This window comes from Artemia franciscana, chromosome 7 (assembly GCF_032884065.1).
Source record: "Artemia franciscana chromosome 7, ASM3288406v1, whole genome shotgun sequence".
Lineage (NCBI taxonomy): Eukaryota > Metazoa > Arthropoda > Branchiopoda > Anostraca > Artemiidae > Artemia > Artemia franciscana.
Window position 1 is genome coordinate 25015282 of NC_088869.1, and position 72089 is coordinate 25087370.

General features: G+C 34.3%; 2 protein-coding genes and 1 long non-coding RNA gene across 3 annotated transcripts in view; 2 read left to right on the forward strand and 1 right to left on the reverse strand.

Annotated features, from left to right (window-relative positions):
* Nucleotides 1–22252: 22252 nt before the first annotated feature.
* On the forward strand, nt 22253–32713 carry LOC136029042 (cuticle protein 18.6-like). Its single transcript, XM_065707078.1, has 3 exons — nt 22253–22388; nt 29388–29594; nt 32412–32713. The coding sequence occupies exons 1-3, from the start codon at nt 22383–22385 to the stop codon at nt 32613–32615; spliced, it is 417 nt and encodes a 138-aa protein (XP_065563150.1). The 5' UTR covers nt 22253–22382; the 3' UTR covers nt 32616–32713.
* A 25414-nt stretch (nt 32714–58127) lies between these two features.
* LOC136029044 (pro-resilin-like) lies at nt 58128–69729 on the forward strand. The gene is made up of 3 exons (XM_065707079.1): nt 58128–58344; nt 60246–60503; nt 69484–69729. Exons 1-3 carry the CDS (start codon nt 58339–58341, stop codon nt 69673–69675), a joined length of 456 nt encoding a protein of 151 aa, XP_065563151.1. The 5' UTR covers nt 58128–58338; the 3' UTR covers nt 69676–69729.
* LOC136029045 (uncharacterized) overlaps nt 66516–72089 on the reverse strand; it is a 13382-nt gene continuing 7808 nt past the window's right edge. Inside the window, exon 2 of the long non-coding RNA XR_010617959.1 lies at nt 66516–66823. This is a non-coding gene — a long non-coding RNA (uncharacterized LOC136029045). The remainder of the gene's footprint in view (nt 66824–72089) is intronic.

Genomic DNA, 72089 nt, shown 5'->3' on the forward strand with positions numbered 1-72089 from the left:
AAAAACGACACCCTCTAGTATGTATTATTACGCATGTGACATTTTTCCGAACATTTTCCTGCGAAAAAATTCGTTTATGTGAGAATTGATCGTATAAACTTAATGAAAAAGATCCCCATTAGCGTTTCTTCTGAAAACTCCTAGCAATTCAGGAGAGCGTGGCACAATGTACCACTCCTGATGACTCCCTTCTGGTGTACCTTATCACACGTAAGGGTTTTCTAAAAAAAAAATTCCACAAAAATAAATTTATAAACTAAAAAATGACAATAGCTTTTATTTCAACTTGTTACGTGCCGATTCTTGCTCGTGAAACTTGTTGCATATTGATTATGCTCTTTTTGAATTTTGCATATTACTTTTTCTCATCGTGAAATATATACAACGATTTTTCTCCTTGTGAAACTGATTTTACTCCTAGAACTTACTGCGTCGTGATTTTTGTTTGTGGAACTTGCTGTGCTAATTTTATTTCATAGAACTTGTTTTGCGCTAATTTTTGTTCGTGAAACTTGATACATGTTGATTTTTCTTTTCGTGAAGCTTGCATATTGGTTTTTCTCCTCGTGAAGCTATTTTTTCTCATTGAACTTGTTGCGTCATGATTTTAGTTTGTGGAATTTGTTGTGTGCTGATTTTTGTTCATGGAGCTTGTTGTATGTGTGTTTTTCTCTTTGTAAAACTTCTTCATTGGTATTTCTTCTCGTGGAGCTGATTTCGATCATGGAACTTGCTGCGTGCTGATTTCTGTTCGTAGAGCTTGTTGCGTGCTGATTTTTGTACTTGAAACTTATAGCAAGCTGATTTTCCTCTGTGTGAAAGTTATGCCTTAATTTTTTCTCCTCGTGAAACTGATTTTGTTACTGTAACTTGCTGCGTCCTGATTATTGTTCTTGACACTTGTTTTGCTTTGATTTTTCACTTCGTGAAACTTTTACATTGATTTTTCTTCTCGTGAAACTGATTTTTTTTCATGGAAATCTTTGCGTGCTGAATTTTTTTTCGTAGAACTTGGTGCTTCCTGATGTTTGTTCGTGAGAAATATTGCACGCTGATTTTTCTCTTCGTGAAACTTGTACATTGATTTTTCTCCTCCTCGTGAAACTGATTTTTTTATGGCACCCGTTGTGCACTGATTTTTTGCTCATGGAACTTGTTGCTTGCTGATTTTTGTTCATAAACCTGTTGCATGTTGATTTTCTCTTTATGAAACTTGTATATTGATTCTGCTCATAGTGAAACTTTTAAATTGATTTTTCTCCTCATGAAACAGATTTTGCTCATGGAATTTGTTGTTTGCTAATTTTTGTTCGTGAAACTCGTTGCATGTTGATTCTCTTGGCGAAACTTACACATTGATTTTTCTCCTCGTGAAACTGATTTTGTTCATGAAACTTGTTGCTTGTTGATCTTTGTTCTTAGAAATTTCTTGAATATCAATTTTTCTCTTCTTGAAACTTGAACATTGATTTTTCTCATCGTGAAACTGATTTTGTCCATATAAATTGATGTTTGCTGGTTTTTGTTCGTGGAATTTGTTGCGTGCTGATTTTTGATCGCGAAACTTGTTGCATATTGATTTCTTTCTTCATGAACCTGATTTTACTGATGGAACTTGTCGCGTCCTGGTTTTTATCCGTGGAATCAGTTTGACAAGGAGAAAAATTAATGTACAAGTTTCATAAAGAGAAAATTTCAACATACAACAAGTTTCACGGACGAAATCAGCAAATAACAAGTACCATGAACCAACTCCATAAACAAAATCAGTTTCATGCAGAGAACATCAATGTACAAGTGTCACGATAAGAAAAATCAACTTATGCTAGAAGGGTGTCATTGGGGGGAGGGGCTGGAATAATTTGTCACGCTGGCCTCAATTGCTAGGAGTCATGAGAAGAAACGCTAATGGAAATTTTTTAATTAGATTCAAATGATCGATTCGAGTGCAAACGAATATTTTTCATGAAAATGTCCCAAAATTGCCATTTGTATGAAAAAGACTCTCTTAGCAAAAATACGATAGGAGCAGCCGGCAATAGTATCCGCTAATTACTCCACAAGCAGGTGTGCCTCAAACGTAAGCAAATTTCAGTAATCGATTTGTCGAACCTACATGCTAGTTATTGTAATCATATGGGAACACACAATACATATAATCATTCTAAAATGCGAGATTGGAATTTCTCGATGCGTTGAACAGACTGTCATGTAGAATGCTTTAACCAAATCAAAATATTAGAAAGGGTTTCATGATCCGGATGTTCAAGGCACAGTTCCAGTGAATGGAAATGCCCTTTTCAAATCCTAATGTGGACGTAAAATTTTTAAACCTTTAAATCTTTATGCCTTGGAAGCAAATGAAATCCTGAAGAAAAAAGCTTAGAAAAAAAGAAATCTCGAAGAAAATGAAATATCTTAGGGTATTACATAGCACCCAAGTTTACGCTACAAATCACGCAACACCCATGTGTGAGCCTCCCTTAGTTAGAACCGGGACTTCCCCACGGTCGTCACTCTCAACTCGAATTACGTAGCATGCATCTGCATCTCTTGGAAAACATTTCCTATGACGTAACATGCTCCTGCGTCTTGAGGGGGTCGCTGTTCAGCTTAAACCACGTAAGAAAAAAAGAAGTAGTGGCTAAAAGGCTAAAAGTAGCTAAAAACCAGTAGGGGACACAACTTCTGTAGGGAGCTTGTCATCCTTAAATACATAATTTCCAGATCATTCAACTATGTTGAGCAAAATGGGTTTCTTAAAATGTTGATTGGATGTGTTTGGGGAAATGCTGGGCATGGAAGGGTATTATCGCTCTGAAACTTAAAAAGAGCACTAGAGCTTCTGAACACCAATCTAATGAGGCCACTCCAAAGCATATACGATCAACCTTTCTATACGGACCTTATACGCCCCCCTGGGCATATAACTTACAACCCTTTCCCTGAGGTCCATGGGGAGGGGAGTTGTCACCCTCAAAGACATATTTTCTGGACCTTTGAATTATATTAAACAAAATGTATATCTCAAAATTTTGGTTGGACGTTTTTGGTGAAATGGTGGGAGTGGGAGGAGGGGTTAGTTGCCCTCCAATTACTTTTGATTATTAAAAAGGGCACTAGCTCTTTCAATTTCCAATTGAATGATCTTTTTTCAGGTTTTTACGACAACAAATGACAATCTCAGAATTCCCATCACATACATTTCGCTAAAGTACAAGATGTGGGAGGATCCAACCTCTGATCGCTCTTAATCTTAAAAAGAGCACAAAACTTCTGATTACTAATCCAATGATAACTTTCCGAAGTCTATTAAATCACCCTTTCTATATATACCTTAAATGCCCCCAGGGCATAACTTACAACCCTTGCCCTGAGGGTTGTAAGGGGTTTTCATCCTTAAATACGTAATTTCTAGACCTGTCAACTCCGTTCAACAAAATGGTTATCTCAAAATTTTAATTGGACATGTTTGGGAAAACAGTGGGTGTGGGAAGAGGGGATAGTTGCCTTCCAATCATTTATTACTATTACAAAGGGCACTGGTCCTTTTAATTTCCAATTAAATGAGCCCTTTTCGAAGTTTCGACGACAACTCCTTTTGATCTAAAGTGCCCTTGTCTAAAACCAAAGAATAAGTAAAAAATAAGTAAATGAATAAAAACATTTTGCCTATATCACTCTTCACTTAGGTAGTGCTGTTGCGCTGCCTATTATTTCTAACTTTATTTCAAATCATTCCCTGGTCTAACGTGGATATGATTTAGGGTAGAAGCCCTCAAAACCCCCTTTCCTACTCTTAAATTCTATAAAGGCCTATCAATATTTGTAAATGGATTGGTAGCGCCTTTTTTTTTTCCTTTTTTTTCTGTTAAAGACTTAAAATGTTTGATTGCAATTACAATTTTCGACAATTTTTGGGGGAAAAACTTTCAACGAACAATTCTCTCTTTAAATAAGATGCTAATATTGTAGTTATAGGAAAAGAGAAATATTACAATTTAAAATCAATGACAACAAAGGCCCTGGTAGTACTTACCACCCCCAAATTTCCTGGTGAGGCTCCTGATCCTCCCCCCAGCCTTTTCCACCTCTGCAGCGTTTGGTTTGTGAAAGTCATACCTTTTACTACATAGAGAAGATTATTACAGTTGAGGGGTTCCCCAAAAATCATTCTATATTTTTCTGTAGGTTCAGTGAGAGTTAAGATATTTGGGCATTAGAAGACACTCCTTGAGGCACGAGGTCCCCAACTAAAAAAATAACCACCGACCCTCCTTCGTAACAGCTGATGCAACATTTTACACCCCTGTAGATGATTCTTATGAAATTTGAAGCAAATCAGTTTAGATAGATGAAACTATAAAATAAATATTAGAAACATTTTTCGGCAGCAAGAAGGGAGGTATCAACCCGCAGCACCCTTATTCAGGCTTAATCTAAATGAAGGGAAATGAGAGATTAGTTTCTACCCTTCCCATCTCCTCATACCCATTTTTGCATTTACCTGAATGATAATGGAAATTTTGAAAATTTGGGCCTTGAAATGCGCTATTTTGGGCATCTGATCCCAGTTACTAAATTTTACTAAATATTACTTTTATTACTTTTATTAAACTTTTTTATTAACCTTTTTATTAAACTTTTTATTACTTTTATGAAATTATTACTAAATATTACTTCGCGTTTTTTTTATACTTTTAAAAGGATTGACGATCGCAAATTGTCAATCAATACCAACTTCATCCTTTTTGGGGCAATTTCGCAATTTAGTATCACAAAATGGCAGAATATCCAGCTTCTCCGTGGTAAAATTTTTTCGGTCACTTAAAAAGGGCACTATGACGTTGAATTTTTATTAAAATAGCCCCTCTCCTAATCTTCTAAGAACATTGGTTTCTATGCGATCGCCTCTGGGAAAAATGCATCAGTAACTTTTCCTTTGGAAAAAGAGACAAAATTCCGCAGTTTTACATATGTGTACAGTTTGACATATGTGACGGGCGATGTGTACATTTCTCAGAGCCTTCTTGAAATTTGCGAGCATAGTATTTGTTATTAGAAAGCATACAGATATGTTTCGGGGAAGGAGGATTTTGTACTTGGGATGGGTTTCCATAGAGAAAATTTTCTGTGGAAAGACAAATTACTTTACTTTCCAGGGCATATTTCATACTAGGGGTAGTTGACAGAATTCCTATACCAAGTCCTTTTTATATCTCTTACTTTCTCTTTGCTAACTGAACTTTGCATAGATGTTCAAGAGGAAATATCCGGGGACATTTTTTTAGCATGTTTGGATTTCTTGAAAAGGAATAGAAGTTAAGTCTTTTTTCAAATCAAAGTACACTAAAGAGAATTTTTCAGACAGAATCGTCTGCAAAAAATTTTACAAGGGACAGATTTCCAACGAGGATGGAGCTGTCTGGAGGGAGTTTTAAGGGGGGGGGGTGCATTTTGCATGGGAGTAAATTTTCAACAAGATAAATCCTGTGAAGGGGTATTTGTCATGGAGGGTGAGCCAGGCTTGTAGGTATTTTTTTTAACTGAAAGTAAGGAGCAACATTAAAGGTCAGAATAAACAGACATTGTTCCGTGCATTTAGAGGGTTGTCCCCCTGATCAAAACCTTGCTCCTTATGCTGAAGTCTGAGTATTTGTCCCCATTCCTTAAGAGTGGCTCCTGAAACACAAGGGCCGTTTCATTTGAATTAGAAGTATCTTTTGAAGTGCTAAGGGCCTTAGTGTAAGGAGTAAGGTAGTGAGGAGGGGGAAGCCCCTTCATATATAAATTAATTTCTCTTCGTTTTGAGTTTTAACGTTGCTTCTTACTTTCAGTGAAAAAACTAGCGCTTTTACTTAATACCATACAAGTCAATTCTATCGGTGTAATAGTGGTTATCAATTTTTTTTTTAAGTTTTGGCTACTATTTGCCCGAGTCATCCTTTACTTACAATTCGCTACCACAAACTGTTTGATACCTTCAAGATAACTACTTCAAGATAATTGTGCATTTAAATACTTATTTTACCAATGGCGTAATACCAAAGCCGTGTCCAGAGGGAGGGGCAAGGGAGTCTTGAACCCCTCCCCCGCCCTCGAAATGTTTGAACTACTCGTAATAGCGTAACAAAATGAACATAAGCAAGTTTTTGATGTTTTTTTAAGTTTTTTTTTGTAACACCCCTAAAAAAATCCTTTCATAACCCCCCCGAAAAAAAATCCTGAATACAGCCCTGTGTTATACACTTTACTTTGTCAAATGGACACATTGTAAGCTATGATATCAGCACCACAAGAAAAGTTCAGACACAGTAGGTAATAAAATAGTTTCTCATCACTCTTTACAAAAATATAATAACAGTAATTAGCAATTAAGACATGATGTCATGGGAAGCATAAAAGAACCTTCTTCGTGTCTGAATCATGGTGCTAAAAACGCATTGATTTTAAATCAGATTCTAAAGTCCAGTCTAATGCCTGGTCCGCTTTGTTTAAGGGGGTGTATAAGTTTTTTTGTTTTTTTTTGTTTTTTTTAGTTGGTTTATATGTCGATTTCTTTGGGGGTTTCTTGGGAAATAGTTTTTGTATCATTATTCCAGACTCCTGAGAAAAAAAATTCCAATTTTGCAAGACATCAATTTTTTATCCGGAAAATATTTCTATATTGAAAAAAAGCAGGAAAAGTACAATCATTTGCAGCGCAATAGCGCTGCCTGAGTAAAGAGCAAAACGGGCGTAACGTATTATTTTTTTTTCTCGAAGCACTCGTATGGGAGGATTTATCCTCCCATACGAGTGCGGGAGCTCATGTGTATGGGAGCTCATTCAATAGGAAATTTAAAATTCTAGTGTCCTTTTTAAGAGTCAAAGTGATTTAAGAGCTACAAGTCCTCCTCCCATTCGCCTTCCCAAGGACATTTAATCTAAATTTTAAGATAGCTCTCATTTTGTGTCAGCATAAACAACCAATTCTTTTGATATATCTATTTTCATAAGAATTCCAAGTTTTTAAAGTTTCAGCTACTATTGGGTCGAGTCGCTGCTTACAATTCGTTCTCACAAACTTTGATTTCCATTAATGGTCGAATTTTTATTCAGGTATCCTTTCGCCATTACTTGGAAAGGAGCTTTCTTTTATTTTAGTGTTTTTTTTTATGGTTCGCTTTTATTTATTTTTGTGGTTGTTTTTACGTTATTTTGTCATTTTTCTATTTTTGCACTAAGGGCAGTCGAGTGAAGGTCTTGGCCAAAATATTTGCGTTGCATTTTCATTTTTACTGTAATCATCCTCGTTTTGTTCTTTATGAGTTTTTTTTTCTCATCTTGTCAACAATTTTGACAAGTAAAAACAAACACAAACCATTTTCAACAGAAGAGAAATGACACTCAACCCGATTAGACAGTTTGCAAGGGAGAAGGGTAACACCACTTATGTTTATAAACCGTGAATATTTTTCTTTATTTTTCTTTGTTGGTGTAACTAAAAAAAACTGTTGTTCTTTTTTACAACTAAAAAAAAACATACTACTCAAAACACCAACCATTTCCAATAGAAGATAAATGACACTCAACCCGTTTAAAGAGTTTGTGAGGGAGAAGGGCAACACCAACTATGTTTACAACCCGTAAATATCTTTCTTTATTTTGTTTTGTTGGTGCAACTAAATAAAACGTTGCTTTTATACAAATAAAAAAACATACTACTCAAAACACCAATCATTTCCAATAGAAGAGAAATGACACTCAATTCGGTTAGAGAGCTTATGAGGGAGAAGGGCAACACCACATCACAGAAGGGCAAACTGTAAATGATTTTCATTATTTTGTTTTGTTAGTGTAACTAAAAAAACTGTTTTTTTACAACTAAAAAAGATATACAACTCAAAATACAAATAGTTTTCAATCAAGCAAAAATGACGCTGTAGCCTTCAGGAGGCTTATGGGGTTGAAGCCCTACTCCTGTTTTTGGTCATATCTGTATTGATTTGATGAGTGACTCTAGTTTTTGCTTTTTATAGGACTCATTAATGACTTATTATCTATTGTTTCAAGTTTTTTTTGTGATTATTTATTTTTTAATCGAATTGTTCCTTCATCAAACTTCTTTTTCTAATCGTTTTTACTCTTGAAATAAATAAATAAACAAAAATCTAATTCAATTTTTAATAATAATCTACATAAGTGAAAATTCAACAGAAAGCATGCGGTTCAAAATAAGTAAAAACAAACTATTGAATTGTATACTGAAATAAGCTAAATCAAACAGTTCGTGGTAACGAAGTGTAGTAAGGAGCGACCCGGCTCAATAGTAACCAAAAGTCTAAAAAATGGAATTTTGGTAGCAGTAGCTACATCAAAAGAATCAAATTTTAATGCTGATTTTAAATATATAAGTTTCATCAAGTTTAGTCTTACCCATCAAAAGTTACGAGCCTGAGAAAATTTGTCTTATTTAAGAAAACAGGGGGAAACACCCCCTAAAAGTCATAGAATCTTAACGAAAATGACGCCATCAGATTCAGCGTATCAGAGAACCCTGATACAGAAGTGTCAAGCTCCTATCTACAAAAATGTGGAATTTTGTATTTTTTGCCAGAAGACAAATCACGGGTGCGTGTTTATTTGTTTGTTTTTTGTTTTTTTCTTTTTCCCAGGGGTCATCGTATCGACCAAGTGGTCCTAGAATTTCGCAAGAGGGCTCATTCAAACGGAAATGAAAAGTTCTAGTGCCCTTTTTAAGTGACCAAAAAATTGGAGGGCATCTAGGCCCCCTCCCACGCTCATTTTTTCCCAAAGTCAACAAATCAAATTTTTGAGATAGCCATTTTGTTCAGCATAGTCGAAAATCATAATAACTATGTCTTTGGGGATGACTTACTTCCCCACAATCCCGTGGGAAGGGGCTGCAAGTTACAAACTTTGACCAGTGTTTACATATAGTAATGGTTATTGGGAAGTGTATAGACGTTTTCAGGGGGATTTTATTTTGTTTGGGGGTCAGGCTGAGGGGAGGGGGATATGTTGGAGGATCTTTCCTTGGAGGAATCTGTCATGGGGGAAGAAAAATTCAATGAAAAGGGCGCAGGATTTTCTTGCATTACTATAAGAAAACAATGAAAAATAAATATGAAAGCGTTTTTTTCAAATGAAAGGAAGGAGTAGCATTGAAACTTAAAACGACCAGAGATTATTACGCATATGAGGGGTTCTAAAAATACTTTAGCATAAAGAGCGAGGTATTTAGGAGGAGATAAATACCTCGCTCTTTATGCTAAAGTATTTTTAGTAATTTCAACTATTTATTCTACGGCCTTACTGATTCAGGGGTGATTCTTAAAGATTTGGGACAAAACTTACGATTTAGTGTTAAGAGCGAGGTATTAACGAGGGTACAAACCCCCTCGTATACATAATAAAAATATAAGATTATGAAAGTTTGTTATGTAAGTTAATTCTTAAGTTACGTACATTTTTTACTAATAAAAACATTCGTTGAAAATTAAGAGTTCTAGTTGTATTTTTTAGTAACCGAAAAATTGGAGGGCAACTAGACCTCCTTCTCCACCCCTTATTTCTCAAAATCGTCTGATCGAAACTAAGAGAAAGCCATTTAGCCAAAAAAAGAATTAATATACAAATTTCATTTTAATAATTTATTTGCGGAGAGCCAAAACCAAATATGCATTAATTCAAAAACGTTCAGAAATTAAATAAAAAAAACGAATTTGTTTAGCTGAAAGTAAGGAGCGACATTAAAACTTAAAACGAACAGAAATTACTCCGTATATGAAATGAGTTGTCCCCTCCGCAATCCCTCGCTCTTTACGCTAAAGTTTGACTCTTTGCCACAATTCTATTTTTTAAAACAATTAAAAGCTTTAGCGTAAAGAGCGAGGGATTGCGGAGGGGACAACCCATTTCATATACGGAGTAATTTCTGTTCGTTTTAAGTTTTAATGTCGCTCCTTACTTTCAGCTAAAAAAATTTCGTTTTTTTTATTTAATAACTTAAAAGTTTGATGTCTCATGAATGCTTTTATAAATATATGTGATATTTTAGTCAAGTTCACGTGGTTTTAATTCAGTTCATTCTTGAGTGCAAAGCCTCAAGAAACTTCTTGTGGATTATAGTGCTTTGGAGAGCCCCGGCTGAGAATCTTGTCGAATCTACAGTGATTGGTTGGAAAAATCCAATTGGTTTTGTCACAATATATCAATTCATAAATCATAAAGCGGTCAATAATCTTAAAGAGGTCAAGGGTCTATTTATGCAGTATGCTAAAAAGAAGTCCGATAAAGGCTTATATGCTATCAGAATTCGGATATTATTGTCGCAAACGCCATTATTCACAAGGACCTTGAATTAAAAACAAAATTATAGCAATGAAAATAATAGACGGAGTTTGATAGAACAAGACTTACAATCACCTACACAGCTTGAATTATTAGTCATTTTTGGAATAAAATGACCAGCACACTTGCTTTAATTTCGCCCCCCGGTAGATAGCCTCGTTCATTTACAATTAACCTTTGGCGACTCTGCAAGAGTCCAAGCCTGCTTTGTTAATTTAAAGAACTGGTAACATGATTTAGTTTAGTAATAGCTGGTTGGGTAGAAAAAATAGCAATAGAAAAAGTCAGCATTATGAAAAGCAGCTAATGCAGTAGTATCGTCATCACTAGTCAGTGACATCCAAACGGCAGGAAAAAGAAATCTTGAAAATGATAAAAACATACCTCTGATTACACTTAGGTTATTTATTTAAGCATAAAATTAAAAATTACAAACACAATTTTCTGTTTAATCCTGCACAAGATTGTGTGGCCTCTAAAGCAGGTTGAAGCAAAAAAAGCTATGAAATTTTTAAAAAACAAAATAACAATTAATCAGGAAGCCCATCGATTTATTTTACGATACTACCTTTTATACATTTTCAGCAGCAAATCACATCCAGGTCACATCAGCAGCAAATCAGCATATATATATATATATATATATATATATATATATATATATATATATATATATATATATATATATATATATATATATATATATATATATATATATATATATATATATATATATATATATATATATAAAAATAAGTTGTCTGTCTGTGGATGGGTCAGGTGACGTCACCTGAAAAAACTGGATCAGGTGACGTCAAAACTGAAAAAACTAAAAAAAGGCAAAAACTACAAAAAAAACTAAAAACTAATAAAAAAAATAAAAAAGCTAAAAAACTAAAAAAACTAAAAAAAGGCAAAAACTACAAAAAAAACTAAAAACTAATAAAAAAGCTAAAAAACTAAAAAAACTAAAAAAAGGCAAAAACTACAAAAAAAAACTAAAAACTAATAAAAAAAATAAAAAAGCTAAAAAACTAAAAAAACTAAAAAAACTAAAAACTAAAAAAAACTAAAAAAAAAGGAAAAAACTGAAAAATAAGCTAAAATAAAGGTAAAAACCAATAAAAAACTAAAAAAAAACTGAAAAAACTAAAAAAAGGCAAAAACTACAAAAAAAACTAAAAACTAATAAAAAAAGTAAAAAAGCTAAAAAACTAAAAAAACTAAAAAAAGGTAAAAAACTAAAAAAAATAAAAATAAAAAAAAACTAAAAAAAAGGAAAAAACTGAAAAATAAGCTAAAATAAAGGTAAAAACCAATAAAAAACTAAAAAGAAAAAAAGGATAAAACTAAAAAAAATTTTCATCTAAAAAACTAAAAAAAACTAAAAAAGGTAAAAACTAAAAGAACTAAAAAAGAAAAAAATAAATGACGAAACTCAAAGAGAAAGCGACCAGGACAAAAGGAATGTTCGATTAGCAATCAACAAAGCACCGGGACACAGGGAGTATAAATGACGACCAGGACATAAGTAAAAAAAAAAAACTATCTATATATATAAAAATAAGTTGTCTGTGGATCTGTGGATCGTGGATCAGGTGACGTCACCTGAAAAAACTGGATCAGGTGACGTCAAAACTGAAAAAACTAAAAAAAGGCAAAAACTACAAAAAAAACTAAAAACTAATAAAAAAAATAAAAAAGCTAAAAAACTAAAAAAACTAAAAAAAGGCAAAAACTACAAAAAAAACTAAAAACTAATAAAAAAGCTAAAAAACTAAAAAAACTAAAAAAAAGGCAAAAACTACAAAAAAAACTAAAAACTAATAAAAAAAATAAAAAAGCTAAAAAACTAAAAAAACTAAAAAAACTAAAAAAAGGTAAAAAACTAAAAAAACTAAAAACTAAAAAAAACTAAAAAAAAGGAAAAAACTGAAAAATAAGCTAAAATAAAGGTAAAAACCAATAAAAAACTAAAAAAAAACTGAAAAAACTAAAAAAAGGCAAAAACTACAAAAAAACTAAAAACTAATAAAAAAAGTAAAAAAGCTAAAAAACTAAAAAAACTAAAAAAACTAAAAAAACTAAAAAAAGGTAAAAAACTAAAAAAAAATAAAAATAAAAAAAAACTAAAAAAAAAGGAAAAAACTGAAATATAAGCTAACATAAAGGTAAAAACCAATAAAAAACTAAAAAGAAAAAAAGGAAAAAACTAAAAAAAAATTTCATCTAAAAAACTAAAAAAACTAAAAAAGGTAAAAACTAAAAGAACTAAAAAAGAAAAAAATAAATGACGACACTCAAAGAGAAAGCGACCAGGACAAAAGGAATGTTCGATTAGCAATCAACAAAGCACCGGGACACAGGGAGTATAAATGACGACCAGGACATAAGTAAAAAAAAAAATTAACAAAACTAAAAAGAAGGTAAAAACTACAAAAAAAACTAAAAAGAAAAAAAAACTAAAAACTAATAAAAAAAACTAAAAAATCTAAAAATCTAAATAAACTAAAAAAGAAAAAAAAAGGAAAAAAATAAAGGAGAAAAACAAAACTAAAAAACGAATGTATATACAGACCGGTACACCGGGATACAAATGACGACCGGGGCATAGGGAATATAAATGACGACCGGGACACAGGGACACAACTACAACGGGGACACCGGGGGAAACAGGGGGATATAAATGACGACCGGGACAAAAAACTAAAAAGAAAAAAAAACTAAAAACTAATAAAAAAACTAAAAAATCTAAAAATCTAAATAAGCTAAAAAAGAAAAAAAAAGGAAAAAAATAAAGGAGAAAAACAAAACTAAAAAACGAATGTATATACAGACCGGGACACCGGGATACAAATGACGACCGGGACACAGGGAATATAAATGACGACCGGGACACAGGGACACAACTACAACGGGGACACCGGGGGAAACAGGGGGAAATTGAGACGTAGTTTGAAACACATATATAAATCTATCTATATTCACAGGTGGGACACAGGGACACAACTACCATGGCGCGTAACTAATATGGCGCGTAACGACTTACGCGCGCGGGGGGGCTTGGGGGGGCGCGAAGCGCCCACCAACTAGGTGTTGGGGTGGCGCGAAGCGCCACCCCAACAGCTAGTATATATATATATATATATATATATATATATATATATATATATATATATATATATATATATATATATATATATATATATATATATATATATATATATATATATATATATATATATATATATATATATGCATATACCCTTTAAAAACTTGCATATAGAAAATCATTGTTTTTTGTGATGCTAACTTTAAGTTTGTAATTTGTAATTAGTTATCAATTGGATATAAATGATAAATTTACCGAGTAAACAACAGTAAATCCTTCCTTTTTCACAGTGCTTGCATATACAAAGGCATAGGTCTAGGCGTTTATTCCCTTCGCAGAAAATACTCCTTTTTGTTGACTGGTTTCCAATCATTTTTGACTTACGAAAAAGACTAGAGCTCTCAATTTCTGATGTAATGAGCCCCTTCCAAGGTTTCTGCGACCATAATTTGGAGGTGGGGACGAGGAAAAGGCAGTCTCCCTTCTATAAAGAATAAATTCTGCTCATTTTGGGGCTTAATGTTATTCTTTACTTTCGTAATAACAGCGTAGAAATATTCTAATTTATAAAAGGGATTAAAGATCAATTTTGAACTTTTGATGCGTGATTTAAAGTCTTTTTTTATCCTCCCTCAAAAAAAAGTCCTGTTTACGGCCCTCGGGATTATACATTATTTTGTACCCCTGATTTCTCCTGATTTCTCCTGATTCTGATTTCTCATCTTTTCTCTCCCTTAGAACTCGTTTTGTATTTATATGAAGGCTCAATGGGAGCTCGCTTCTTACTTTCAGTTGAAAAAACTTATATTTTTTTAATTTGAATTATCTGAAGGCTCAATGATGTTTTGGCATTAAAATGTAAATTTTCAGATATGTTCCACCCTCAGTAACTGCAAAACTATCAAAAAACCCCGTTGTAGAAATGTCTTTTCAATTTTTGTAAATTGCCCATTGTTGATTCTGTTGTTGGGAAACATACGGACATTTTTTGCGAGAAATTTCTCTTGGGGGGATTATCAGGAGGAATTTTCTAAGTGGAGGAACCCTGAAATACCTTGAATTTTACAAAATTCTATTTACTTGTATTTCTTCCTCTTTGCATGCACAACTTTACATAGGGAGGAAATGTTACGGCGGATTTGTCCAGGGGATATTCTCAGTGGGGATCAAATTTTCTAGCAAGATTTCTCCTTGGAAAAATGGGGTAAGTGTCCACAAAGATGCTGCAATGGGATAGTTCCAATCTTATTGCACAAAACGTTTCTTGTGTTTATTTTAATTAATCACGCCTACCCCCCGCCTTAGAACCAATAATAAAGGTGTATACTGAATGTATAAGTGGGAATAAATAGACAACAAGTCCCAAAAACTCATTTAGTTTTCATTTGAAGCCTCAGTGAAGCATAGAAAATTAGGAACCTTTTAGTACAATAAGAAGGGAAATATCACCTTGTGGAAATTACCTACATTTTGCCACGGAAAAATCTTGTTAGACAATTTGCCCCCCGTTGAAAGAAAATTATTCCCAGAAATTTTATTCCCACTGGAAATTTCCCCTTAACAATTTTCCGTCCCCTTGCAGAAAAAACTTGCAAAAAATATCAATATGTTCTAAATAGCAAATACTATTTCTAAGTGATGGACAAATTAAAAAAAAAATTAAAAGGCAATTGAACTTCTATAGTCGGTTTTCTGATCGTTTCGTGGTTTGGAAGGGAGGGAAATACCTCAAAGGGTGCATACCAAACCAACCCAGCTCCCATTGAAGCTTCAGGTAAATACGCATTTAGTTCTAAGGGAGAAGCAAAGAGAGGGTGGAGGTAAAAATTTATATATGACTTGCAAGGGCCGTAACCAAGATTTGTGTTCGGGGAGGGGTATTTTTCAGGTAGGGGGAAAGCACTTTAAACCCGAATCAAAAATTTTAAATTGATATTTAATCCCTAATGATATATGGGAATAGTTCTGGTCTGCGCTGCTGTTATGGAAGTAAAGAGTAACATTAAACCTCGACATGAGCAAATTTTTTTTTTTTTTTTTTTAAGGAGACTAGTGCTTCCTCATCCAAATCTACCCTTCATCGTCACAGAAACTTTGGAGGGTGCTCATTAGACCAGAAATTGAGAGTCCTTCTTCACAAGTTGAAAGTGATTGGAAACCAGCCAGCCACGGTTGGGGGGGGGAATTATCCGATAAAGCCTTTTTCTGGGGGATGAACGCAGGCTCCCAAATGTTTACGGGTTCCTTTTGCATCTATTTAAAACCATTCGAGGGGGATGGGTCTAAACAGGGCAACTGCCACAGGACCGTAGCATGGGTGGGGGTGGTTTTAACTTTGTTTCAACTCATTTTAACTTTGGATCACAGATTTAACTTTGATCCACGTTTTTGCTGATATTTGAGTATGAAGAGGGGCGTTATAATTCTCCGGGTATCACCAACCCTGGTAATGGCTCTATATCTATTGATATAATGCAATTATGTTTGCAGTGGTAGCTGCACAGGAAAGCGAAAACTTCCCAAAGGCTTATGGGTTCCTATTTTATCCATTCAAAACCATTCAAGGGAATGGGTACAACCAGGGCAACTGCCTGAGGTACTGCAACAAGGAAGGGGACCACAGCCCATAGTAACCAACAATTTATACCAATAGTAACCATTTTTCACCCATATGGGTAACAATTACCATTTTTTACCCATTGTAACCAGTCAACAACAAGGAAAATCACTTTTTGCATGGGTAGCATTGATCTGTCTCTCGTTTTTTTGTTGTTTTTTTTTCGTTTTGTTTCGTTTTTTTTTATGGCACTTTGTATTAACCTAAAATCTTGGAAAACACTTAGAGTGGAGGGATCGGGATGAAAAACTTGGTGGTAAAAATTAAGCACAAGTCCCTAGATACATGATTGACATAACTGGAACAGATCTGCTCTCTTTAGGGTAGTTGGAGGGGGGGGGGTTAATTCTGAAAAATTAGAAAAATTGGGTATTTTTTAACTTACGAACGGGTGATCGGATCTCAATGAAATTTGATGTTTAGAAGGATATCGTTTCTCAGAGCTCTTATTTTAAATCCCGAACAGATATGTTGACATTGGGGGTGAGTTGGGAGGGGGAGCCTAAAATTTGTAAAACACTTAGAGGGGAGGGATCGGGATGAAACTTGGTGGGAAAAATAAGTACAAGTCCTAGATACATGATTCACATAACCAGAACGGATCCGCTCTCTTTGGGGTAGTTTGGGGGGGGGGGGTTAATTCTGAAAAATTAGAAAAAACGAGGTATTTTTAACTTACGAAAGGGTGATTGGATCTCAATGAAATTTGATATTTAGAAGGATATCGTGTCTCAGAGCTCTTATTTTAAATCCTGACCGGATCTGGTGACGTTGGGGGGGATGGGAGGTTGAAACCTAAAACTTGGAAAACACAGAGTGGAGATCACCTCTGGGGAAAAAAAAACAAACAAAAAAACCTAAATTAACACGTATCCATGATCTGTCTTCTGGCAAAAAATGGGAAATTCTACATTTTTCTAGATAAAAGTTTAAAACCTCTACAATAGGGCTCTCTGATACGCTGAATCTGATGGTTTAATTTTCATTAATTGCGAATGTATTGCCTTTAGGGGGGTTCCCCCCTGTTTTCTGAAATAAGGTAAATTTTCTCAGCCTCGTAACTTTTGATGGGTAAGACTAAACTTGATGCAACTTGTATATTTAAAATCAGCATTAAAATACGATTCTTTTGATTTAACTATTGTAACAAAATTCCTTTTTTTAGAGTTTCAGTTACTATTGAGCCTGGCCGCTCATTACTGCAGTTCGTTACCACGAACTCTTTGACTGGTGCGCTAGATTCAAGTCCAGCAATAGATTTTTGTCTTTTTTCTACCCATATATTTTATGGATAAGGGCCAACATATCTCTGGAAAGTTCTAATGACGGGTAGAAAATCCTGCTCGGTCATGAAATAATTTTCCCTTCTGTCTCAGTTTACGTTTTACAATGGCCTAAATATCCTTATAAGAATGGGATCTAAAGAACTTCGAATTATTTATTAGTTTTCATAATTATTTAGTAGGCTAGTAATTAATTGCATAAATAATTAGCAATTATTTTTCTTTTTTTTTCACAAACCTATCTTAGATCATATTCATAATTAAATACATTCTCTAAGTATTTATCACAGTTATTTGAAAGTTCAATTTTTGGTTTTTAACGCAATATATTATCACTGTTGCTAAGATGTATCAAACAGTTGAATTTTGCATTTTTTGCCACAAGACAGATTACAGATGCGTGTTTGTTTGTTGTTTTTTTTTTGTTTTTTTTTTTTTTTTTTCCAGGGGTGATCGTATCGACTGATTCGTCCTAGAATGTCGTGTTAGGGCTCATTCTAACGAAAATGAAAAGTTCTAGTGCCCTTTTTAAGTGACCAAAAAATCGGATGGCATCTAGGCCCCCTCCCACGCTCATTTTCCCCCAAAATCGTCGGATCAAAATTCTGAAATAGCCATTTTATTCAACATAGTCGAAAACCTTAATTACTATGTCTTTGGGGGCGAATTACTCCTCCACAGTCTCCGTGGGAGGGGCTGCAAGTTATAAACTTTGACCAGTGTTCAAACATCGTATTGGTTATTGGGAAGTGTACAGGCGGTTTCAGGGAGATTTTCTTAGTTGGGGAAGGGATTGAGGGGAGGGGTTTATGCCGCGGGATCGTTACATGGAGGAATTTATCATGGGGGAAGAAAATTTCCATGGAGGGGGCGCAGGATTTTTTAGCATTTTTTTAAAAGAACGATGAAAAAATAAATATGAAAAAGTTTTTTCAACTGAAAGTAAGGAGCAGTATTAAAACTTAAATCAAACAGAAATTATTATATACTAGCTGTTGGGGTGGCGCTTCGCGCCACCCCAACACCTAGTTGGTGGGGGCGCTTCGCGCCCCCCCAAGCCCCCCGCGCGCTTAAGTCGGTACGCGCCATAATAGTTACGCGCCATTGTAGTTGTGTCCCTATGTCCCACCTGTGAATATAGATAGATATATATATATATATATATATATATATATATGGTTTTAACTACGTAAAACTTGCGAATATACAACATTCTTTGCTGTCCCATTGTCTTTGCATATAAATAGATTGTCAGGTTTACCGACTCTTGAACATGCAACATATAATGGTCCATGGGAAAACAATCTGTATTCAGATCTATACCTCATGATTCTAATGATTGCCCTTGAGCTTTGTTGATGGTGATTGCTAATCGACCATTCCCTGTCCCGGTGTCCCGGTCGTCATTTATATCCCCCTGTTTCCCCCGGTGTCCCCGTTGTAGTTGTGTCCCTGTGTCCCGGTCGTCATTTATATTCCCTGTGTCCCGGTCGTCATTTGTATCCCAGTGTCCCGGTCTGTATATACATTCATTTTTTAGTTTTGTTTTTCTCCTTTATTTTTTTCCTTTTTTTTTCTTTTTTAGTTTATTTAGATATTTAGATTTTTTAGTTTTTTTATTAGTTTTTAGTTTTTTTTTCTTTTTAGTTTTTTTGTAGTTTTTACCTTCTTTTTAGTTTTGTTAATTTTTTTTTTTACTTATGTCCTGGTCGTCATTTATACTCCCTGTGTCCCGGTGCTTTGTTGATTGCTAATCGAACATTCCTTTTGTCTCGTCATTTATTTTTTTCTTTTTTAGTTCTTTTAGTTTTTACCTTTTTTAGTTTTTTTTAGTTTTTTAGATGAAAATTTTTTTTAGTTTTTTCCTTTTTTTCTTTTTAGTTTTTTATTGGTTTTTACCTTTATTTTAGCTTATTTTTCAGTTTTTTTCCTTTTTTTTAGTTTTTTTTTATTTTTTATTTTTTTTAGTTTTTTACCTTTTTTTAGTTTTTTTATTTTTTTTAGTTTTTTAGCTTTTTTACTTTTTTTATTAGTTTTTAGTTTTTTTTTGTAGTTTTTTGCCTTTTTTTAGTTTTTTCAGTTTTTTTTTTAGTTTTTTATTGGTTTTTACCTTTATTTTAGCTTATTTTTCAGTTTTTTCCTTTTTTTTAGTTTTTTTAGTTTTTAGTTTTTTTAGTTTTTTACCTTTTTTTAGTTTTTTTAGTTTTTTTAGTTTTTTAGCTTTTTTATTAGTTTTTAGTTTTTTTTGTAGTTTTTGCCTTTTTTTAGTTTTTTTCTTTTTAGTTTTTTTGTAGTTTTTACCTTCTTTTTAGTTTTGTTAGTTTTTTTTTTTACTTATGTCCTGGTCGTCATTTATACTCCCTGTGTCCCGGTGCTTTGTTGATTGCTAATCGAACATTCCTTTTGTCCTGGTCGCTTTCTCTTTGAGTGTCGTCATTTATTTTTTTCTTTTTTAGTTCTTTTAGTTTTTACCTTTTTTAGTTTTTTTTAGTTTTTTAGATGAAAATTTTTTTTAGTTTTTTCCTTTTTTTCTTTTTAGTTTTTTATTGGTTTTTACCTTTATTTTAGCTTATTTTTCAGTTTTTTCCTTTTTTTTAGTTTTTTTTATTTTTTATTTTTTTTTAGTTTTTTACCTTTTTTTAGTTTTTTTAGTTTTTTTAGTTTTTTAGCTTTTTTACTTTTTTTATTAGTTTTTAGTTTTTTTTGTAGTTTTTGCCTTTTTTTTAGTTTTTTCAGTTTTTTTTTTTAGTTTTTTATTGGTTTTTACCTTTCTTTTAGCTTATTTTTCAGTTTTTTCCTTTTTTTTAGTTTTTTTAGTTTTAGTTTTTTTAGTTTTTTACCTTTTTTTAGTTTTTTTTAGTTTTTTAGCTTTTTTATTTTTTTTATTAGTTTTTAGTTTTTTTGTAGTTTTTGCCTTTTTTTAGTTTTTTTAGTTTTTTAGCTTTTTTATTAGTTTTTAGTTTTTTTTGTAGTTTTTTGCCTTTTTTTAGTTTTTTTAGTTTTTCAGCTTTTTTATTTTTGTTATTAGTTTTTAGTTTTTTTTGTAGTTTTTGCCTTTTTTTAGTTTTTTCAGTTTTGACGTCACCTGATCCAGTTTTTTCAGGTGACGTCACCTGATCCACAGATCCACAGATCCACACACAGACAACTTATTTTTATATATATAGATGAGGAGTTCACCTCCTCCTAATACCTAGCTCTTTACGGTAAAGTAACTTTATTAAGTTCAACTATTTATTCTACAGCCTTTGTGATTCAGGGGTTATTCTTAAGGAATTGGGAAAAAATTTAAGCTTTAGTGTAAAGAGTGAGGTATTAACGATGTGGTGAACCCCCTCATATACGTTGTAAAAACATATGAATATAGAGGTTTGTTACGTAAGCTAATTCGTAAGTTACGTATATTTTTACTAATAAAAACTTTCGTAAAAAATTAAAAGTTCTAGTTGCTTCTTTAAATAACCAAAACATTGGAGGTTAGCTATGCCTACTCCCGCGCTCTTTTTTTCTTAAAATTGTCCAATCAAAGCTAAGAGAAAATAATTTAGCCATAAAAATAAATTAATATGCAAATTCTTTTTCAATTATTCATGTGCAGAGAGCCAAAATCAAACATTCCTTAATTTAAAAATGTTCAGAAATTAAATAAAAAAATAAGTTTTTTAAATGAAAGTAAGGAGCGATATTAAAACTTAAAACGAACAGAAATTACTCCGTATATAAAAGGGGCTGTTCCCTCCTCAACGCCCTGCTCTTTACACTGAAGTTTTTACTGTTTTAAAAAGTAGAGTTGAGAGAAAGAGTCAAACTTTAGCGTAAAGAGCGGGGCGTTGAGGAGGGAACAGCTATCTATCAACTAGCTAACAGCTAGTTATCTATATGAGTTCCTTCGTATATTTTTTCGCCCCAGTTCTCCTTGACCTCTGCATATATCCAAAGGACGGTCCCTTCTCGTGTTATCGCCCCTTCTTGAATTGTTGACTTAAATTTTATTTTTGGTGTTGTCGTTGGTATTTGTTAAATACCCTGACCCCACTCAATTTCTTGATCTGCATGATATGAGGAAAACCGGTTTGTCTGTCTGTCGTTTTATAATTAGCTTAGTCTTATTGAGAAAAAATACGATGGAGGTATATTTATATTAAATGTTTAATGGATAGAGGTTATTAGGTTAGTTTTGATATTTAACATAATGCAATATAGAACATAATTCTCTGCTGTAGTTTCCATAATTCTGTTTCTTAAGTAGTATATTTTCTTCATATTTTGATATATTTCGTTATGATTAACCTAACTTCGCTTCTTGGATTAGATCGGGACATTTAACAAGAACCTTGCTGTTTTTTTATTTTTTTTTACTTTTAGATCGGAAAACACGTGTTTGGTTTATCTATTGCTAGTAATAGTAATTTAAAACACATTCTATCTTAGCAGCTTGACTCAAATTTGACAAGTTTGAGCTCCTTCGTATTCATATTTCTCGAATTACCAATGATTAAGGAAATTTTCCGAAACTATATAGAACTTTGACGATAGGTCTGTTCAAAACGCCTAAAATTGTTTTCATTACTTTAATTCAATCCTCATTTTCGTTTATTCACGACCACTATAAAATTACGACTCGAGAGTAAATGAAACTAAATTAATTTTGCATATTTAACTATGCACTCATCTAGTCATGATAATCAATTCCAAGTTGTGTTCTAGTAACTACTTGACGCTCCATTACTAATTTCAATAAGGCGTAAAACTAAATTTTCTGACTGGGTAGCAGACATTTACGATCTACCATACAGAGATGAAATCGACTGAGAATAGAAATTATCTCAGTGCTCTACATTTGGCTCTAGGAAGATGAGTTGATGATCAAAGCCTTTTTTACATATTTCTTTTTTTAAATTCTTTTGACCTTGATTTATGATTATATAACAAATGAAGAAACTCAGGAAGGATGAGTCTCGTCCATTCAGTGGAAGTAATCAGTTGTTTCACGGATTCATAAGTAATATCTACTATGAAGGTAAATGATTTTCCTGAAATTCTGATCTTTTGCAAAGCAGGAATGTGCCTCAAAAGCACTTTTTTTAATTTATAAGTAAAACAGTTCAACCATAGTCATAAATTGACACCTTATTACTTTCTGTTAGGCTTCCATTTATTGTTGGTTGCATCTTTTGCCTTTTGATTCTGATAGTGATAAGGTTTTTTCGGAAGTTAGAACATGCTTTAAATTTATCTTTTTTTTAAAAAAATCTGGTTGTGTCCAACTACCTTTTTCTTTTCCTTTTTTCACTTTTTGGTATTTTCTGATTGCTTCCAAACCATTCATAGTATCCGTAGAAACTGGAACTCTAGAAAAGAGAAATTTGACATTAAGATATGCGTCAACAGAATGTACTTTTACTGCTAACTCCAAATGTATAAAATTTATTAAACCTATCAATTAATTAGGATAAGAAAATGCACATAATTTTAGAAAAAGGGGAGAACATACCTGAAACCGAGCACAATCTTAATGAAAGGCTTACTATGAAACCCAATGTTCTAGAGCCTGAAGCCTCATGCTAAGGCCTCATGCTAGAGGTTTTAACCGTACTACAAAATTTACAATTGTATATTTCTTTTCGATAAGGATTATCACGGAGGTGTGAATGTTAGTTCCTTTTTTTTATAAGGGGCGTCTTGTAGAACCGTTGGCCACACGATTTCTGGAAAGGGATCATTTGAGTGGGAATTCATAGTTCTTATGCTCTTTTAAACAACAAATAAACGTCACACAGCAGTGAAGTGAGGATTTCTGTCATTTTGTGCCACAATAAAATTTGACATGACTGTCACTAAAGGGCTATCAACTGGGAATTCCAAGGTTACCAGTCGGTACAGAACTATCGAAAAGCTATTCTCCTAGCCGTATTGCGACACGTTTGCCCCTAATCATGCATACTTACGGCCAAGGCCTTATCCAGGATTTTGTTTTGGAGGAGGAGGGGTAGAACTTTTTTTGGGGGGGGAGGGACGGTGGTACAAAAATGTCAAAGGGTGTGTCAAAAATTATTTTATATGCGGTTTCGTTACGTTTTTACGAGCCGATCATAAATCTCGAGGGGGGCTCAAAACCTCAAAACCCTAGATATGGCCTTGCTGCCAGCACAAGATCAACAGTAATTGCAAATTATTCATAAAGTTTTAGAGTAATACTAATAAAAGAGCATTGAATAACTGTGCACCACCAATTAGAGAAAAGTCAGTGGATCTCTTCGTAGGGTGTGCGGTGCCTGAAACCTCGAGATGCACTCTTGTTTTTAACCAGACGAATGATTACCTGAAAATGATTTTTGGGACCTTTAAATGACACCAGGAAATTTCTTTAGAAAGTGCACCTTCATCGAGAAGTAATTTTCATTATAAGCGTTACTACTTAACACTTGGACTTTGACTTAAAGCGAAAGAATGGAAAGTTGATATCCCCATAGCATACATACCATTAAAACAAACAATTAAATGTAAAAATACAAATGTTTTAGTAAATTTAAATAGAGGCTCTGAAAAATAGAACATATAAAAATTATCCTATATAAGAGGCGGGCTGCCACTATCCGAAGTCCCCTGGTCCTTTTAAAGTTTCAATATATTAAAGATATCGCTAAATCTTATCATAATTAGCAAGGAACTTACGGGACGCCCCTCCCCGTATACAGTACATTGGATGTCTCTAAGTTTTAACGTCACTTTACTTTTCATCTTAAAAGAAAACTCTTTTCATATAGTTCGTGGTAACGAACTATAGTAAGGAGCGACCCGGCTCAATAGTAGACAAAACTCTAAAAAACGAAATTTTGATACCAATAGCTACACCAAAATAATCGTATTTCAATCCTGATTTTAAATATACAAGTTTCATCAAGTTTAGTCTTATCCATCAACAGTTACGAGCCTGAGAAAATGTGCATTCTTTTTGAAAGTAAGGGGAAAGACCCCTTAAAAGTCATAAGATCTCAACGAAAATTATACCATTAGACCCAACGTATCAGAGAACGCTAATGTAGAAGTTTCAAGCACCTATCTACAAAAATGTAGAATCTTGTATTTTTTGCCAGAAAACAGATCGCGGATGCGTATTTATTTATATCTTTGTTGTTTTTGTTTTTTTTCTTTGTTTTTTCCCAGTGGTGATCTTATTGACCGAGTGGCCCTTGAACGTCGTAAGAGGTTCAAATTTAACGGAAATTAAAAGTTCTAGTGGCCTTTTTAAGTGATCAAAAAAATTGGGGCCTAGGCCCCCTTCCATGCTCATTTATTTCCCAGAGTTACCGGATCAAGATTTTGAGATAGAAATTTTATTCGGCATAGCAAAAAACGTAATAACTATATCTTTGACGACGACTTAATCCCCCACAGTCCCTGGGGAAGGGGCTGCAAGTCACAAACTTTGACCATTTTTTACATATAGTAATAATTACCGAGAAGTATACAACCGTTTTTTCGGGGACTTTTTGCGTTAGGGTGGGGGTGGGTTTTGAGGAGGGGGTTACGTGGGAGAATCTTTCCGTGGAGGAATTTTTCACAAGGGAAGATAATATCCATGAAGGGGCCGCAGGATTTTCTAGCATTATTAAAAAAAAAAATGAGAAAACTAATAAAAAAAGTTTTTTCAACTGGAAGTCAAGAGCATCATTAAAACTTAAAACAAACAGAAAAAATTATGTATATAAGGGGGTTTGGCTCCTCCAAAATACCTTGCTCTTTACGCTAATGTATTTTGTAGTAATTCCGACTATTTATTCTTCGGCCTTTGTGATTCAGGGATCATTCTTAAAGAATTGGGACGAAATTCAAGCTTTAGTGTAAAAAGCGAGGTATTGACGAGGGGTCGAATCCTCTCATATACGTAATGAAAATGTAGAAATATAGAAGTTCGTTACAGAAGTTAATTCGTAAGTTGCGCATATTTATTTCTAATAAAAACGCTCGTAAAAAATAAAAAGTTCTAGTTGCATTTTTAAGTAAATAAAAATAGGAGGGCAATTAGGCCACCTCTCTCACTTCTTTTCCGAACAAAACTATGAGAAAGTCATTTAGCCAAAAAAAGTTTAATATACAAATTTCGTTTTAATTATTCATGTTCGGTGAGCCAAAATGAAAACATGCATTAGTTCAAAAACTTTCAGAAATTAAACAAAAAATATAAGTGAAAAACGTAAGGAGCGACATTGAAACTTAAAATGAACAGAAATTATTCCATATATGAAAGGGGTTGTCCCCTCCTCAGCGCTTCGCTCTTTATACTAAAGTTTTTATTGTTTTAAAAAGTAGAACTGTTATATATATATATATATATATATATATATATATATATATATATATATATATATATATATATATATATATATATATATATATATAATTGATAAAACTTTGATATATATATATATATATATATATATATATATATATATATATATATATAATATATATATATATATATACCCCTTAAAAGCCATAGAATCTTAACGACAATACTACCATCAGATTCACCGTATCAGGCAATCCTACAGTAGAAGTTTCAAGCTCCTATCTATAAAAATGTGGAACTTTGTATTTTCTGCCAAAAGACAGATCATGGATGCGCGTTCATTTGTTTTTGTTTTTTTCCCAGAGGTGATCATATTGACCCAGTGGTCCTAGAATGTCGTGAGAGGGCTCATTCTAACGGAAATTAAAATTTCTAGTGCTCTTTTTAAGTGACCAAAAATTGTAAGGCACCTAGGCTCCCTCCCACGCTTCTTTTTTCCCAAAGTCACCAAATCAAAATTCTGAGATAGCCGTTTTATTCAGCATAGTCAAAAAGCCTCAAAACTATGTCTTTGGGGACGAATCACTCCACCACAGTCCCCGTGGGAGGGGCTGCAAGTTACAAACTTTGACCAATGTTTACACATAGTAATGGTTATTGGGAAGTGTACAGACACTTTCAGGGGAATTTTTTGGTTGGGGGGGGGGGGGGTTTGAGGTGAGGTGGTGGTGTGGGGGAAACTTTCCATGGAGGAATTTGTCATGGGGGAAGAGAATTTTTAGGAAGGGGCGCAGGATTTTTATAGCATTTTTTAAAGAGCAATGAAAAAATAAATATGAAAAACTTTCTTCAACTGAAAGTAAGGACCAGCATTAAAACTTAAAACGAACGGAAATTATTACACATATGAGGGGCTAACCTCCTCCTAATACTTTGCTCTTTACGCTAAACTAATTTTATTAATTCAACTATATTTTCTGTGGCCTTTGTCATTCAGGGGTCATTCTTAAGGAATTGGGACAAAATTTAAGCTTTAGTGTAAAGAATGAGGTATTGACGAGAGGGTGAACCTCCTCATATACTTATTAAAAACATACGAATTTGGAAGTTCGTTATGTAAGTTAATTCGGAAGTTAGGTATATTTTTACTAATAAAAATGTTCGTAAAATTAAAAGCTCTAGTTGCCTTTTTAAGTAACCGAAAAATTGGAGGGTAGCTAGGCCTACTCCCCCGCTCCTTTTTTTCTCAAAATCGTCCGATCTAAGCTATGAGAAAGCCATTCAGGCAAAAAAATTAATTAATATGCAAATTTGTTTTAATTATTCATGTGTGGAGAGCCAAAATCAAAACATGCATTAATTCAAAAACGTTCAGAAATTAAATAAAAAAACAAGTTTTTTAAATGAAAGTAAGGAGCGATATTAAAACTTAAAACGAACAGAAATTACTTCGTATATGAAAGGGGCTTTTCCCTCCTCAACGACCCGCTCTTTACGCTAAAGTTTTTTACTGTTTTTAAAAAGTAGAGTTGAGAGAAAGAGTCAAACTTCAGCGTAAAGAGCGGGGCATTGAGGATGGAACAGCCCTTTCCATATACGGAGTAATTTCTGTTCGTTTTAAGTTTAAATTATCGCTCCTTACTTTCAGTAAAAAAAAAATACTTTTTTTTTTTATTTAATCAATTTGTGCATCAATGCAAATTTGTTTTAATTATTCATGTGCGGAGAGCCAAAATCAAAACATGCATTAGTTCAAAAACGTTCAGAAATTAAATAAAAAAACAAGTTTTTTTTAAATGAAAGTAAGGAGCGACATTAAAACTTAAAACGACCAGAAATTACTTCGTATATGAAAGGGGCTTTTCCCTCCTCAACGACCCGCTCTTTACGCTAAAGTTTTTTACTGTTTTAAAAGGTAGAGCTGAGAGAAAGAGTCAAACTTCAGCGTAAAGAGCGGGGCGTTGATGAGGAAGCAGCCTCTTTCATATACGAAGTAATTTCTGTTCGTTTTAAGTTTTAATGTCGCTCCTTACTTGCAGTTAAAAAAACTTGTTTTTTTTATTTAATAACTAATAAGAATGCAGTTACAATAATAGGAATGGCACACACTAAGTTACTGTTTCAAAAAAGCACTTTTAATTTATTGAAGGATAGTAGTGCTAACAATATTGAAGATGGAAATATTTAAGAAAACTTTCCATTAACTTGAATCAGCAGACATTAGTTACTTTGCTTTTTTCCCAAAAGTCCTTGAATGTTTGCCGCAAAGCCTCCTCATAATTGACTAAAAACCCAGCTTATCTCCTTGAGTGATTAAATAACAAAGAGGAAAATGCAAATATGCTTTTATATAAGTAGTTTATTAGCTGTAACAATTGTGATTTACTATTTCATATCATAAGTTACTATTGCATCTTGTAACCAAAATAGGAAACATCACTTGCAAAGATAAGAAATTTTTTATTCGTCTAGCAATTGACTGCAGTAGTAATTATCATCTTTCTTCTAAGTGACAGATACTAATGGATCACTTTTGAGTCAAAAAGCAACATACACTTTGCGTTTACTAAGAAGTTATTTTTTGTGGCTATATTTATGATTCATTCAGTACATGACATGTCGAGTACACTTTTTTTAGCCATATGCTAATAGAGAATAAGACAGAGCATCATATTAAGATAAATGGTATCATTATTTCCAACTGGCTGATTTTTGTCTCACCAAGAACGTGCTATCCATGAGTCTAATCACAAATTGCTTTTGCGTGACAAGCTAAGTCTACAACTTAAGAGGAAGAACACGAGTTTATCTAAAATCTAATTTGAGTGAATTTGGGACATGTTTTTTTTTTTTTTTTTTTTTTTTTTTTTTTTTTTTTTTTTTTTTTTTTTTTTTTTTTAATGAGTTACTAAGATTTCTTCTAAGAGCATTAATGGCAATCCTTATTATTATATTAATTAATTAATTATATTAAAATTAATGTAATTCGTAATTCAGCAAATTGCTATCGTCTAACTTTTGATATCCAAGAGCATAAAATGAGTAATTAGAATTTGTAACTTAGTAAATTGTTATTCACTAATTTTGTATGTCCGAGAACATAAAACAAGCATTTATTCACACTTCGTTATCTCATGCGTAGTTTTTACTGGCTGAAAAATTACTTTTAGCTGTTATTTTAGGTTTCATTCTACAAATGTACAAGTAAATCACAAGCACGTGTCTATAGCTTATAGTATTTTATTTGAAGCCTTATTTGTCTTTAACAACGGATGTTTAAAATGAAGTGAAGTTAAAATGTAACATGAATAAGAAGTGTACCGAAAGCAGTCTTAAAGATAAAATCCTAATTTATTTACCAGGGGTGATCCTAATGAAAGGGTGTTCGTAGAATATTGAAAGAGGAATTACACGAGCATGTGTGATTTTTTTTTTTTTTTTTTTTTTGGTGCCTTAAAATGTGTTCCGCCTCTTTTGAAAATAATATTTTTGAAGTTATATCTTGATGGAATATTTAACTCATTGAAGTTTATTAAAGCGACAATCTAAACATAACAAAAGTTAGATGAAAGAAATAAGAACACATCAATTGCAATGAATCAACACTTTCTACGGCCACGCGACTATTAGTAATATGTAATGGCAAAAGCACTATTGCAATCCTAGTGTTTGTAAGGGTAAGCTAAAATTCTAATTGTAAAACTTTCTGTTTAATGTTTATCTTAGGTCTTAGTTGCAACGATTTTGATCGCTCAGGCCCTTGCTAGGCCCCAGTATGGCGTCCCTCCACCCCCTGCTCCACAACCAATTAACGCTGAGTCTAGCATTGCAGTGTTTGACTTTCAAGAACCATCTTACGAGCCCGCACTACCAGTTTATGATAACCCTTCTGCAGCCTCTAACCTTGGCACAAAGCAAGCGCCTCCGGCAGCGGTAAGTATCGCCATACCATAAACTGCTTTTTCTTATTTGTGACGCAATGTAAAAATCTTACCAATTAACAAGTAAATGAGCCTCCGGGACTTATGTATAATATGTACAAACTCGAGAAGTAAAGTTAGGTTGATCCTAATGAAATATCCAAGAATATGATGAAAATGCTATACTTAGGTAATAAATTTATGAAAACTACAACAAAGAATTATTGCAGGGCGGCTGCACAGAACGCATTATATTAAATACCTAACCTAAACCAACCAAAATACCATCTCTATGTATTAAGTAATATACCTGCAATGTAGATTTCATCTGAACCTAAGCTAATTTTTTTCAAATACTGACAGGTATAAGCGGGTTATTGTCTGATCTATAGATCCAAATTCTCGAGTGTGTATGATATAATACACTAGTAGGCTACTAAGCCTTTTAATGGGTTCAAACGAAATCTTTCACTTGAAGTGTCCATTCAGGTTTAGGTGAGAATTTGCTTATCAATTGAATAAACAAAATTCCAAACAGAAATATGATCTTTTTTGGTTAGGGGCTTGATGCCTAGGTTGGCAGAAATATGAATATAGCTTCATAGGGATAATCACTGCTTATAACCGATCTGGTATTTGGTCTTAAAATTTGGCCTTAGAATGGTTAATGTTGTATTTATTCGATGGCAAGACGACTAACCTTATTGATTATATAATAGTTATTTTTGATTTTGTAATAACCTTATTGATTATATTAGTGTAAATTGAAGTCCAACAGGATCGATAAAGGAAACTGTTGTATGCAAAAGGGCTGCTAGTGGTGTTAAAAGTAAGGATCATCATCAAGTAGCGTCCATGGCTAATTAGAGCTGAAATTGAGAGAGGCCCATTACCAGGTAGTCATGACGTCACTAAACTTCAAGAAGAGAATTTAAGACGAATGTCCCAGAACAGTTGGATATGAAACCAGAGAATACAGAATTTAAAAGTGTCGAGGTTTGATGGAAAGATTTCAGGAAAGTATTTTGTGAAGTACCAGAAGATCTTTAACAGGGAAAACTTAAAAACCTTTTGAGTAAGAAGCTACTGATTTTCTGATATCTTAAGATAATATATGGAAGTAAATGAAACAGAAAAGATATAATAGTATAAACGATGGATATCTGAAAATGATGGTATGGATAAGATTGTTCAGAATAAAGAAGATGTAGCATTATGTAATAATAGCAATTTCTATTGACACGCTGAGAAATGAGAGGAAATGGTCGGTCTGAACTAGTCTCAGTTAAAGGCAAAAATGAAGCTTGAATTAGTGATAAAAAAAAATTATGGAGATATGGGAAAAACATCCTGAAAGCATGTTAAACCATGGTAAAATTTTAAGAAATTAGAAAATAAGGAGACAATTTTTGATAATAACAAAATAAAACATAAAAATATGGTTTTTCTTAACGGAGAAGGACCTAAGAAATTATAGTAATATCTTAACGATTTTTTTTTTGTTTTTCAAATTGTTTTTAAAATAATTTTCCACCAGTAATAGAATATTGCTGGTACCTGACCAACACATAATAAGTGGAAATGGAGAATTTCTATTAATAGAGGTATTTTTAAAAAAAAGCACCGTTTTAGTAACAATTAGTCGCAAATTTAATATTATGTTGTGTGGGCTCTTTAAGGCTCTATAAAAAGCAATTATTTTGATCCATTGGAAGGTTACATTCAAACTTATTTTAGTACTTTAAATTTAGGAATATTCATATGACACTTACAGCATCCTTACTCATGGCATAAACATAAGGAAAATTTGGAAATAATCAAAACCGACCCTGGGATTTACGCATTTCGCTAAGTCAGGGTATATTTTCGTTGGTTTAAATTGGCACCTCTAAAAGGATGCCTTTTATGCTGGTGCAAAATTATGTAGTTGCTCAGTTTGCATTTCCTTATTCAATCCAAGCACAAACTTTTCCCTAGGTTCACTCATTCGCCAGTTTCTTTCTAGATTACTTACTGATACCTCAAAAAATAAACAGCTGAATGCGACATTGGAAACTAGCAGATTAAGTTGGAAGTACATAGCCCTCACTGGATTTTATAACGTGATGTAACAATGCAAATAGCCTGTTGACCTTGAGGTTATTTTAGGCTACAGTTGCAGAGGCTATGACTCTGATACCTGCAATTATTGACTTAACTACGTATATTTTCGGAAATCTAATGCTGGATTTCTTCTGTTGTTTCCTTTTCGCAAAAACCTCCTTTCTAGTTTAATTGAATCTTCTTTAATAATAAGAAGAATTATAATCATGGGTGCTAAGCTGTCATTTGGTCAGAGGAGACTTGGGGTTCATCATTCTAATTTTAACCCTGCTCTAGTATACTAAATAGGGTTATTTTTGGGGATATTCAGAATTGTTTCATGTTTCTGTATGAGGGTTGAGCCCCCTCCCAAGGACCTTGTTGGGGGGATCTCTTTTGAGCTCTTTATTATCGAGTTCTCAGCATTCGCACCTAAGATCATAAGTATTGTTTCCTATAAAAATTCATACACATTTTTAACCCTTTCGAACCGGAAGATCTGACCATAAAGTGATGAATTTAATCTCATACTTATTATTTTAAAACAGTACGTCTGTAAATTTCCTTGTGGGTGTAAATAGAAGGGGGATCTATGCATATTAAAAAAATATAATGGCTATTAAAAGACACTTGTTTCTTTTGGCCTTACCTTCTCCTTCTGGGATGATTCCGACCCGTCGTGATAATAAGCGCTCTCAATAAAGTGTCGCTTGATCTTATTTCATTAATATTTGGATTTTATTTTCAGGAGCCAGGTATGCCATATGACTTTGAATGGGCAGTGAACGACTCAGAATCGGGCAACAAGTATGACCATCAAGAATCTTCCGACGGAGATATCACCCGGGGAGTTTACCGTGTTCTTCTTCCTGATGGACGTACTCAAGTAGTTAGTTTCACAGCTGACGCTGTCAATGGATACAACGCAGTTGTTACTTATGAAAGGAGATAGATTCCTACTGGGATCATTTATAGAGTTTAGACTTTATTTTTATATTGCTGCAAAGATTCAATTAAAAATTCAGTTATGTGCGTATCTAATTAAACAAACCTCTTGTGTGCCTGTCAGGGATTTATCCAGGATTTTTTATGGTGGGGGGGGTACAAAATGATTTTTGGGAAGGAGGGTTTACAAGAAACTTCAAAAAACACATTAATATTTGTTTATCTTCATTCATTTTATGGTTTTACGAATCAGACAAAAATTTCGAGGGGGAGGTTCAAATATTCTAACCTCCCTAGCCCCCCCCCCCCCAGGATATGGCCTTGGACCAGTGTCTCTTGTATCACTGTTAAAATATCAAAAATACTCTGCCGTATGAGTTGACATGTATTTCCAGATGTTAATCACAAAGAGTCTCTCTTAAGAGCACTACGTCAGCAAAAAATTCGCATCCCAGAACGCGAAATTGAACACAAATTCGGATGTTTGGATTATTTTTTTTTACACAAAAAACAAAAGCCAACATATTGAAAACAAAAAAAAATCCAACACATGCCAATCAAATGTTTAATTGTATTCAATTTACACATGTCAAATTTGAAAGAGCAGTGTAGTTAATCATGATTTTGAAGTTAGAATATTTGCTTAAAAAGAAAAAAATGCAAATCATGAAAATTTACAAAATCATTGTTGTTGGTTGCAGCAACAGGCGCCGCACAGTGATTTGATGGCGCGACCAAGTCTATTGTATTATTTACGTTTTGTTGAGAAGAATTAAATATCAAAAACTTCAAATAAATTAAGGAGCAACGTTAAAACGTAAAATGAATAGAAATTATTCCATATATAAGGGGGTTGCTCCTCCTCACCCCACGCTTAAAACGCTAAAGTTTTTTAGTAACTTATGCTAAAGTGTTAAAGTTATTTTTAGAAAAATCCCATTCAAATTCAACAACTCTTGTATTTGAGCAGTCTTTTTTAAAGAATAGTGACAAAAAGCTAATCTTCAGCAACAACTGCGGGGGATTGAGGAGGGGGCAGTTTTTCTCATATACGGAATCTTTTTTGTTTCAAGTTTTAACTTTGCTCCTTACTTTCAGTTGAAAAACTTGTTTTTTTTTAATTTAATTTATGATCTTTTTTCAAACCACAGTGGGAAATCTTTCTCCTCCCTCTTTAGAAAATTTTCTTCTAAAACTTTCATTCCCACAAAAATCCTACCAGTGAAAATATCACCCCACAGAGAATACCCCCTCCAAACAATTCCCAATAACAAATATTATATGCAAACAAAATGCAAATTGCATAACTTACAGCCCCTTCCCCAGGCGTATTGGATGTCGTATCATTCCCAGTGGTATAGTAATTGGACCTTTCAGCTATGCTGAATCAAATGGCTATCTCAAAATTTTGATTTTTGATATTCAAAATTTTGGAGGTCTTTGGAGAATAAAGAAGCGAAAGGTAGCTAGTTGCCCTCAAATCTATTTAATTACCTAAAAAGGGCACTAAAACGTTTCGATTCACTTCGAATGAGCACTCTCTAGATTTTCTAGGATCATTGGTTTGAAAAAATCATCCCTGGGAAATAAATAACAGAAAAAAAAGTCACCAAGCATCCGTGGTCTTTCTTCTGTCAAAAAATGCGGAATTCCACATTTTTGTACAGAAGAGATGGAAGCCTCTACAATAAGGTTCTCTTATATGCTGAATCTGACTGAGTAATTTTCATTAAAATCGCTCACTTTTGGAAGATATCCCCCTCTTTTTCAAAAATCAGACAGGTAGCTTTTGACGGGTAATATCAAACTTAATAAATTTTATATATTTGGAATTAGCATGAAAAGCTAATTTTTCTTGTGCATAAATTTATTGGAAATTCCGTTTTTTAGAGTTTTGATTACTATTGGGCAAAGTCGTTCCTTGCTTAAAGTTCGTTACCATGAACTGCTTGATTATAACTACCTTGAACATTGGCTATAACTATATTGACTATAGCTTTAACAACTAAAACATCGACGAAAAAAAAGTATCAAAATCACTATTATAATCGAGGTGACTGGAAAGAACTAATAACAATAAACCTAATGTTTAATTTATAATAGTGTCAATTCCTTTAAATATCAGCAATTCAAGATCCAAGATTTTACTTGACAGTTTTTTTTTTATTTTTCAATGTCAATTTCTATGAAATTTACAATTTTTATCAAACAGTTCGTGGTAACGAACTGTAGTAAGGAGCGACCCGGCTCAATAGTAAACAAAACTAAAAAAAATGGGATTTTGATGCTAAAAGATATATCAAAAGAATAATTTTCACGCTGATTCTAAATATATAAGTTTCAATTAATTTAGTCTTTGTCATCAAAAGTTACGAGCCTGAGAAAATTTGCCTTAATTTGGAAAATAGGGGAAAACATCCCCTAAAATTCATATAATCTTAACGAAAATCACACCATCGCATTCGGCGTATCAGAGAACCTTATAGCAAAAATTTCAAGCTCCTATCTAAAAAAATGGAATTTCGTATTTTTTGCCAGAAGACAAATCATGGGTGCGTGTTTATTTGTTTGTTTTTTTTTTTTTTTTTTTTTCCAGGGGTCATCGTATCGACCAAGTGGTCCTAGAGTGTCGCAAGAGGGCTCATTCTTACGGAAATGAAAAGTTCTAGTGCCCTTTTTAAGCGATCAAAAAAATTGAAGAGCACCTAGGCCCCCTCCCAAGCTATTTTTTTCCAAAAGTCAACAGATTAAAATTTTGAGATAGCCATTATGTTCCGCATAGTTGAAAACCATAATAACTATGTGTTTGGGAATGACTTACTCCCCCACAATCCCTGGGGGAGGGGCTGCAAGTTACAAACTTTGACCAGTGTTTACATATAGTAAGGGTTATTGGGAAGTGTACAGACGTTTTCAGGGGGATTTTTTTGGTTTGGGGGAGGGGGTTGATGGGAGGGGGCTATGTGGGAGGATCTTTCCTTGGAAGAATATGTCATGGGGGAAGCAAAATTCAATGAAAAGGGCGCAGGATTTTCTAGCATTACTATAAAAAAACAATGAAAAAATAAACATGAAAACGTTTTTTCAATCGAAAGTAAGGAAATACATTTAAAATTAAAACGATCAGAGATTATTACGCATATGAGGGGTTCTAAAAATTCTTTAGCATAAAGAGTGAGGTATTTAGGAGGAGATAAATGCCTCGCTCTTTATGCTAAAGTATTTTTAGTAATTTCAACTATTTATTCTACGGCCTTTTTGATTCAGGGGCATTCTTAAATAATTGGGACAAAACTTACGATTTAGTGTAAAGAGCGAGGTATTAACGAGGGTAAAAAACCCCTCGTACGCATAATAAAAATATAAGAATATAAAAGTTTGTTGCGTAAGTTAATTCTTAAGTTACGCATATTTTTTACTAATAAAAACGTTCGTTAAAAATTAAAAGTTCTAGTAGCCTTTTTAAGTAACCATTTCTCAAAATCATCTGATCAAAACTAAGAGAAAGCCATTGAGCCAAAAAAAATTAATATACAAATTTCATTTCAATAATTTATGTGCGGAGAGCCAAAATCAAACATGCATTAATTCAAAAACGTTCAGAAATTAAATAAAAAAAAACTAGTTTTTTTAACTGAAAGTTAGGAGCGACATTAAAACTTAAAACGAACAGAAATTATTCCGTATATGAAATGGGTTGTCCCCTGCGCAATCCCTCGCTCTTTACGCTAAAGTTTGACTCTTTGCCACAATTCTACTTTTTAAAACAATTAAAAGCTTTAGCGTAAAGAGCGAGGGATTGCGGAGGGGACAACCCATTTCATATACGGAATAATTTCTGTTCGTTTTAAGTTTTAATGTCACTCCTTATATTCAGTTAAAAAAATTAGTTTTTTTTATTTAATTTTCAATATAGCACAAAAGACGCAACTACATTGAACTGAACTAATTTGACTAAAAACTATTATTAAATAAATATCGTTTAAATCGACGGTTAGGGGAACTTACAATTAGGGGGGAGCACTAGCGAAACTCGAAGGCACTCTCTAAACAAAATGGTACTTCTTTCAGATGTTTTGGGATGAAAGGTGAAACACCTGCATCTGCATCATCGAAAGATTTTAACAGTCTACTCATTCCATTGAAAAGACTAGTTGATGTATTATCACAGCATAAGTATACATACGAATATTTCTATATATATTCTCATATATATACTTATGCTGTGATGTATTATCAACTAGCCAGATTCCCTCTATGAACAAGGTAATCTCAACGTTTTTTTTAAGTGCTGCCAAAATGACACCTTTGCATCTCTCATAATATTAAAATAAAAAAATGCACCTAATGACCCTTGATTGCATCACCTATTTGCATCAATTTTCATTTTCCTTAGCACAAAATTCAGTGCTGGTGAAGTCTAATATCTTTTTTATTATAGTACAAGTCTATTATCATATTACTGGTATTTAGCATCCCGGCAAATTAGCATTATACCTCATAACTTAGCAAATAGCACTGCGCACTTAGGGGCTTGGAGAGGTCACCACGAAACTGAAAAAAATCAAAACATCCATACGAAATAATATATAGTGATTCAAGATCAATTCCTGATCATCACAGATCCATTCTCTGAAGGTGTTTTTCAATTTCAGGTATTCATTGCTAAGGAAAATTCGGAAGGCGTCATTCACGCTATGCTATGGGAGCAGAGTGTGTTCATCAAAACATAGCACGGCTTCTGGCTCGGTTTTGGAATTTACTGGGTGAAAATGACCTGAAAGATTTGAAAGATTGAAAGATCCAAAATTTGAAAGGGTGCCCTTTTGTCTTGTGCTTGGTACTCCGCTTGACTCAGATCCAGCCATGTTTTGGACTCGGATTTACAGGGGAACATGTTGATGGGTCAATGTATTTTCCTCTGCTTGGGCCTTTCACTCTAAGCCTACTTATTTTCATGCACGGTTCCACGACTGTTGAGTCAACTTTCTTATCTGTCAATCTGACCAAAACCAACGTTAGATAACGTCTTAAATTCACTACTTGAATGGGCATCTTAATGCCAAACAGATCATCTCAAAGACTCGGAAACCACCCTTAAGAATGGTTCTGCATTCACAGTTGAAGCGCTGTGGGAGGGGATATGAAAGAGCTGGGTTACAGGAAGAAACAAAAAAAAATAAACAACAAGCACAAAAGTTTCTCTTTTATCATTTTTTTCGATAATTTAGTTCTATTACCTTTGCAAGGTTTAACTTTGTTTCATATGCAATATAATCAAAACACTTCTATTAAATTAATTAGTTCTGATTAAGTAGATATGACCAAGGACTTATGTAAAATGACTAACGAATTTTGTGATCAACATTTAACTGGTTGGAGACGCAGTGAAGGAAATACCTCAGTATCTGTGTTATTAGCCGCTTTTATGACGTGATTGCTGATATGTTTTATTTGTAGCTTCTAATGCTCGTTTTTCATCCAATATGTGATCATAACTTATTGATACTACATTGCTGGCCTTCTTACTTTAGTGATTATTCACCTTAACGCTAAAAAATTCGAAAGAAATGATTAACGCTAGCAACCTGCTTCTACAATGATCTTAGAAAATTTCACTGAAACCTTCTTCTAAAATGTTTTTAGTGGTTGGGAATCGTTTTTCTGGCAAGCTGAGAAAGCCTATTAAAGCATTCTTTACATTTCAAGCTATAAGGCTGCTAGTGCAGCTAGTTCCTTTTCCCTGCCCTTGACATTGAACTCTTTTACAGTTCTTAGTTAAATCTATTGAAAACAACTGTTGGTGAGAACCACAAAGCAACACAAAAAAAGGTTAGTCTCTTATGGTACAAGTCGGACAACTGGTACAATTTCAAACAGTTCGTTTTTTACAGTTCGGTAACGAACAAGTAGTAAGGAGCGACCCGGCTCAATAGTAACCAAAACCCTAAAAAATGGAATTTTGGTATCAATAGCTAAATCAAAAGAATCGGATTTTAATGCTGATTTTAAATATATAAGTTTCATCAAGTTTAGTCTTACCCATCAAAAGTTACGAGCCTGAGAAAATTTGCGTTATTTTAGAAAATAGGGGGAAACACCCCCTAAAAGTACTAGAATCTTAACGAAAATCACACCATCAGATTCAGCGTATCAGAGAACCTTACTGTAGAAGTTTCAAGCTTCTATCTACAAAAATGTGGAATTTTATATTTTTTGCCAGAAGGCAGATCACGGATGCGTGTTTATTTGTTTGTTTGTTTTTTTTTTTTTTGTTTTTTTTGTTTTTTTTTCCAGGGGTGATCCAGGAGTCATTCTTCTAGCGCAACGCCCCGCTCTTTGCGCTAAAGTTTTTTACTGTTTTAAAACGTAGAGTTAAGAGAAAGAGTCAAACTTTGGCGCAAAGAGCATTGCGTTGAGAAGGAAAAGCCCCTTTCATATACGGAGTAATTTCTGTTCGTTTTAAGTTTTAATGTCGCTCCTTACTTTTATTTAAAAAACTTGTTTTTTTTATTTAATAGCTAAAAGTGATGAAAACATTAGCTTAATGTTTTCCATCCTTATTTCTCTCAAGTTACTACAGACAGTGATATCCAAATTTATAGTCTAAGTCTTATGTACTTTTTTTTAACTAAAACCATAAAGAAAATTATTTTTTTTTAAATAAAGTCTTCTCATTGGAGTAATGAGCGAAGTTCGAACTTCAAACAGTTTCCTAGCATGTTAGTTACAATCTGACCAGAAAAGTCTGAGATACAGCCAATACCTTTAGGATCTCACGATTTTCTTCATTTGGTTACTCCGAAAGTGAACCATATCTATTATAGCGCCAATGTTAAGTTCTTCATCTAATTATAACCTGTTTCTCTGACCAATCCTAATGAAATATCACAGAAAATGATGAAAGTCTAATACTTTAGTAACAATTTGGGCTATATATTTGCACTTTAGGGGGGAGTGGGGGTGAAGTATAGAGGGTCTGCATGCTAAATGTGTTAGGTACAATTATTCTGCATAATATAAAGTAAGAATTGTTTTCTTACTTTATACTGTCTAAATATTCTACCCCCCCCCACCCCCTAATATGCAAATACATATCCCAAATTTTATATTTCCAATTTATTATGTCACTTGTCTTTGTCTTGTTTCACGCTAAGCTGAAACAAACTAACAAAGAAACCGGTTCTACAGAGTGTCAATGGATGAAGAACTTAATATAGGCGCTATAACATTTTTTTTCTTTAAGTACTTTGAATATGATTTTGAAAGATTTTGTATTACATGTAACAAAAAGCAAAAACCATAAAGAGGTCAAAAAAACCTTTTCAATCGAATGTTGAATTTTTCTGATTGTGCATTCAGCTACTTGCGCAAGAAGCAGGGGCGGGGTAAGATTGGAAGGGGCCAATCTTTTCTCGTTTTATACCATATTATCCAAACCTTACTCTTTTTTATTAATCACCTGATAATTTTGCAGAAGCTATTTGACATTTTACCTTGGACTAATAATAAAACTTGAAGAATAGCCCATCAATAATACAGCATGAGATCTATAATGAAAGATAAATAATTAAGATATCCCGTCAGTGTTTGTGAGTTATCTTATGAGCTACAAAAGGCTAATAACTTAGCTAGTAAACTCTACGCTTAATACTGATATTAATATTAATATTAATAAATATTAATAAATAATAATTATATTTATTATATATTATATATTTTTTAATATATTATATAATATTATATTTTTATATTATTATATTATTATACATTTTATTAATATATAAATAAATATTAATTAATATTAATATTAATATTTCAAAAACAAGTTCTTTTTTTCAAAAAAAAGTAATGTGACTTAAAGCAAACAGAAATTACTCTACAAATGAGGAGAGCTGCTCCCTCCTTAACTCCCTCGATTTTAATGCCAAAGTTTTATGCAGATACCGACACAACTTCCATCGTCAACGTCCTTCATTTCTGATCACTCGGTCTCAATTAACTTCCTGGTACCACTAAATCCTATAAGGCGAAAGCAATTTCAAACATACGTGAAACTTCTGTCAACAAGGTAAAGACAACCGTCATCTACGACTATGAAGGAGTTGTAGTCGTGGACTTATTGTAAGGCTAAAGAACTATCACAGGAGTCTGTAATCTGTAGTTTTTGAAGAAATTGTAATCAGAATTAGCTAAAACGTATCGAGGAGAGCTCCATCGTGGACTCCTCCTGTATCACTCTCCACCACGGTCTTCCCACGCTAAAAAGAAGGTTTGAGAGAATTTTGGTGGGAATTGCTGCCACATACACCATATAACCTAGACTTAGCCCCATATGACTTTTTTTATATTACAGCTTTTCCACCCGAGAAGTCACACCAAAATTGCCATTTTTAGTACCGTGAGGCACTTGTAGATGGTGAAATCTATAAAAAGCACGTAGATATGAGCAATAGCTTTTAAAAGAGCAATTAAACATCTCTCTACGACGGTATGGCAGCCTGCTAACCCTGCTAATGTTGCAGAAGTCTGTTGGTGAGTAGACAATTAACGAAACTTACTAAGAGGGCTGTGAGGGGGACTATACAGGAGGGATGATTGCAAACCTCCAGTTAAGAACTTTGGACCAAAAAATTTACAATGATACTCTTTTATGGTTCAAAGATTTTCTACTTGAGAAATGATACTAAAAGTGCCGTTTTTAGTGCCATTTGGCACTTACGGGTGGTAGAATTGATAAAAAGCATGTAGATATAAGTAATAGCTTATAAATGAGCCATTAAACAATGGCTCCAGAACTGTCATGGAGGAAAAAGCGGCGTTTGCAAAGGAAGCTGCTAAGAAAGGAGACTCGAAAATGGTCTATCTTCTAACAAACGAAAGAGTCAGAAGGAAAAAAAACAGCTGATCACTTTTAAAAGATGAAAGCGGGGATAAAATCTCGAACCCACAGAAACCTGATGATAGAAGAGCCTCTCATTTTAAAAATGTTTTGAATAGACCCAGATTTGACGTTCCAGAAACAGTACAGGATGCAACCTTCTTACAAGTTGACGTAAGTGCTGACCCCCCGCTCCCCGCAACGAAGAAGTTACTACAGCTGCGAAAAAGCTGAAAAATGGACGTGCATTTCAAGTCAATGGGATCACACAGAGTTGCTGAAGGCAGACCTTGAAACCTCCTTAACTGTTTACACTGCTCTCCTAGTGGTAATCAGGAATGAAGAAAAAGTCCCAAGTGATTGGACCAGGGACATACTGGTCAAGCTCCTCAAGAGGTATGTTGAGCAAACCTTCGACAAATGGAGGGGTATCAACTTACCGTCTGTACCTAGTAAAATACAAGCTATTGTCATATTACAACGCCTAAGAGCAATCTTGGACTCACACCACAGAGAAGAGCAATATGGGTTTTGACTTGGTATATCTTGCTCTGATCTTAATTTTCTTCTTAAAATGATGGTGTAAGAGTCCAGAGAATCTAACAAAAAATGTCAAAAAATACTCTTCATCGAATTTGAAAAAACATTCGATTCTTTTGATCAAAACACTTCATAGAATTTGAAATATTACGGAGTACCTGACAAACTAGTCAAAATAATAATGGTACTCTATTATGTGTACGTACAGAAAATGGGGACGTGGGTTTCTTCAAGACAATTTCTGGCATAAACAGTGATGTTTCTTATCCCCGTTCTTGTTTTTGTTGCAATGAACTACATTCTACGGCAGTATTCAGGCTTTGGAGTCAAGATTAGCAATCGATAGATCCCTGACTTGGACTTCTCTGATGAAACTGTTCATCTCTAAGAAGCAAAACAACGACTGCAGCTGCTGATCAAGCCATGGATGAAAATTCCTAAAAAGTTGAAATTATAGTGAATTTTAGTAAGAAAAAGAACATGACCACCTCTGAATTTCTGCTGATATTGAACCGCCAAAATAAAGTAATCGAACAGGTAAATGGATTCAAGTCTCGCGGTAGTTAGTTTGAATATAATGGTAAAACAGCCAACGGAATCAAGAAGATGATTGGACAGGCGAAACCAACTTACAATAAGATGAACTTGTCTAGTGCAGTAGGAGACACTCTGCACGCTTGAACCTCCGCCTCATGAATAGCAGTGTTGTGTCCATTCTCCTTTATGCAACTGAATTATGAAAGCTAAGCGTCCCACTGGAGAAACTTGCCTTAGCCTTTGAAAACATGTGGCTTAGAATAATCCTGAACAAAACATGACAAGAAAAGGTCAAATGCGTAGAAAATCACCGGCGAACCGGTCAACCAAAAGTTAGTGCCTTCTGAAGCGTAGGAGATGGATGGACTTTGGTCTCGTCCTTCGCATGCCAAGGAACTGACTCCCATGGACAGCTTATGAGTGGCACCCTGAAAATAGGCAAAAAAGAGGTGACCAAGACAGATCTTAAGACGGTATTATGATAGTGATCTGAGTTGAAGGGAACGTCTATTTAGCTACAGTGGGAAGACATCAAGGCTGCAGCTCGGTGATATGTGGAAAGGCTTCATAGACACCCTATGTGCTATTTCTGGCTCTGGAGGATTTAAGATATAAGGTCACCCCAGGTGTATACACAAAACAAGTACCTGCAAATGTTACTTTCTTATCTACATTTTCTTAGCAAATTCTGTTGCAACTTGTATCTTGTTCATACCTTGTTTCTTGCTTGTTACCCTGTTTTTCATTGTGCCTTTTCTTCTATTTATGTTAAAGTTATATAGGGTACGTCTATTCAGCTACCGTGGGAAGACGTAAGGCCTGCGGTAAAAAAAAAAAATTAGTTCTTTCAAAAGAGCTATTTATCTTAAGTAAACCCTTTGCGATTCAGGGGTCATTCTTAAAGAATTAGAACAAAATTTTAACTTTAGTGTAAAGAGTAAGGTGTTGACGGTGGGGTAAACCCCCTCATATAAATTTGATAATTTCTGTTCGTTTAAGTTTTAATATTGGTACTTATTTTCATTTGAAAAAAAATTTATTTAATTTTGCTTAATAGACCAGCTTTTGAAGGCAAGATTCGTCCGAAATCAGAAATTAAACTTATACATAAAAAGAAGATGTGCTACCAGTTTCGTAACTTGAAGGCACTCCCCGACTATGAAACTTAATAATTTTAAAATTAGTATAATTTTTATTATATTATTATTATATAATAATAATATAATAATTATTATAATTTTAGGTTTTAAATAATTTTAAAACTTTCCAGAAAATGGAGAAGGGTGCAGGAGCGTGATCTCCCTCACAAATGTAAGATTCTCACGGCTTACCTTGATATTTCTGCATGATTTACCTATTTGAGTTTGACAAAACAATATCACAGTAACGGCTTACATTATGTAATTAACGACACTAATGGTATTAAGTTGAAACATTTAGGGAATGTTTAGGAGCAGTTTCAATTAAACGAAAAACTCCATGCATGCAGGTATTAAAAGGGCATATAAGCAATATAGGGGACACATAAGGGAATAGGCAGTGGTGCTCTGTCATAGCTACTAATATCATTCACATTTTAAAGGACCTAATTTGATGGGAAAGTAAAAGTTATAGTGCCCCATTTAGGACCAATGGTGATTGGAGGGCAATCAGCCCTCCTTCTTAGCTTATAACTTTCCAAACATTTCCAATCAAAATTTTAAGAAGCCCATTTTTCAAAATAGCTGAAAGGTCTAGGAGCTATATTTCTAGGGTCATTGGGTAGGTCAACCCCCAATAGTTATGTAATTCGCCCATTATGCTTGAAAACTTATTTTTAGTTTGCCACTCTTGATACATTGCAGATACCCCCTTATGACAGCAGTTATCCATATAATGCCTTTTAGTCTAGTTCAACGCATCCCCTCAATATCTCCTTAAACTTCAACTTAATGCATTAAGCTGTTCCTGAGATATTGAAAACACAAAGTGTCTTTTGAAACACCCCTCAAGACACGCTGTAAGCTTCAACTAGTAACATAAACTAATCCTGAAGCACTGTTGATACGTCCTCTTGACAACCTGTATGCTCGTAGTGTGTTTTGGTTCAGTTCAAAACTGTTTCTAAATTCTCCAAATTTTGACGAAAGTAAAACAGTTCAAAATAGGGATGATACCTTTTTATTGAGAGTGAAACATAAAATTATTTAACTGGATATTTCGAACACATATACAGTGTTCATCATCACCAGTAAAACTGAAATTTTATATTTCACTGTCAATAAAAAGGTATCATCCCTATTTTGAACTGTTTTACTTTCGTCATGGAAAGGCAGTGTGGTCTTCGAAGTTATCTCCAAATTTTTACCTTAATGCACTTAGCTCTAGTAGTAGTAGTAGTAGTACTAGCAGTAACAGTATTATCAGTAGTAGTAGTATTAGCAGTAGAATTAGTAATAGCCTTAACATTAAAAGCAAAATTGTCTTTTGGTTAGTTCAAGATCCTGCACAACAAGCCCTGTAAGTTTCAACTTCACACACCAAACCGTTCCTTAGATATTATTCATACGCCTTTTTGACAATTGGCATACAGACGGAGTGTTGCAATTCAGTTGACCTTCCCCCTCAATATTCTGTGAAAATTTCACCTTCATGTCCTTAGTTGAAATAGTAGTCACAATAGTAGTATTAGCAGTACTAGTTGTAGTATTAACAGTAATTACACTAGTAGTAGTGGCAACAGTAGTGCCTTTTGGTCAGTTGAACATCTCCCTCATCAAGTCCTTTAGTGGTTGCTATGACATTACTGATATGCCCTTTTGATAACCTGTATATTCATATACTTCCTGCAATTTTCATCTTAATACTATTACCCTTACAAGTAGTTGCAATAGAAGTAATAGTTGTATTAGCAGTAGCAGTATTAGCAGTAATAGCACTAGTAGTAGCAGCAATAGTAGTTCCTTTTGGTCAGTTAAACATCTCCCTCATCAAGTCCTTTAGTGGTTCCTATGACATTACTGATATGCCCTTTTGATAACCTGTACATTCATATACTTCCTGCAATTTTCGTCTTAATACTCTTACCCTTACAAGTAGTTGCAATAGAAGTAAAAGTTGTATTAGCAGTAGCAGTACCAGTAGCGGCAGCAGTGTTAATAGCAGTAGTAGAATATATATATTGCCTTTTGGTCAGTTGAATATCCCTTTCATGATGCTCCGGAAGTTTAACCTGGAAATGGTAAGCTACTCCAAAAATATTGCTGATATCCGCTCATGATCCCCTGGAAGTTTAATCTTGATACGGTAAGCCATTCCGAAACTATTGTTGACACACCATTTGACAATCTGTATGCACATGGTATGTTTTCATTTAGTTCAACTTTCCCCTCAACATTTCTTCAGATGTTATTTGAATCTCTTCAACCTTGGTAGTACTCAATACAGAAGTAGTAGTTTTAGCGATAGTAGTAGTGGTAGTTACGTGAAAATATTGCCTTTTTGTCAATTGGTCATCTCCCTTGGCATTTCCTGAAAGTTTCAAATTAATATACTCAGTCATTCTTGAGTTACGCCCTTTTGACAAACCGTATACACCTATTGTGTATTGATTTGGTTAAAAACTCCACTCAACATTCTCTGAAAGGCTCACATGACTACCCTTTATCTTTTTGGAAAGCACCCACCTTTGTCGACAGCAAATACTACATGTAAATAATTGACAAAGTGCCTAACTTACGGCCCTTGCCCTGAGGGCTGTGTGGAGCTGACATCCCCAAAGACATGATTATTGGACCTTTCAGCAATGCTGAATAAAATAGCCGTCTCAAAATTTTTACTGAATGTTTTTTGGGAAATGATGGATATGGGAAGGGCTGGCTGCCTTCCAATTACTTTTGAGTCATAAAAAGGGTACTAGAACTTTTAATTTCAATAAAAACCCTATACACCCAAGGGGCATAACTTAAAACCCATTCCCCGGGCTCTGGGGGTTTTCGTCAACCGGATAGTATTTTTATATGACCTTCGGACTGTTTTGAACAAAATAGCTATCCCAAATTTTGACAGGATGCATTTGTAGAAAGAAGGACGCGGCGAAAGGGACGTTTTCCCTCTAATCACTGTTAAATCTTAAAAAGGGAACTAGAAATTTCAATTTCCAGTCATATGAGCCTCCTCCAAAGTTTATACGGCCAGCCCTTCCATACAAACCTTATATATACCCCGGGGCATAACTTATAATTCTTAATTCCAGGCTCTGGGGGTCTGTGTAAACCCTGGAGACATTGTTATATGTTCTTTGGAGTATTTTGAACAATATGCATATCTCAAAATTCTTATTAGGAGCATTTGGCGAAGAGAGGGTGTGGGGAGCCGCAAGTCCCTCCATCACTTTTGTCTGTTAAAAAGGGCACTTGAACTTCCAGTTTAAATCCGTATGAGGCCCCTCTCAAATTTATACAACAACCCCCTCCCTTAAAACTGTATATATTAACAATGAGTAACTAGCATAACCCATAACCCTGACGTCTGTGGAGGTGGGGTTAAATACGTTCTGAGACCATATTGGCTATGCATGGTGTATAGTAAATGAAAAGAATAAAATCAAATAGGTGAAAAACGAGGATTTTATCAGCCAGTAGCAAAATATGAAAAACAAGCAAATATTTCGACAATGACCTCCGCCAAGTCGTCCTCAGTGCTAAAAAAAAAAGAAAAAGGAAAAAGAAAAAAAAGAAACAAAGAAGAAACAGTATATCCGTATACGGAATAATTTCTGCTGATGATGAACACTGTATATGTGTTCGAAATATCCAGTTAAAAAATTTTATATCTGTTCACTGTCAAATACAAGGTTCCATCCCTATTTTGAACTGTTTTACTTTCTCCACGGAAAGGCAGAGTGGTCTTCAAGTTTATCTAAGGATGTAATGGCTAGGACACATTCTGTGGATGAGGGATGCCAGATTGCCAAAGGTTATCCTTACCGTTAAACATCTAGGAACAAGTAAAAAGCAGGTCGTCCTCGAATGGGATGGGAAGATGCCGTAGGGAAAGATTTAAGGAGGGTATACAGAAGGAGGCTGAAAGGGTGCAGCGAGGCTTGGGAGGGTGCAAAGATTGAGGCTTTGAATAGATTGAGATAGAGGAGTTTACGAAGCTGTGTTGCCCTTAGGCCAATTAGTGCTGCAGCAAGTTATTAGTAGTAGTAGTATTATATGCAGCCCAAGCAGTATCTTCTCATTAAATTTTGTTCCCCTTTTCGCTTTATTGTAAAACAGCGAGTTCAAACGCTGGTAGTATATTAAAAAATGACATAGAATCACATGCTTGCTCTGCCTTGAATCTCAAATAGTTTCAATTTAAGTTGTTCCTATTTCACTAGAGGCAATAGCTGCTGTGAGTTGGATGTTTAAAATTTATTCATTATAAATGCAAGCGGTTGAAGCCTTTGCATTATCATGGTCTAATTGTTTTTTAAACGTTGTATGCTGTGAATTAAATAGACGTTTAATGATGGTCCATGAACGCAGCCCCTTATTTGTTACAATATCAATGTTGAAGTTATCTTGTAGAAAATTTGCATTTCATTTTAGCTAAGCTAAAAAAAAATGGAGCACCCATACCTGAAATTAAAATTCTTATGCAAATGAGGATATTTTTTTCGTTAATTTTTTACGCCATTTCCTGCCGCACCTAAAAAAACCAAGCATATTTTTGGACACTTTTTATATTATAATATTTATTAGTTTTATGTCCTACGACATTTTTTCCTACATTTCTACCTTTAGAAGGTAGAAAGAGCCTACTGAAGACAAATTTAAAACCTGCGAATATGCAATAATCAAACAGTTCGTGGTAACGAACTGTAGTAAGGAGCGATCCGGCTCAATAGTAACCAAAACTCTAAAAAATTGAATTTTGATATCAATAGCTACATCAAAAGAATCGCATTTTAATGCTGATTTTAAATATATAAGTTTCATCAAGTTTAGTCTTAGCCATCAAAAGTTACGAGCCTGAGAAAATTTGCTTTATTTAGGAAAATAGGGGGAAACACCCCCTAAAAGTCGTAGGATCTTGACGAAAATGAAACCATCAGATTCAGCGTATCAGAGAACCCTACTGTAGAAGTTTCAAGCTCCTATCTACAAAAATGTGGAATTTTGCATTTTTTGCCCGAAGACAAATCACGGGTGCGTGTTTATTTGTTTGTTTTTTTGTTTTTTTTTTTTGTTTTTTTTTCCCAGGGGTCATCGTATCGACCAAGTGGTCCTAGAATGTCGCAAGAGGGCTCATTCTAACGGAAATGAAAAGTTCTAGTGCCCTTTTTAAGTGACCAAAAAAATTGGAGGGCATCTAGGCCCCCTCCCACGCTCATTTTTTTCCCAAAGTCAACGGATCAAAATTTTGAGATAGCCATTTTGTTTAGCATAGTCGAAAATCATAATAACTATGTTTTTAGGGATGACTTACTCCCCCACAGTCCCTGGGGGAGGGGTTGCAAGTTACAAACTTCAACCAGTCTTTACATATAATAATGGTTATTGGAAAGTGTACTGACGTTTTCAGGGGGATTTTTTTGGTTTTGGGGGTAGGGTTGAGGGAGGGGGCTATGTGGGAGGATCTTTCCTTGGAGAAATATGCCATGGGGGAAAAAAATTCAATGAAAAGGGCGCAGGACGAATCTGGTCACGTTAGAAAAAAACGTCAAATTAAGAGCTTAATATACAATGCTGGGTGTTCGGAGCCTCTCTATTATGGAGTATAATTTGAAAATAACACAACTATACGAGCGATAAAACATATATACCACAACCATAACTACTGCTAAGAGATAACACAACTATAAAGCGAAAACAGGTGAAAACTAACGGGAAAATAAACGAACTAAGAGGTGGAAGGGGCCCAGAGAAAAACTATAATCCTTTTTCAATTTTGAGCCTAACTTCCGCAAAGGAGTAATAATGTCAGAAGCCTCGAAATACCGAATTATTTTCTTTTCAAACAGTTCGTGGTAAGGAACTGTAGTAAGGGGCGACCCGGCTCAATAGTAAACGAAACTCTAAAAAACGGAATTTTGATACTAAAAGATACATCAAAAGATTCGAATTTTTACGCTGATTCTAAATATTAAGTTTCAATTAATTTAGTCTTTGTCATCAAAAGTTACGAGCCTGAGAAAATTTGCCCTATTTTGGAAAAAAGGGGGAAACATCCATTAAAAGTCATAGAATCTTAACGAAAATCACACTATCGCATTCGGTATATCAGAGAACTCTATAGCAAAAATTTCAAGCTCCTATCTAAAAAATGTGGAATTTTGTATTTTTTGCCAGAAGACAAATCACGGGTGCGTGTTTATTTTTTTTTTTTTTTTTTTTTTTTTTTTCCCAGGGGTCATCTTATCGACCAAGTGGTCCTAGGATGTCGCGAGAGGGCTCATTCTAACGGAAAGGAAAAGTTCTAGTGCCCTTTTTAAGTGACCGAAAAATTGGAGGGCAAATAGGCCCCCTCCCATGCTCATTTTTAAAAGTCAACAGATTAAAATTTTAAGATAGCCATTTTGTTCAGCATAGTCGAAAACCATAATAACTATGTCTTTGGGAATGACTTACTCCCCCACAATCCCTGAGGGAGGGGCTGCAAGTTACAAACTTTGACCAGTGTTTACATATAGTAATGGTTATTGGGAAGTGTACAGACGTTTTCATGGGGATTTTTTGGTTTGGGGGGTGGGGTTGATGGGAGAGGGCTTTGTGGGAGGATCTTTCCTTTGAGGAATATGTCACGGGGGAAGAAAAATTCAATGAAAAGGGCGCAGGATTTTCTAGCATTACTATAAAAAAAACAGTGAAAAAATAAACATGAAAACGTTTTTTCAAATGAAAGTAAGGAATAGCATTGAAATTTAAAACGAACAGAGATTATTACGCATATGAGGGGTTCTAAAAATACTTTAGAATAAAGAGCGAGGTATTTAGGAGGAGATAGATACCTCGCTCTTGATGCTAAAATATTTTTAGTGATTTCAACTATTTATTCTACGGCCTTTTTGATTCAGGGGTCATTCTTAAAGAATTGGGACAAAACTTACGATTTAGTGTAAAGAGCGAGGTATTAACGAGGGTACAAACCCCCTCGTACACATAATAAAAATATAAGAATATAAAAGTTTGTTACGTAAGTTAATTCTTAAGTTACGTATATTTTTTACTAATAAAAACGTTCGTTGAATATTAAAAGTTCTAGTAGCCTTTTTAAGTAACCGAAAAATTGGAGGGCAGCAAGGCCTCCTTCCCCACCCCTTATTTCTCAAAATCGTCTGATCAAAACTAAGAGAAAGCCATTTAGCCAAAAAAAATTAATATACTAATTTCATTTCAATAATTTATGTGCGGAGAGCCAAAATCAAACATGCATTAATTCAAAAACGTTCAGAAATTAAATAAAAAAAACCAGTTTTTTTAACTGAAAGTAAGGAGCGACATTAAAACTTAAAACGAACAGAAATTACTCCGTATATGAAATGGGTTGTCCCCTCCGCAGTCCCACGCTCTTTACGCTAAAGTTTTTCATTGTTTTAAAAAGTAGAATTGTGGCAAAGAGTCAAACTTTAGCGTAAAGAGCGTGGGACTGCGGAGGGGACAACCCATTTCATATACGGAGTAATTTCTGTTCGTTTTAAGTTTTAATGTCGCTCCTTACTTTCAGTTAAAAAAACTAGTTTTTTTTATTTAATTTATGACACAAAAGTGATGTCAACTGCTTCAAGAAACAACAATCAGCAAACATTAAAAAACTATTTGTCAGGAAATGTTTTGGAGAAAAGCGGGTGCTTTTAAAGGGATTCAAAAGGAATATTTCTTATTTTCCTCTTTTGATTCATTCTTTATAGGTTTCTGTGTCTCCCAGAGGTACCATTACCCCTCCTTCCTTAGCCCGTTCTCTTTGTCGCCCATGCAGGTTCTTATTGAGGTTATAGGTAACCTGCATAAGGCGATATAGGTTGGGGTAAGGCGATAATTTCTATCACATTTCATTTGATAGTTTGAATTTGGAAGACGAATGAACTTGGTAAAATTTAGAATTTCAGGGGGGATCTGGTTCCATAGGCCACTTCTGCATATGTGTATGTGTCCATATGGTCTCATGTAAATCAGATACACAATCATTGTTCACTGTGATCTTACTTTCGTCACTTCGTTTTGATCGTTTTAAAAGTTATTTATTAAATTATAGATTTCATTCGCAGATTTATTTTACACAAACAATCATTTAAAGCAGCCCAGAGGTCTCCTATTTATCAATCTATTCGGTTATGGAATTCCATCTCTCTGGAACTATCCGGATTTGGATAGTTCCGGATTTATTTGATTATAATCAAATAAGAAAACATTTTTTTTTAACTGAAAGTAACAAGCGACATTAAAACATAAAACAAACAGGAATTACTCCGTGTATGAAAGGGCTGTTCCTTCCTCAACACCCCACTCTTTACACTAAAGTTTGACTCTTTTAAACTTCTTAAAGTTTATCTCAATTCTATTTTATAAAACAGTAATTAGCTTTTAGCGTAAAGAGCGGGACGTTGAGGAAGAAACAGCCCCTTTCATACACGGAGCAATTTCTGTTCGTTTTAAGTTTTAACGTCGCTCCTTACTTTCAGTTAAAAATAATTGTTTTCTTATTTAATTTCTGAACGTTTTTGAATTAATGCATGTATGATTTTGGCTCTTTGCAAATGAATAACTAAAACGAAATTTGCATTTTTTTTTTTTTTTTTGCTAAATGGCTTTCGTTTAGTATCTCGAAAAATATGTATAACTTACAAATTAACTTACGTAACAAACTGCCATATTCGTATATTTTTATTATGTATATGAGGGGGTTTACCCCCTCGTTAATATCTCGCTCTTTACGCTAAAGCTTAAATTTTGTTCCAGTTCTTTAAGATTGACCCCTGAATCACAAATGCTGTAGAATAAATAGTTGAAATTCCTAAAAATATTTAGCGTAAAGAGGGGGGTATTTAGGAAAAGATGAACCCCCATATGCGTAATAATCTGTGTTCGTTTTAAGTTTTAATGCTCGTCCTTACTTTCAATGGAAAAACTTTTTCATATTTTTTTTTTTTCAAAAATAGTGATGGAAAATCCTGCGCCCCCTTCATGGAATTTCTCTTCTCCCATGACAAATTCCTCCAAGGGAAGATCCTCCCACCTAGACCCGTCCCCTCAAACCCCCCTCCCAACCACAAAATCCCCTGAAAAGATATGTACACTTCCAAATAACCATTACTGTGTGTAAACGCTAGTCAAAGTTTGTAACTTGCAGCCCCTCCGCCGGGGACTGTGGGGGAGTAAGTCAGCCTCAAAGACATAGGTATTATGTTTTTCGACTATGCTGAACACAATGGCAGTCTCAAAATCTTTACGTTGACTTTGGGGAAAAAATGAGCGTGGGAAGGGGTCTAGGTACCCTCCAATTTTGGTCACTTAAAAAGAGCACTAGAACTTGTAATTTCCGTTAGAATGAGCCCTCTCTTAATATTCTAGGACTACTTGGTCGATAGGATCACTCCTTGTAAAAAAACAAAAACAAACAAATAAAGACGCACCCATGATCGGTCTTCTGGCAAAAAATACTAAGTTCCACATTTTTGTAGATAAGAGCTTAAAACTTCTACATCAGAGTTCTCTGATACGCTGAATGCGATGGTGTGATTTTCGTTAAAATGGTATGGCTTTTAGTTGGTGTTTCCCCCTATTTTCCAAAACAAAGCAAATTGTCTCAGTCTCGTAACTTTTGATGAGTAAGATTAAATTAGATGAAACTCATATATTTAAAATTAGCATAAAAATCCAATTCTTTTGATGCATCTATTAGAATCATAGTTCCGTTTTTTCGGGTTTTCGTTTACTATTGAGCCGGCTCACTCCTTTCTACAGTTTGTTACCACGGACCGTTTGATTACTACCAAGTTTTTTTACTGTATGCTAGTGTTTATTCTGCTTCATCTTTATTTCATATGTTTGGTTGATTTAGGGTATTATTTTGGTTCTTTTAGTGCTCTATTATCGTGTTGTATGGTCCATAACAAGCAAACCATATTGGGCCGAATATCTTTTTTACGTTTGTAATAGTGCTTTAGTATTATAAAGTAATGATGATGATGATGACTGAAAATGAAGAAAAGTCGAAGCAAAAAAAGACTTTCGTATAAAATTAAGTGCATCTGCACGCAATGCAATAACATACGCGTAAACGAATATGAAGAGGAAAAAAAGTTCTTTCACTGAAAGCCAAAAAAAACTTTTGTTTCTGCACCAAGTCAAACGGATGGAAATTTTACTTGTGGAATAATACTTCCCCGAAAGACTGTTTGGATATTTACGACTGCCTATCGTGCTTATATTCTAGTGGAAAATAGAGAAAGCGTGTCAACATAATCAGTGTTAGTGGGAATGGGGCTCTTTGTAGGGCCCTCGACATAAATAGTTCATGAAATCTGACATTATTTTACTGCTTCAATCTCTCGTGATGGGAATGTTTGGGGTGCAATCCTCCTTTTGCCATCATCCTTGGATTCAACCTTTCTATAACCTTCCGATTTAAAAAAGTATCTTTGGAGACTGATTCTTGAGCGTGACAAAATTCCAGCTGGAAGCCCTTGTCGTGATGGGCGGTAAAATTTGCCACAAAATGACTTAAGGATATTGGCGATATGAGAAACTACGAAGATTTTTTTCTTTTTTTTTGTCTGGGCGTAGTCATTTGAAGATTTTTTTCCTAAACACTCCCACGACCTATCTTGGAAAGTTTATTAAAAGGCAAAAATATTCAAGGATTTTCTTTTGTAAACAATATTACAGTTAGAAGTTAGAATAATCACGTCAATTCCTGATTAGTGGTTATGATAGGATGGTATGTCTATTATTCGGGTCGTGTCTATTATGGTCGAGTCACATCAAAGTCACATTGTCAGTAAAAAAAAAAAACAAAGATTTATTAGTTACTAATTTAAAAAGCTTTTTCAACAACTTATGTTTTTCAAAGGAAAGTAAAGAGCTCCATTAAGCCAAAAATGAATAGAAATGAAGTCAAATAAACTACTACAAATCACTATCAATAAATAAATGAAACTCAAAACTAACAGAAATTACAATAAATAGCCGAATCAAACTCAAAACGAGCAAAAATTAACATGAGCAGGGCTGATAACTCCCACGGCTTCTCAAGACCAGAACATAATTTGCACTTTACTTGAAAAAAAAATGACCTTTGATTGTCAGTCTAATTGACAAATACTGATATTTATACCTGGAAGTTTTGATAATTTTTCATTTATGAAAGTAAAAAAAGTGAAACCACTAAAACTTATTTTGTTTCAGTAAAGCGCAAATGATGATCTGGTCTTGAAACCAGATATTGCCTTTGCCTTTTTGTGAGATAATCTTCCCCCTTAAGCAATCTCTGAAAGTATCAACTTAATACTTAAATCAATGCTTGAGATACACTATTTTGACAATGTGCATGCATATACCGTCTTTTGATTTACTTCAAATTTTCCCTCAATACAGTAAATGGAGTATTGTGGTAGTAGTAGTTTTGGTGATTGTAGCGTTGGTAGCGTGCAAATTTTGCCTTTTTGATCATCTCTCTTATCATTTTCTGAATTTTTCAAATTAAGTATTCAGTTAATCCTGTGTTAAGACCTTTCAACAATCCAAATACACATAACGTCTTTAGATTTAATTCTACATTCTCTGAAAGACTCTCCTGAATGTCTTTCGTTTTCTTGGAAAGTAAAGTTCAAGCATGTTTACCAGTCTCAGTAACATTGTCTTTTAGTAAGAACAACTTTTAGTAAGAATTGTTAGAATAACTTACAGCCCTGGACTTTGGGGACTTTGAGGACTTTGGGAAAATTGACGTCCAGAAAGACAAAATTACTGGACCTTTCAAGAATGATGAACAAAATAGTTCTCTCGCAATATAGATTGGATATGCTTTGGGGGACGATAGGCTAGGGGGAGCTGATTGCCCTCCATTCCCTTTTGACTCTTAAAAAGGTACTGAAAGTTCCGACCTCCAATCAAATGAGCCCCATCTGATCCAAAATTTATAGGATCACCCGTTCCATAAAAGATCCTATATCCCCGTGGCACAATTTAAAACCTTGCCCATGGACTCTTGCCATTGTATCCACCCTAAAGACATTATTACATAACTTTTGACTATTATTAGCGAAATGGCTATCTCAAAACTTCAATTCGTTGCGTTTTGGGGAAAGAGGCTGTTAGGAGGGGGGCTACAGGTTGTTAGAGGTACATGGGGGAGGGGGGCTAGTTGCTCTCCATCATATTTGACTCTTAAAAGGGAACTAGACCTATACCTTCCGAATCAAATAAGCCTCTTCTAAAGTTCACACGAACAACCCTTCCATTAAAACCTTATATGCCCATGGGGCATAACTTACAACCTTTACTTCCAGACTCTGGGGGTGTCGGTCAACCTCAAAGGCTTTATTATATATCTTTGGACTATTTTTGAACAGATGGCTGTCTCGAAATTTCTATCGGATGTGTTTGTGGAAAATATGATGTGGAGGTTGCCCCCGATCACTTTGACTCTTAAAAAGGGTACTAAAATATTTGATTTCCAATCGAACTAGCCCCTCCAGAGTTAATAAGACCATTCTTTCGATTAAAACCTTGTATGCCCTCGATGTATAACTTACAACCCTTTCACTGAGGGCTAAGGGGGGCTATCATCCTCAAAACATAATTAATTTCCAGACCTTTCAACTAAGCTGAACAAAATCATTATCTTAAAATTTTGATTAAATGTGTTTGTGGAACTGATGGACATGGAGGGGGCTTGTTGCCCTCCAATCACTTTTTACTGTTAAAAAGGCCAATAGCTTTTTCAATTTCCAGTCGGTTAATCCTTTTCGAAGTTTCTACGACAACAAATGGCCATCTCAAAATTTGTATCAGATACATTTCTGGAAATACAAGGTATGAGGGGGGGGTATCTGCCTTCCGATTACTTTGAATCTTTAAAGGACACTAGAAGTTCTGATTACGAATCCAACGAGCCCCCTCCGAAGTTTATTCAACCAATATTTCTATAAAAAACTTTATATGCCCCCAGGACATTATTTACAACCCTTGCCGTGGGGTCTGTGTGTGTAGGGAAGGGTTCATCTTCAAAGACATAATTTTCGGACCTTTTAACCTCGCTAAACAAAACGGCAGTCTCAAAGACCGAATGTGGTTGGGGAAAGGTTGGGAGGGTGGTTTGTTGCCCTCCGATCACGTTTGACTATTGATAAGAGCACTAGTTTGTTTTTTTTTTTTCAATCAAATGAGCACTTTTCAAAGTTTCTACGATAATTACTTCGATACGAAGTGCCCTGGTCTAAAATAAGAAAGAAAAATAAATAATAAAAAATTAATAACACATTGTATTGTACGATATGTCTTGTTTTTTGTTGTTGTTTATTATTATTATTATTATTATTATTATTATTATTATTATTATTATTATTATTATTTAGCGTAAAACTAGTGCTAGAGAAGAAACAAAAAAAAAATGGCAAGAAATTCAGTCTGAGTGGCTAACTTGAATGGCTAATTCTATATATTTTTATGTTTTGCCAGATCCATCACCAGAGGCGCCATTTGGAGGGGTGGTCAAATGCCCACCCCATATTTTCCAGGGGGCCCAAGCTTCAACCACAAAGGGCCCTTTTCCGACCATAATTATCCATTATGTTCAAAAAAATCAATTCTGTTCAAATGATTTGAACTAACTGCACGCCTATTAGCCAAAAAGCGTACCTGACGACCCTTGGGGTAATTACGCTATTTGCTATTAATCATTGTAAACTTTGAAAGTAGGTTAGATTCATTATAAAAGTCTCAAGTTCTGTCAAATGCCCCATGCCCACCCCAAGATTTGGCCCAAATTTGCGCCTTTGTCCATCACACAATAGGAAAACTGCTTCTTTAAGCTGCAATCTTTTCTAATTTCAAAAAATTATGCTTTAAGTGCTTGTTTTGTATAAGGGAAAGGCTTGTTCTATGAATTAAAAGCAAATTTTTTGCAAATTATTTTCTTCAATGTTTATGAAAGTTCTCTGTTTCGAAGAGACCAATAGAGTGTCGTTTTCTTTTACTCATTCCCAGGTCTGAATTCTACAAATTTGGTTTACAATGCAATGAGGGCCAGTCTTATTAAGACTTGGTCATCGTGATCACCGTGATGCCGGTAGGTTGTTTTCTAGCGGTTTATTTTTTCTTTTTAGCGACTTCGTACAAAATTAGAAATGCGGAAGCACCACTTTTGGGACAAAAAATATATATATATATTTATATATAATAGAACAGATTTTGTCTCCAATTGTTCTGTAATCCAACCCGTTCCCATCAGGAGACCATAAAAACAAAAACAACATTCGTAACGCCTAAGCTAAGTATCTTGTACTTCACTTATAATTAGAACTTGTATTACGTGACTTGCGCATTTACACGAGGAAGTTTGTAAAGTAGCAAGGTCTTTGAACTAAAATGTACATGTAATCGGCGGTAACGAATTTCGGCATGCAATAAAATGAAGCTCAAGGGAAGATGTTCTAGTTAGTTTGGAACATTTTTTTTAATAATTGAGGCTATAAAATTACCATTTCATGACCTTGCTCTTCTCTTAGAACACGCTATATAACAGGAGGGTGGCTATATTCAGTGCAAGTGCATCCTTTCTTAGCTCAGGTTTACATTGCAAAATGAAGGTAAGAATATTTAGTGTTTGGTATCTGTGCTGAACAAAATGGCTATTTCAAAAATTTGATTGGACAATTTTGAAAAGAGATGTGAAGGGGCTTTTCTTTGAAGAAAAGGGGCGTGGAAGGTTGGATAGTTGCCTTCCGACCTTGTTGGCCACTTAAAAAGGGCTGGCACTAGAACTTTTATTTCACTTTGAATGAGCCATCTTCCTATATTCTAGGACCATTGGGTTGATACAATACCCCTGGGGAAAAGAAGAAAAAAACACGAATGCGTGATTATTTCTTCTGGCCAAAAATAAGTTTTTTTCGGGTGCAAGCTTGAAACCTCTACAGTAGGGTTCTCTGACATGCTGAATCTGATGGTATGATTCTCATTCAGATCCTTTTATTTTTAAATGAGTTTTCTCCCTTTTTCAGAAACCAGGAAAATTTTCTCAGGCTCGTAACCTTCGATGGGTAACACTAAACTTAATGGATCTTATATTTTTGGAATTAATAGCCTATATTAAGCCATTTTCTTATGTATTTATTAATATCGAAATATCATTTTTTTTTTTAGAGTTTCGGTTTCTATTGAGCCGCATCATTCCTTATTTACAGTTCGTTACCACGAACTGTTTGATCAATTATTCATAGTTTTTAGCATACTAAATTTGTCAATCAAGCAATCAGGGACTTTGAAAAGCAGTCACATCAACCCTATCTGATAATAAATGTATGGATAAGGTTTAAGCCGAATGCAAACTTCAATTATGTCTGTTTTATGTTTAATGATAATTAATTTTGTTTTACTCGATATTTTTTTTAACAAAGAATTATTAGTTTTTCTTTGTTTTATATTTCATCTACTCATTCACGGTTGTTTATTTTGGGTCTAAGTTACAATCCTTTTTTGATTTGTTTTATTGGTTTCAGCCTTGAAATTGTCCTTTATTTTTCTTTTAACGAGTTTTTTTAATTTATTTTAAATTAATTTAGGTTTGTACTTCGATTAACGTTGCTTTTATCACATCTGATGTGGAAATATCCGTGTAGTTTGTTAATGCCGAGTGCAGTTTAAAGTTTACGAAAAATGTAAGTTTTTAGAAATTGTCAGATTAATCCCCAATATGCTATAGAGAAAGTATTTTTCAAATATGAGCATATACTTTTCAATTAACCTTGATATTACACTGTAAAAACGTGCTAATAGTTGAAACACGTTAGGCCTACGTTAAATAAATATTTTAGCATCCCTCCTCACTTTTTCCCCCCAGTACACTATTTGAAGGTTCCTGTTCCCCTAAAAGGTTTCTGTCCTGTTCCTGTTCCTCATCTTGACCACCCCTCCTCCGAGCTCTTTATTTGACTGTTCAAGTTGAATAATATGAAATTGTGTGTGAACAGAAGGGCGAACACATTTTAAAAACGGTCGCGGCAGAGTTGTTTGAATCTCTCCCCCCCCACCCCAGAAGTTTTTGTCTAACTCAAAAAACGTAACAAAAATGCACATAGACAAAAGTTTTATACGGTTTTAAAGTTTTTTTTTTTACCCAAAAAAAGTCCTGGCTGCAGCACCAGTTGCAGCTTTTTGACAAATTTCACAAGATTTTTTGGCACTTTTTTGACAAGTTTCGGGAATTCAAGGAGGCAACACTATACACAAATGTGGTTTTCAAGACAAATAAATTATAAATTATCTTGACTAAAACAATTTCTTTATAAACATAGATAAAATTCATGGAATTTTCTATAACTTGTCCTCAAACTCTTTTTGAGCTCAAATGTATTATGAATTCAAACTAGCATTTCAAGTCCTAGATTTATCCTTTTAGTTTATTGCATTTCACCTTAGTGAAATTTTTCCCTATTTAACCCTCTAATTTTGCCCCTTTTAACCAATTTCATTTGTGGTACATTTTCAGGCAGCAATTTTTATTGTAAGCATTGTTTCAACCATTATGGCTAAACCTCAGTATGGTGTACCACCACCACCATCATATGGCTACTATGAGCCCCAGCCCATAGAAGCTGCTCAGCATACTCCTGCAGAGTCAAAGTATGGTTCAGTGCCTGTACCTTCGAAACCACAAGACACACCTGTGCAAGCACCACCCGCACCAGCGTATACTCAACCAGAAGTTGTTGTTCAGCCAATTGTTTCTGGGCCTCAGGAAGACCATGTAAGTTCAAATTATAAATAGTTTTAGCAAAGCTTTTTCGAGTGGTAGAAACTCTGGTCTGGTTGGGACACAGAACTACTAAAAATATTGAGCTCTTCCATAATAACAAGCTATCGACTGTTTTGTTATCCCAGTTTATGCTGCCTACATAGACCTAGTTCTCCCTGTCCCCTCCTCCTAAAAACAAAGAATGCAAGAACTAATAAAATGCAGCCAAAGAAATCGCTGCTGCATAAAAACTATTTTTGTTTATATACATATATATATGTATATATATATATATATATATAAATAAGTTGTCTGTGTGTGTGTCGAGTGACGTCATGTTTGTGTCGACTGACGTCATGTTTGTCGACTGACGTTATTATAAGGATTGAACTGTAGGCGTCATGAAATTGTTTGTCGACTGACGTCATGTTTGTCAACTGATGAAATTACATACCGGGACACCGGGACAAAAATGACGACTGGGACACAGGGAATATAAATGACGACCGGGAACCTCAAAGAGAAATTACAGACTGGGACACCCGGACACAAATCACGACCGGGACACAGGGAATATAAATGACGACCGGGACACAGGGACACACCTACAACGGGGACGCCGGGGGCACAGGTGGGATATATAAATGACGACCGGGACACAGGGATTGTTCGAATAGAAATTACAGACCGGGACACCGGGACACAAATGACGACCGGGACACCAGGACATATATATCTATCTCTATTCAGAGGTGGGACACAGGGACACAACTACAATGGCGTGTAACTAATATGGCGCGTAACGACTTACGCACGCGGGGGGGCTTGGGGGGCGCGAAGTTCCTCACCAACAGCTAGTATATATATATATATATATATATATATATATATATATATATATATATATATATATATATATATATATATATATAATGAAAAGAGAAATCATCAATGTAACAGCACAAACACACAAAAAAAAAAGAAAGAAAGGAGATACAAGGAGAAAGGGAAAACTATTTTCCTAAATTAGTGGCTAATATAGACCAGCACTTGAACGAGGCCTTAACCCTACTCATCCATACAACCACATAGGTCAAACAGCATAGCCATGCACAATCAACCATAAAGAATAATCCATGGACAGGCAGTCATGTCGTCAATAAGTATAAGTCGTCATTTACCAAACAATAAAAACAGTAAAGACAAATAATTCAGAGGCAACAACCCAACACAAGGGCTCATCAGGAGAATGTTAATAATATTAATAATTATTAATTATATAATTATTATTACATTGTATGTAATTAAATTAATTAAATAAATCAAATGTAATTATATATAATTTATTATATCTTAACAATTATTAAATTATAATAATTATAATTATATTTCATTATTAATATATAATTAATATGTAGATTTACTGTGTACTACTGATATTTATATATGCGCAATATTGAACGAGCTACTGATACATTCTTAGTAAACTACTGAGAGCCCAAAATAGCAAATATCCGATTAATACATTCAGAGGTCAAGCCATTTTTTAGGTGTTTCATAGTACCACTTACGTAAATTGGGTGGAAGTGGACTATACCCCTGAATTTTATATGCTTTGAACGCTTTGTAAAGTATTGACCATGACCATTTCAATTTTATGGTAAATGTAAAACCTACACAAGTTAAAATCAAAACGAATTAAGAAAATTTGGAAATATTAATTGTTCCAGGGGAAATGTTGCACGGATACATCCAAAGGTGTTTTGCCCAGAGGCATAGCATACATCAAAGTTCAGGTGAGGCTAATAGACGTGAGGCCCAATCATTATTTTTTCTTTATTAAAATAAAAAATACAAAAATATTTCGCTTTGCCGAAAACGATTTATATATCCAACGGTGTGTTTTTTATTTTTCGTAATGTCAAAAAAAAACAAAAAGAACAGAAAAACATTATTGCAAAACCAAGCATGGCTTACACTTAAGAATCTTTCTACCTTCTCTTCTCAAAACATCTAAATAGCTTGAGTGTCATTTATAAATACTGAACAATCACACTAATAGTTAAGATTACTAGTTAAAAAAGCAAATGAAATTAGACTGGATGTTTAATATATAACGATACTAGCTGTTGGGGTGGTGATTCGCGCCACCCCAACACCTAGTTGGAGGGGGAGCTTCGCCCCCCCAGCCCCCCCCTCCGCGCGTAAGTCGTTACAGGCCATATTAGTTACGCGCCGTTATAGTTGTGTCCCTGTGCCCCGGTCGTCATTTATATTCCCTGTGTCCCGTTGTCCCGGTCGTCATTTGTGTCCCGGTGTCCCGGTCTAACATGCATACATACAGCTTACATATATATATATATATATATATATATATATATATATATATATATATATATATATATATATATATATATATATATATATATATATATATATATATATATATATATATATATATATATGTATATATATATATATATATGTATATATATATATATATATATATATATATATATATATATATATATATATATATATATATGTATATATATATATATATATATATATGTATATATATATATATATATATATATATATATATATATATATATATATATACTAGTTGTTGGGGTGGCGTTTCGCACGTAAGTCGTTACGCGCCATATTAGTTACACGCCATTGTAGTTGTGTCCCTGTGTCCCACCTGTGATATATATATATATATATATATATATATATATATATATATATATATATATATATATATATATATATATATATATATATATATATATATATATATATATATATATATATATATATATATGTATGTATATATATATATATATATATATATATATATATATATATATATATATATATATATATATATATATATATATATATATATATATATATATATATATATATATATATATAATATATATACATAAATATATATATCTATCTCTATTCACAGGTGGGACACAGGGACACAACTACAATGGCGTGTAACTAATATGGCGTGTAACGACTTACGCACGCGGGGGGGCTTAGGGGGGCGTGAAGCCCCCCACCAACAGCTAGTATATATATATATATATATATATATATATATATATATATATATATATATATATATATATATATATATATATATATATATATATATATATATATATATATTGAACTGGATGTTTAATATATAACGATACTAGCTGTTGGGGTGGTGATTCGCGCCACCCCAACACCTAGTTGGAGGGGGAGCTTCGCCCCCCCCATCCCCCCCCCGCGCGTAAGTCGTTACAGGCCATATTAGTTACGTGCTGTTGTAGTTGTGTCCCTGTGCCCCGGTCGTCATTTATATTCCCTGTGTCCCGTTGTCCCGGTCGTCATTTGTGTCCCGGTGTCCCGGTCTAACATGCATACTTACAACTTATGTATATATATATATATATATATATATATATATATATATATATATATATATATACTAGCTGTTGGGGTGGCGCTTCGCACGTAAGTCGTTACGCGCCATATTAGTTACACGCCATTGTAGTTGTGTCCCTGTGTCCCACCTGTGAATATAGACATATATATATATATATATATATATATATATATATATATATATATATATATATATATATATATATATATATATATATATATATACTAGTACTACTACTGCTAATAACTCACTGCAGCACCAAGCCGCCTGAGGCCAACACAGCTACGCCCGTTCCTCCTCCAACCTGATCTATTTAAAGCCTCCCTCTTTACACCCTCCCAGGAAGTTCCCATTTCCTTTAAATCTTTATTTATGACATCCTCCCAACCCAGACAAGGACGACCTGCTTTCTGTGTAGCCCCAGACGGTTGGATGTCCCGGTCTGTAATTTCGTCAGTCGAAAACATGACGTCAGTCGACACACGAACATGACGTCACTCGACAGATCCACACACACACACAGACAACTTATTATATATATATATATATATATATATATATATATATATATATATATATATATATATATATATATACATATATATATATATATATATATGTGTGTATATATATATACATATATATATATATATATATATATATATATATATATATATATATATATATATATATATATATATATATATATATATATATATATATATATATATATATATATATTGTAACGAATTATCTTGTAACGAAATGTTTGAGGTTTTTTAACCAGAGAATATTTCCTGAATAAATGCGTCGAGCCAATTGAACATTTTAAAATCAAACATCCCTTCTTTCTCTATTATAAAGCTTACATTTAAGCAATTGGTAATCTACATTATTTGCAGTCCTTCGCTCAAGGGGGTTTGGGGCGCAATCGTCGATAGAATCCAACTTATTGGGCCTTCATATATTTAGAAACAAAATAGCCAGTACAACATTTCTTATCGAGTGTCTTGGGAGTTACAGGGGACCGAGCAGTGAGTAAGGACAAGAGAGGGGGCTGGTTTCCCTCTGGTCACTATTGCCTCATAAAACGGCACTAGAACTTTCAGTTACTATCGAATGAGTACCTTTCAAAGTCTCAGAATCGACCATTGGTCAATTGAAATACCAAGTGTAACGACCAATTGAAACGCCGTCAGCTTATCCCCTTCTCAAACCAGCTCTTAAGAGGATGGCATAAATTGTAATTTGTAATCAAATGAGGTCTCGTCATAGTTTCTAGAATCATCCGTTTTATTTGATGTGCACATTGCCTTAATAGTAGCTAATCGGAGACGGGTCACTCGTTACAAAGTCAAAGCTATTGTATTGATTACGCTAGAATCTAAAACTATTTATTAATACGGGGAAATTTCAAATTTGACTGTTTTCTAACCAAATATTTTGAAATAGAATCTTGGACACCCCGGACTAAAGGGGACCAGAGACAGAGCGTGCGCACTGATGACCAAAGGGGTTAGAGACTCAGCGCAAGCGCTAAGTAGAAAAGTTGGTTTTAGGTTTAGAACACATTGGGTTCGTCCTCATTTTAAGGCTCTTTAATCATGAAGATTGAAAAGCCTCATGTGACTCTGATTTCAATGTAGATTAGCTTAATATGTCCAATTCTCAAGAGAAATGATGTGGTAGAAGAGGAACCAGCTCGCCCTATGATTAGATTTGGCGCTTAAATTTAGCACAGATTTTGACAATCAAACGAGCCCTCTTTTTGATTTCTATGGCTATCTGTTTTATATGATGAGGCAACTGGGGAGATATGAATAATTTTTCGAACATTCAGGATAGATGCTGCTTAAACCTTAAACACGCTAAAATTTGACTGTTTGTTCCAGTGTTTTAAGAAAGACCCCTGAAACGCAAAAGCCACTTAATTAGAATAGTAAGCTTTTTTAAAAGTGCTAAAAACTTCAGCGTGAAGAGCAAGGTATTGAGCAGGGGGGCAACCCATTAATGTAAGAAATAATTTCTGCTCATTTTGAGTTTTAGTGTTGCCTCTTACTTTCAGTTGAGAAAACTATTTTTTTTTTCTTTTTTGTTTAATCCTTGCAAGAGAAGAGACAGAGTTAAAGCATAAATATCAGTAACCTCCCCTTCCTCCGTAAGTAAGAATTTCCTTCACAAAGCTTAATGTGGCGATTGATGCGGGCTCATCTTCCACCTAAATAGTGTCCTAGATTACCATTTTATGCTCAATTAAGAACACATTTTCCTCAAGACTAAGTCAAGTTACTCAAGATTCAAACGAAACGTACACTTTTCAAAAATATAAGAAGAACCACTAAACAATTAAGTGAGCACACATTTGTACTGATATGGTATTCAGCATTAATATCTCAGGAAAAAGAATATTTAACAAAGTTTCTACATAATCTACAGAATTCGTAGTTTTGTCCGAACTTCAACCAATTCCTGGGCTGTTCCTAACAACCCATTCGCAGAAAAGAAACAGCAGGTGCAGGAACAGAAAAAAATTGCAAGAATATATTTACCAAGACCTGGTAGAGATGAGATTGGAACTCATATTTTATTGTTTCTAGAAAATATTCTGAGAAAATATGTAAATAAGAAATGACTTCTGAATTTAGATACTGTCTAAGGCATGACTATGTTCAGTGGAGGTCAACCAAAAAAACTTGACAACTAGAATACTCAAAGCCAATGAAAAAAATTATCTTCGAAATGCTCTTGACCAGAACATTGACTCGGCTAAATTTTAATGTTTGTTTCTCGTCTGGCAATTTTTTTTTTCTATGTCATGTCCATTTCATTAAGGAAGTGCACGACTGAAGGTGTCAGTATCTGTCATCCAAATAAATGTCTGAAAATGAAAAAATAAGATCGAACTAAATAAACTCCAGCTGAGCCTTAATAATTCGGTAAGCCTCGAATGACTGTGCAAGTCCTAGGATTGAAAAGAAACCAGCCATTTTTTATACTTGAAGTGGATTGTGACAGATTAAACCTCTTTGAAATTCGGCGTAGTGTCGAAAGTATCATTATCTAGTGAAAAGAAATAATAGCAACGAACTTCGTGGCTGAGCTTAATGAGTTTTTATGAGAGATTTAATTTCTATCTTATATGGACAAGGTTGTAAATGATCACCACTTTGACTCACCATCCACGGAACTCAAACACAAAGTGCACTGTAAAAATAATAGGATCAATAATCACGGGTGGTAGTAACAGCAATCCTGATACTACCAAAAACTCGGAGAAACATACGTTCATATTTATTTGTATTTTTGTATTTGCATTTTTTAAGTGAATTAAATACATCAGTGTCTAAAGCAAAAGGTCACATCGCTAATTGTAGTCTAACTCTCTAAATCATAGACAGGCAGGAGAAGAAATGGGAAGGTACAAGTATTAGATATATTTGAATATTTTATATCAATTCTTTTTTTCATTTATGAGAGTCGTGTAATAGTTTCATGGAGTTGTATCCACCACCGGATCAACATCGGACATGAAGTTGTCTCAGCAAACCTTTCTGGTTTTCAATAAAATCTTTCTAAACTTAGTAATGGCAAAGTTAACTTTACCATTACTTATTTCATAACTCATCTCATAGCCAACTAATTTCATAGCCTTAAAAATTATTTCATAGCCTAACTATTTCATAGTAAAACTTATTTCATACCCTAAGCAAAAATAATGAAGGGGATTATGAAGGGAAAAGTTTCCAGGGGGGAAGAAACATTCAATGAAGGGGGCGCAGTATTTTCTAGCATTATTTTTTTTAAAACAATGAAAAAATAAATATGAAAAAGTTCTTTCAACTGAAAGTAAGGAGCAGCATTAAAACTTAAAATGAACAGAAATTATTACGCATATGAGGGGTCGCCTCCTCCTAATACCTCGCTCTTCACGCTTAAGTATTTTTAGTAATTTCAACTATTTATTCTACGGCCTTTGTGATTCAGGTGTCATTCTTAAGGAATTGGGACAGAATTTAAGCTTTAGTGTAAAGAGCGAGGTACTGACGAGGGGGAGAACCCCCTCGTATACGTAATAAAAACGTACGAATATGGAAGTTTGTTACGTAAGCTAATTCGTAAGTTACGTACATCTTTTACTAATAAAAACGTTCGTAAACAATTAACAGTTCTAGTTGCCTTTTTAAGTAACCAAAAAATTGGAGGGTAACTAGAGCTCCTCTCTCGCTCCTTTTTGTTTCAAAATCATTCGATTAAAACTATGAAAAAGCCATTTAGCCAAAAAAATAAATGTACAATTTTTTTTTTAATTACTCATCTGTGGAGAGCCAAAATCCAAACATGTTTTAATTCAAAAACGCCCAGATATTAAATAAAAAAAAGTTTTAAGTTATTTAATATTCAAGAGTTGAACAAGGTTGTTTTCTATACCCTTTAATATGGATCATTTTTATGGGATTTTTTTTAAGGAGCACAGGAAAGGCAATTGGAGACTACGGAACCCAATGTGGAGGAAAAATTCTCCTGGACTAAGATTATGCTGATGATTTAAGCATCCTAAATAAAAGTGTGTGCAAAATGAATGAACTTTTAGGGGTTTTACAAGTTCATGGTGCTAGAATAGGTTTAAAAATTAATGTTAAGAAGACTAAGTCACTGAGGTTAGGCATAAGTGAAGATGAAAAGGTGACGTTGGGTAACGAAAAGATTGATCAGGTGGATAGCTTCATTTACCTTGGTAGTATTATTAGTAAATACAGTGGGGCAGTGAAGATGTTAAAAGTAGAATAGCCATGGCTCATGGTGTTTTTTCACAGTTAGAAAAAGTTTGTAAGAATAGGAAGATAAGTCTGCAAACCAAGATTAGAATATTGAAAGCTAGATTGATAAAGGTGGTCATATATGGCTCTGAAGCATGGGCACTCAAAAAAGCGGATGAAGATTTGCTCGATGTTTTACAGAGAAGTTGCCGACGGATTGTTCTGGGTACTGGCCTGACTGTATTTCAAACTGTAGGCTATATGAAGAATTTGGTTCCATACCACTTTCCAGGGCTATAGTGAAAGAAAGGTTGAGATGGCTAAGGTACGTTCTGTGGATAAAGGATGACAGATTGCCGAAGATTGTCCTTTTTGGCCGACCATCTAGGGCTAAACAGAAAGCAGGTCGTCCTAGTCTGGGGTGGAAGGATTTCATAAACAAACATTTAAATGAAATGGGAACTTCCAGGGAGGGTGTAAAAAGGGAGGCTTTGAATAGATTAGGATAAAGGAGGAGCGTGTGTAACTGTGTTGGCCTCAAGCAGCTTGGTGCCACGGTGAGTTGTTAGTAGTAGCAGTAATTTCACTTTTTATATATTTTTTTTTATTCGTCAAAACGTTCTAGATCATTTTATTCTACCATGACATCTACCAGTGTGATACTATCAATTATACAAACGAAGGGTACGTGGCAAATAGGTTTTATCTTGATAGAAACCTGCTGTTGTTAATGCTCTGTACGTTTTAATTATCTATGGCTCTACTTATGTAATGATTTCAGCCTGGCATGCCGTACGATTTTGACTGGTCGGTGTCGGATGATGATTCACAAAATCTATATTCCCATAAGGAAAGTAGTGACGGAATTATTACTCGTGGAAGCTGGCAAGTTCTCTTACCAGACGGAAGAACTCAGATAACTACATTTGAAGCAGACAAGGATGGTTACCGACCAGTTATTACTTATCAGTAAATAAAAATATTATCAAACTTATTTTTCTAATAAAGATAATCTTAATTTGAAGTACATTAGTCTTACTCTAATGTCCATAGCTTACAAGCACTTTTAGCAAGCAATATTTTCTTGTCATTTTTAGAGGTATTTACACAATTCCAAGGCAGGGGCGTATTCGCTATTGTGCAGGGGACAATGCTCCTCTGGAGCTTAGCCCCACAGACCTCAATTTCCCCACCCCCAGCTGAAATTTGGTTTCTGGAAAAAATCTTGTCAAAACTAAGATAAGCGTACATAATTCAAGCATCCAGAGAAACACCTTACTTTTCTTTAGTATATATTTGCCCTTATGGTGCTATATAGCTTATTTTTCCTTTTTCACTGTTATTTCAACTTGATTTGGGAAAATTGGCTCCAACTTCGCCCTCGCCAGTTTTTGGTGAAATTACGCCACTATTCCAGGGCCAGATGATTTTTTTTTGACTGGATGCCAAATAAAAATATGCTTTGAAATTTATTTCAAAGAGGGGAGAGGATATGTCAGAATAGCAAAAATTATGGAATTTATTGGAGGATACTACAGTAATCTTGAAAAAAAAATCATGCTTTATGCTGTGAAAACAATATCAATTTATCAAAGAACCTTCGTGAGCCTTTTAAAACATATGACTGTTTTTATTCTATAGTTCAAATGGATCCAGTCAATAACAAAAATATTTTATGTTATCTTAGCGTGGTTATGCGTGGTTTTACAACACAAAATATTTTAAGAGGTTTGATTTTAGTTCACCTTGACCCGAAAATTGGTTCAGAAACTCGGTTCAAATTCAGGTTTAACGCTGGTATTAGAAGCTCGGGTTTATTTTGACCTTGAAGAAACTTCTGAAGTGGAGTTGGGATTCAGTTGAGGCCATAATTAGAGTTTTGTAGATACCTAGTAAGGATCCGAACCCCCCAGTTGGGTCTGAAAGATAAACCGCCTAGTTGGGTCTGACAGATAAACCGTCTAGTTTGGTCTGACAGATAGGCCGCCTAGTTGGGTCTGACATATAGACCGCCTAGTTGAGTCTACTGTTTTGACGGTAGTTTCAGATTATTTCTAAGTGGAATTTCTTGATTTCTGAACAATTTCAGTCAACTCAGTTGTATTTCGAATACAAGAAGAAACACAAAAAGGTTACGTATACCTCTTACAATCCGAGAGGTATTATAGGTGAAGGTAATATAGGTAATATTCTGCTGTATCTCGCCCTGAATGGATAAATACGTTGTAGTTAAGAAACAGTCATTTTGACTGTTTGACAATTTTCGCCTATATGACTTCGCTGTGAGTAGCTCTTGTAAAAGGAAATCATGAAGGTTAGCATTGCTAGTGTACAACCAAGTATTCAGGGCAGATGCGGCAAAAACTTCTTTTATTTATTTCTCCTTTTTAAAGGAAGGGGCAAAACCCCTCCTTTTATTTATTCTTCTTTTCTTCCTATTGTTTGCCACATCATAGAGAAGTCCTTTTCCACTGAAAAATTGAATTGTAAAATCGAAATCTGGATTGTAAATTCAGAATTTTTTTGATAATCCAGTTCGAATCCTATAAACACTGCTCCCCTGAGTGGCCATTCACACAGGGCTTATTCATAGTCACGACTACGACTACGACTGGGCAAATAGTTGCCCTTCACACGGGTCTCTGAGTCTCAGTCCCAGACATAATAATCCTTCAGTTTTGATCAACTCACCAGCAACTAAGCCTAGGTTTTAGCCACTTACATCGAAGATTAGTGGCAAGAAATTTGACAGGAATCTATAAATAAGTTAAATGGCATCATTTTTATACGATTTTGAAAAGGGATTATGCCAGCTTTGCCTTTCACTGAGACTATCTGGCTTGGCTTTACTAAGCAAGTATCCCAAGCGGTATTTGAAAATGCAGCTAACAAAGGCCTAAATGTTACTTTTTCGCAAGTGACCTCCCAATCACCTCCCATGCACATTGCTTCATCGAAAGTATCCTTGCAATTTTTCTCTGTCTTATCATACAGAAATCTTCTGTTCTCCAAATGCAGAACAAGTTCTTCAAGAAAATTAAACTCTTATGCCATTCCATATCTGTACCATTTGCTCACCTTCCATTACTGTCAAATTTCTTGCCACTAATCTTAAATGTAATTGGTTGAAACCTAGACTTAGTTGCTCGTGAGTTGATCCGAACTGAACTATTATTATGTCTAGGACTGAGACCCATGTGAAAGGAAATTTTTGCCAAGTCGTTAGCCAAGTCTTGACATCGACTAAACCCCGTGTGAATGACCACTGACAATCAAGATTGTGAGTTCATTAGCTAGATTGTGAATTCGACAAGTACACTCGAAAAGGAGATCATGGAGTTAGATTGTTGATTTAGCCTAGTAGTGTAATTCAGGCCCATTGTTAGA

Bases quoted from the DNA above. Each gene is read 5' to 3' on its own strand.
- LOC136029042 (XM_065707078.1), top strand. The intron at 29,595-32,411 runs GTAAGTATCGCC...TTTTATTTTCAG, and splicing joins AGCAAGCGCCTCCGGCAGCG to GAGCCAGGTATGCCATATGA.
- LOC136029044 (XM_065707079.1), top strand. The intron at 60,504-69,483 runs GTAAGTTCAAAT...TAATGATTTCAG, and splicing joins CTGGGCCTCAGGAAGACCAT to CCTGGCATGCCGTACGATTT.